The sequence below is a fragment of the Apus apus genome, chromosome 2, assembly GCF_020740795.1.
Source record: "Apus apus isolate bApuApu2 chromosome 2, bApuApu2.pri.cur, whole genome shotgun sequence".
Taxonomy (NCBI): domain Eukaryota; kingdom Metazoa; phylum Chordata; class Aves; order Apodiformes; family Apodidae; genus Apus; species Apus apus.
The window spans coordinates 131,151,085-131,223,173 of NC_067283.1; the positions used below are offsets into that span (position 1 = coordinate 131,151,085).

At 40.0% G+C, this 72,089-nt stretch overlaps 2 protein-coding genes across 2 annotated transcripts in view; one reads left to right on the forward strand and one right to left on the reverse strand.

Annotated features, from left to right (window-relative positions):
* The first annotated feature begins 4,582 nt into the window (after positions 1–4,582).
* NECAB1 (N-terminal EF-hand calcium binding protein 1) lies at positions 4,583–60,502 on the forward strand. The gene is made up of 13 exons (XM_051610833.1): positions 4,583–4,648; positions 9,040–9,064; positions 18,538–18,646; positions 29,224–29,249; positions 31,561–31,658; positions 45,103–45,239; positions 46,577–46,689; positions 48,185–48,261; positions 52,413–52,466; positions 53,936–54,048; positions 56,100–56,177; positions 57,191–57,282; positions 60,153–60,502. Exons 1-13 carry the CDS (start codon positions 4,607–4,609, stop codon positions 60,179–60,181), a joined length of 993 nt encoding a protein of 330 aa, XP_051466793.1. The 5' UTR covers positions 4,583–4,606; the 3' UTR covers positions 60,182–60,502.
* A 3,453-nt stretch (positions 60,503–63,955) lies between these two features.
* C2H8orf88 (chromosome 2 C8orf88 homolog) overlaps positions 63,956–72,089 on the reverse strand; it is a 12,088-nt gene continuing 3,954 nt past the window's right edge. The window contains exons 3-5 of the mRNA XM_051610836.1: positions 70,759–70,843; positions 67,065–67,171; positions 63,956–63,994 (exon numbers count right to left, since the gene is read on the reverse strand). Coding sequence (XP_051466796.1) covers positions 63,956–63,994; positions 67,065–67,171; positions 70,759–70,843 — 231 coding nt within the window. The remainder of the gene's footprint in view (positions 63,995–67,064; positions 67,172–70,758; positions 70,844–72,089) is intronic.

Genomic DNA, 72,089 nt, shown 5'->3' on the forward strand with positions numbered 1-72,089 from the left:
CTTGTCCCTTCTCACAAGTAACTGGTGATAGAACATGAGGAAATGGCCTCAAGCTGCACCAGGGGACGTTTAGACTAGGCATTAGAAAGAACTTTTTCACTGAAAGGGTTGTCAGATATTGGAACAGGCTGCTCAGGGAGGCGGTTGAGTCACCAACCCTGGATGTATTTAAAAGTTGTCTAGATGTGGTGCTTGGGAATATGGCTTAGTGCTGGACTTGGTAGAGTAGGTTTAATGGTTGGACTCAATGATCTTGAAGGTCTTTTCCAACCTAAGTGATTCTATGATTCTGTGATTCTTGTACTGTCTATTATATATATATAGGTGCTTGCTTCTGGAGAAGCTGTGAGGCAGAAAGCCCACGGCATTTTTCTCAGTGGCAGTCCTCAAACACTTGTTAGTTCAAAACATGGTATTCATAGGTTGGCATTGGTGGGAGAATACACGGGCATGGAAGAAGAAATAGTAATTATTGACACACTCCAACAAGCCATAAGCACTTGAATAAATTAACCAGGCTCCTAAAATTACTCTATAGTCAGTGGCTTCCTCAGAACCAGTAGAGACCAGGACCCTTAAGATTGGACTTAACCCTTTGGTGGAGCCTCACTCCCTTTATCAGCTGTATGGAAAACTGTCCTTCCAGGTTTGACAAATAATTAGTGACCAAAGCTTTGCAATACAAATAACCTTTTGTTTCCCATTCTAAGGGGGAAAAGAGGTGGGGTTTATGGACTGCTCAGGACCACTCCTTATATCTGAGTCTGGCAGGTACTGTGAGCTGGACCTCTTTGGGTTTGAATTAAATATGAAATTATTTGTAGCTGCAGACTAATAACAGCAGTTTCCTTCAATGTTTTCCCTAAGAATGTTGCAAATACAAAGAATTAAAGTGCTTCTCTTTTACCATGCTGCTGTGTTGTTATGCTTCTGAGTCTGTCATGTTTTGATCTTTTCCTTTGATCCTTTTATTGGATCTTATAAGTAAATATCTGACTTAGCCATCCAGCCACACAGCAGGCTTTTTCTCAACATGAGCCCTAGTCTCTGCTGGATGCCCCATTACAGTAATTTTTATTACACTGCTTGCTTCCAAAAGGCTCCTGTGGAGCTGGTAATAAAAAGAATGCACACAGGAGAGTCTGTGTGGTATATTGATTATCATCACACTTCCTATGCATTTCACATGTCCCTGAAAAGCTGTCCTAAAATCTACCAAATTGTCTGCTTCTACATAAAAGACTGCAAAAAAAAAAGTGTTACATCTTTCAGGGAACAACCGATATGCCACGTACAGTGATGTGCATACAGTTTATATCTGTTTATATCTTTAGTGACATTTTTCTATCCCAGAAGTATTATGTGTCCTCTACGGACGTAAAGGGGACCAGCAGAGAGAGACTGCTGGTCTAAAGCCTGTGTCAAATGCCAGGAAATCCCTGGCTTTGCATTTTCCCCGGCAGGGAAAAGTTTGTCAAAGGCACCAAACTATTAAGAAAAATTAGGCTTTGGAATCTACATGACAACTGGATTGAATGAGTAGGTCTTCAGTGGTTTTTACAAAATATTCATAGGAAGAGCATGCAAATAAACAAAAAGAAGAAAATAATGGTTTAGTGTAAGCTGTGTGGTTTCCTCCTGCAGAGGCTCTTACCAACATAGACCAGAGGGACCACAGGGAAAGGGAGGGGGGAGGAAGGACATGGGGGTGGAGTCAGGTCTTGCCCCAGGAGGGATCAGGATGAGGGTAAAGTGAGCTCCTGGAGCTGGGGATTTTGAGGTGGTTTTCATTTGATGATGTAGCCACACACTCCCTGTATAGGTGATTGACCCAACATTTTTCCAGGAATGTCATCACTCCTTTTGGGATTTAGTACATCTCTCCTTGCTGTCACTGGCACAGATAGTGTATGGAAGGAGACTAACTTTTCCATCCTCACAATCCCATTCATGGAAACACAGATCTGTGAAGATACTGGCTCCTCACTGTGATCAGATTAGTCCATGTGCAAGACACAAGGTGATGGAAAAGAAAGATGGCCTCTAGCATCCTCTGTTACTGCACATATAACAAGCTGTGGCCACACACTAACTCTGAAAGGTCTCTGATATTGCAGCTTGGATCAAGAAAAGTCATGAAGGATCTATTGCAGGATTGCAGGGGCTGGTCCTTGAGTACTCAAACTGGAGGATGTTTTGGGGTTGGCCTGCAGAGCATCAGATGAAACTACATGTTTTAAGATCTGAGGAGAGACATCTTATTATGCTAACTCAGCTCTTTTGATAGGTATCAATCCACTCTTGGAGCCAAAAATGGACCATAAAGCAGATCCATTTCCTTAGCCAAGGGCAAATAGAACTTTTGCCTACAGAACCATCGGGTACTCAAGTGTGCAAGCTGTTCTGCTGGGAAGGTTATATTTTGATAGAAGCATTATAAAGTGTTTTTCCTGTCATTTAAAGGCAACACACATAGGTAACCATCATGGAATGATGTAGAAACTTGATTAGACAGGTAAGCAGCTTGCTTTTCCCAGTTAAAAGGAAGCTTTGCTGTATGTCTGCACCGATGACTCTTGTTGCACAGCCCACTGCACACTAAGTGTAAGGTAGCTGTTGCTGGCAGGTTTCATTTGTTTGCTTTTCCCAGATAAAAGGTCAAAATCATTAAATATTGGCTGACCACTTCATTTCACATGAGTGAAGATGCTGGTGCAGTGGGATGGTTTCTAAATAAAAGTTTAATGATGTGACACATGGCAAGAAAAAGAGCAAGCACTTTAAGGTTTTGTCCCCATCCACACAGGGAACAGCTTTATTCCTTGTAATAGATTAAGGGCAGCACAGGTCTAGGGCTGCAGAAGTGAGTGCATGAATCACTGAGTGCTGACCTCTGCTAACCTCACTTGGGTATGTCACAAAACCATCATCCTCCCATTACAGCAGTAAATACCATTCATGTACTCTCACATCACAGGGGACCAAGGGGTTGAGTTCCTGTCTGCTCAACCTCACAGCCTCTTGCTCAGAGACAGAGGGAAATCACTGAATGAATAGTGAAAGTGGTAAAATTCAGAGCTTTCATCCTTCTTGTGTTGATATTACTTCAAACAATTTTAAAGTGGTATAAAAAACTATCACCAGTAAGTTAAGCTATTCACAGATTTATTTGCTCACCCAAACCTGAAAACTAAAATGATTACTTCAACAGTACCTTCACGTTTCTATGTCATGCACAGGTGATTTTCAAATAAGTTCTTTAATGATGGAAATAATGCTACCTGCTATAATAAATGGCCTATGAGTAATTTTTGCTTATGTTTTAACTTTGTTCCTAAAAATCATTGAATCAAAGAATGGTTTTGGTTGGAAGGGACCTTAAAGATCATCTAGTTCCAATGCCCTTGTGTGGGCAGGGACACCTTCTACTAGACCAGGTTGCTCAAAGCCCCATCCAACCTGGCCTTGAACACTTCCAGGGAATTAAGCATACACAACTTCTCTGGGCAACGTGTTCCAGTGTCTCACCACCCTCACACTAAATAATTTCTTACTAACGTCTCATCTAAGCCTACTGGTTTTTTTAGAAACTGTTCCCCCTTGTCCTATCCCTGCATGACCCTGCCAAAAGTCCCTCCTCAGCTTTCCTGTAAGCCCTTAAGCCCTTTCAGGTACTGGAAAACCACCATAAGGTCACCTCAGAGCCTTCTCTTCTCCAGGCTGAACAGCCCCAACTCTCTCAGCCTGTCTTCATAGCAGAGGTGCTCCAACCCTCTGATCATCTTTGTGGCCCTCCCCTGGACTTTGTCCAGGAGCTCCATGGCCTTCTTATGATGGGGACTCCAGAACTGGACACAGTACTCCAGGTGGGGTCTCACATGAGCTGAGCAAATGGGGAAGGAATCACCTCCCTCGACCTGCTGGCCACACTTCTTTTGATGCAGCCCAGGATGCAGTTGGCTCTCTGGGCTGCAGGAGCACATTGGCTGGTTGATGTTGAGCTTCTCATCCACCATCACCCCCAAGTCCTTCTCCTCAGGGCTGCTCTCAATCCATTCCATATCAGGATTTTATAATTTTTTTTCTGACTCTTTTTAGGGACGATTCTCTAGACAAACTCAAAATATTCACCAAGACTATTAAGACTTATCAAAGGGGAAAAAATACTGGTTCTTTAACGAAAGACTTTTCATTCCAATACAGTAATTAGTCAATAAAGTTAAATATCTAAATTATTGTTGTTTTTATAGTTAACAAAAAAACAAGCCCTTCTACCATTGAAAGAATCTTTTCCTTATCTACACTCACTCTCATAGCTCTTGGAACAACCTGTGGACTTTTTTCTTCATTTATCTCTCTGGAAAGAAATGCATTCCCATACTTCCGTAATAAATTTCAGAGTAAATAAAAGCTATTCAGTAGTATTAAATATATATATATATAATAAAAAGCCTGAGATGCTTTTCTTCGGTTTTTTTATTTTTATTTTTTCAAGCCGTCTTTACGTCTGTAGGCAGGGAGATAGAAAGTGCAAAGCAGCCATTCCCGGCGGCTTTCCCCCCGGAGCCACCGCCCCGCCGCTCCGGGCGGGGCTGGCGCGGAGCAGATGGCGGCGGAGCCGGGAGCGGGGCTGCGCATCTTCCGCGATGTAAGTACGCGGCGCCCCTGACATGAACCCCTTCCCTCCAGCAAAGGCAGCAGTTGCGAGAGTGTGGGGGGTACCGTATTTTTCCCTTTTCTCCTCACACCCCCCTCCCCGGCTTTTTGTTCTATTAATTTATTTTATTGTTTTTGTTCTTGAGCCGTGATTTCCTCCCTGGGGTGGAAGGTGGTGAAGCTCAGCAAGTCATCCGTCCTCTCTCCCCTTCCCACTCCTCTTCCCCCCTTTTTTTTTTTTTAATGTTTTTAACTTTTAAAATGTTAATGAGGGGAATGAGTTTGCTTTTGATGGTGTGCATGTTATGAGGAGAGCAGATTAACAGCTGGGGATGGGTATGAGAGGAGCTAGGTGAAAACACTGCCAGTTTTCAAAATATGTTGCTTGGATTTGTATTATTTTATTGTTCTCTGGGCTTTTCACTGAAGAGTTTCTCACCCTTCAACAGAATTTTACCCAAACTGCAGCCTCCCTCCCATCCAGTAATAGGAGACCAGAAGCTGACGGACTTGAGATGTAACCCTGAGCACCTCAGCCCCTTGAGGGGAAGTCCATTGAGGTGCCCTGCTGTGTACCTGGCCATCCAACCCTTCAAGGGTGCTGTTCTTAGCCATCACTGAGGGCTTAGCATCTCACAAGATGCAACTGTAGTGTTTTGTCTAAACTTGCCTGGTCCAAGGCAAGTCCTAGATAAAAGGCAAACTCCCACCCAAAGATCTCCAGAGTAGCCCCTGTACTCCATGAGACCTACAGATCTTCAGACCAACTCTACTACAAACTCTGATCTACTTCAGACCAACCCTTATACCATGGTTAGTCCACAGTATCAGCTGGAAGTGGCATGTTCTGTACTAAAAGATCAGATGTGTAGATATTTTCTCTAATAAGCCCACATTAACCTCCCCAACTTTTTCCCGAATTATTTCAAGCCACCCCAATGAAAACCATGTCTGCTCATCAAGATGCCTACAGGAAAGCTGGAGAGGAGCTTTTTACAAGAACACTTAGTGATAGGACAAGGGCTAATGGTTTTGAACTGGAGAAGGTGATAGATTTAGATTAGCTATTAAGAAGAAGTTCTCTACTGAGAGGGCAGTGAGACACTGGCACAGGTTGCCCATAGAGGTTGTGGATGCCCCCTCCCTGGAAGTGTTCAGGGCCAGGTTGGATGGGGTTTGGAGCAACCTAGTCCAATGGGAGATGTCTCTGCCCATACAAGGGGGTTGGAACTAGATGATCTTTAAGGTCCCTTCTAAGCCAAACCATTCTATTATTCTGTGATTTTCTGATTGCTCTTGGCTACATGAGAAGTCATTTGAATTAGACTCCTTGTTGACCCTTACCCTTTCCATTCAAGTGTATAAAGAAAAACACAGCTTTTTGGTCATATAAATACCTCTTATAAGAAAAAGAGGAGAATTACAAGCATGCAACTCAAGGACAGAAGAGAAATCCCAGGTTGCCAGAAAAGAGATAGGAGGCATTCAAATGAAGCCAAGTCCCCAGTTTAACTGGGCACACTGGGTTAGGAACCTGCAGATGGTCAGAGTATTTGATGAACTGAAAGCTTTACATTTCACTTACCATTAAAAATTTCCAATCAAAATTATTTGTTGACATTTCAGCAATTTCTTAAATCAGTGTTAGGTTCCTATGTATAGAAAAGTAGGTGGCATTCATGAAACTGGTGGAGAGGAAGCAGGGGGACTCCTGCTGTACTTATGCTCTTACATCTGGAGGAAAACCTGAAATTCAAACCCATTTGCTGCCTTCCCCAAAGCAGGGACTGTACCCTGAGGGCTTTTCCTCCTGTGAGAGTACACGCATGTCATAGATATTAGGAGGGTGTGCAGCACTGTGATTACCCCGTAGGGAAGTATATCCACCTGTAAAAACACTGAACTGTAAATTAGACCAGGCAGCAAGAAACTGGCTGTAAGGACACAGAAAGGGCAGGTGCTGAGGCCCTAAGCCCATGGGGAACTGGGCAGAGACCTAGTGAGAGTGAGACTTGATTTCTAATGCAGCCTTCTCTCTGCATTTGTGTCGTAGTCCCCATGAAGTGTCCAAAGAATTTTAACATCTCTGTAAAGGTTGTGTTTTGGTTTTGGTTGGGTTTTTGTTGTCGTTTTTTTACTAATTAATCAAAAATGGAAATAATAATTATTAAAATAGTAATTCATTACAATTAATTTTGAAAGAAAAAAGGAAATAGCAGGCTGGCTTGTCTTTCAGGTAACACAAAAAGGAAAAAAGGCTACTTGACAGTGGGGTAGGAGAAAGAATAACAGTTCCCCAAAAACTCCAGCCAAACCTGCCAGGAATCTAGGGCTGTATTTTGCCTGTTAAGGATTGTAGAAAAAGTTTGTATTTTATTCTAACAATGCTTTTGTTGATATTTCCTTTGCTCTGCATTTAGTCTTTCCACTCTCATTAGGGGACAATTTCCAGTTTAAGAGTAAAAATTTTAAATCCCTAAATAGTCCAAACCCCATGCTGAAAATTGGTTTCCAATATTTTATTTATTTGGGTATGCAGGGAGGGAAGATGTCATCTTACTACATTTATTTCATAATTTTTGTGATGTCAACTTACTCCAGTTAAAAGTTCAGATTAGAGACCCTAAGTTAAGTCCTGGATGTGGGTGGCAATTTTATTAGTTCCCCACCAACCCCACCCAGCAAAATACAGTCAGGAAGATGCTCCAACAGAGCTTGGCAGCTTGGCATCTGGATCCTTGGGTTTCTCACTTGGTCTCACTCTAGGAGCAGAACAGTTACAGCATGTGCTAGTGAAGCTGTTGAAATACTACTGTCAGTTTATCAAACTGGAGAATATTTCCATCGCCTTCTTTTTTCAAAAATACATATGCCCATTTTGAAACTCTTTGTTTTGCTAATATTCATAGCAGCAGAGAAACTATATTCAGAAGATTTGTTTTCTTCCCTTGTCTAAATTTGTTAGTAGCATTGCCTGGAAGACTCTCCATTGGTGCTCAAGCTGAAGAAGTGATGGGGACTATATCTGGAAATGTAGCAGAGTCACATTGGATGGCAATTGTGCTTCTCTGAAGTGTCACATGGTGACCCATGCCACAGCTAAACCACCTCATTCAGAGTTCAGGGAGCAAAGAAGCTGGAAGGGATGCCCTCTGTGGCTTCTGCTGCCTATCCCTGATCCCCTGATCTCCAAGGGATGTGTGGTGGTACCCGTGGTGGGACTCCAGCAGGGACAGGCAGACACACCACCATATCACTGGCTGTAAGACAGGACCAGTGCAGCTTATACAGCCCTGGATGGGTTAGTGCTGTGTCCCCCTGCCAATGGCAGGGCTAGGTCTGGAAGGCTCTGTCACCTCTTCTTGTGGGATACACCCCTCTGGATCCTCTTCTCAGACTTTGCATGAGGAGTTACAAAATCTCACCTACATATTTAAATAGGTTCTCCAGCAGCTGCCATTTACAGCAGGGAGAAAAGGCAGACCTGCACACCGGGTGGGTAACCTGGGGTTGCATACGGGTTGCATGATGAAAGCATCACAGCAAAGGATCTAGAGCAGGCACCCCTGCACTGCCGTGGCCTTCCCAGCTCGTAGACCTCTATCCTCTCCCTCTCCCCTTTCTTTTGCATCTGGTTTCTGCTCTTTCTCAGAGCAATCCTCAGATTTACTCCCACATATCTAATGTCACTGCCTTCGACACCGAGTCTGATCCCTTCATGCCACCTGGCTCCTCTCCTGACTTATCCCTTTGCTTCCTCCACCCACACAAACCTCGAGTCTTTCTCACTTTCTGCGATGCTCAGTGCATCCTCCCAGGTGTCATCCTTGCTCTGCTTTTTTAAACCACTTCTCCCAACCCTGAATCTAATATGGTAGCCATACAGTTATCAGGTTTTGTGTCTGATCATCATCATTATAAGCCATACACAAACTAGAAAGTAAAGCTGGTTCTTATTATGGTCTTGGTTTTCTGTGCACAGAGCACATGAGCAGTTAAAGAAAGCAGTCCTGTGAGGCAAGCATGGAGACACACTAAGGGCTTTTCAGTTTTATGCAGACTTGTGAAAATATTATGTAGATCTCAAACTATAAATGCTCACTAAATCATAGAATCATAGGGGCTGGAAGGGACCTCGAAAGATCATCTAGTCCAACCCCAAATATAGAGTTTTTGTCAGTATAACTCGACTGTCATGTTTGTATTAATTAAAAATCAGCACCTCCCTTAGATTTTCCCTAGGAAGGAAGAAAACCCACTGATGAGCACTGTTCACCATCTGACACTTTCTCTTTTTCCTCGCCTCCCCCTAATACAGCATTGTGTGCTATTAACCCATACATAAGAAAGTGATTCTCTTCTCTCTCTCTTTTTTTTGTGTAGATACTAAGAAGAGCAGACAAGAATGGTAAGACCAGTCATGTGTCTTCCCCCTTCCTCTCTTTGGAAAAAAAAATAATCCAATTTTAAGTCATGCTTGAAACATTCTAACAGGAAAACCAGCCATCCCTCATGTTGTTTTATGTTTTCTACAGGTAATGTATTTTTTGTGCACTGGTCTTCCCCATGGGTTGTCTAAGGGCAGATCTTGTGCTTTCACAACTTGGCATGTGTATTTGAGTTGCACTTCAGGTGAATGTGGCTTTTTTCTTAGTGATATGTTCACAAGAAGTTTTTAAATACTTGTTAGTAGCTCCATCTTACTACTTTTTAAAAACACCATATGCTACATCCAGCAATCAGACTAGTTTCCTACATTTTCAGTTACCTGTTTGTTTTGCATGTCAGTACGCAGAATAAAGCCTTGAATAATACTTGCATATTTATAGCACAAAAGTAGTGAGTTTTTTATTATGTTCCTAACCGAAAGTTTTGCCCTCATTCTTTCCTTCCACATATATTTCTTCCTTTACTTCAGTTCACTAAGTTGGAGCATAGTAATGTAACATTTCACAAATGCTCCATGGCCAAATGTTTTGGCCACAGCAGGGGAAGGACCTTCCTACAAGGACCACAAGGGTAGCCACTGGATTTTTTCACTGCTCTCCATAGTCATGGTCTTGAACCTGAGTTTAATGCCTTTTTGCATCTCACAATTTTGAGCAACTTAAGTTGTCGATTTTGTGCCATGTACCCTAACAGATAAATGAAGCCACTAGCATATCCCTGCATCATGAAGTGTGAGATTCAGTGTGCTTGAGGCTAAGAAGAGCTTCTGTAGCTCTGAAGTTGCCAAAATAGTATTTATACATAATGCAGATAACCAGAGTTAGGTCTTAGAGGATGAGAAGGAACATAAACTCATCATTATTTAGCACTGTAATACCGAAGTACAGGAAGAAGGGAGCTGCAACTTCTTGCAGAGGCACGGGCCAGGCTTTGGTCTTTTGCCAAAAGCTCTGACAGGTTTAACACTGACAAGCGATTCCCACTCAATCCTCAGAAAACAAATACTGTGCAGGCTTCTTAAAGTGTACTGTCAGGTATCTGAAGGCCAAGAGATACCATTGAGAAAATCAGAGTGAATAATTTTCAAGGAGTAACTATTGGACAGTAAGGGCCTACTGTGCAGTTTGGTGGTATAACTGAGCCTGTTGAATAGACATTTACTGTTGCTGAGAGGGCAATCCCACCCCACAGTCCATCTCTGGCAGCTGCTACTGCTCTATCTTGTGTGTGGCAACTGGCACTTCCCACAAAACCATGGCAGGCTCCTTCAGAGAGCTCAGGGGCCAAAAAATCCATCTCTGAGATTTTTTTGGTAGTTTGGTGGGGTTTTTTTAATTTCCCTAGGTCAGCTTTCCAGTTGCTTGCAAGGCCAGTGATAGTACAAGTTGAATCCCCAAGTGAGGGCTGGGAGGGGGAAAAGGACCTTCAGCAGTGCCTTTCCAGCTTAGCCAGATGCCAGCCATAGCCAAGTTCTGCTGGCATCCCCCACACAGTGTTTGGCATAGATGTTTATGTGTCTACCCTGAAAAGTGATGAGAGTCAGACCTCATGGTGCAGAGAAGATATCGTCATCCCCTCAGAATAAGGAAGAGCCCTTACATCCTCGTGTCCTTGTCCTGGTCTTTGAACTCATGCTCTATCCCAGCCCTGGTGGATCCACAGTGTTTTGGTGGTCAGGAAGGCTTCCCATCCATGATCATTAACAAACTTGTTTATTCCAGAACAATACGAAGCCAGTGCAGCCCTAGAGACACTGCAGTTCATACCTAAATACGGATCCTTTACAACATATTGTTGGGAGAAAAGGGGCTAAGTTCAGTCACTTTAGCTCTATGGGTTTAAGTCCATGAACTTGAAATGGTTTCAGCTGTTATATGCTTAATTGTGTTTGCTCAACCACCAGTTGCCTGTGGGACTTCCCATTTTGTTAACATAGCACTGCACAGGCACGTGTCACATTAATAGGGAGCAGATTTGTTTTAAGGCTGGGAAGTTAAGTACCTTCTCAGCCAGGTTATTGGATATGTAAACACTTACCTAACATGTTTGCAGTGTTGTCAGCACAGATTATTAGCTTCTATTAATGACTAGGATACTTACAATTTCAGTGCCACCTTTCTGTGCTACAGGAAACCTAGTGTTGGTTTACATAAAAAATACTACATAACTGTGACGTGATCCTGTTAACCCGTGCACTTTTAATAGGACTCCCAGAGCTGCTGTATTAACCCTCTAGGAGATTAAAATAGCCCCCAAAAATTATCATCAAAAGCTTTACTAGATACTTGCTTGACAGCAAGGAAAAAAAACATCCAAAAAATCGGATCAAGCTGATAAATAGGTGTATTATAGGAGATAGAGTATTATAGGAGATAGATTAATTTAGGGACTGTGGAACTTCAGGTTAGCCTTCCACAATAAAGACAAACAACTATACTTGCAAAGACAATTAAAATAAGAGATCAAAAGAGCCAAGAAATCCCGCTGAATTGCTGTTACTCAAAAATACTACAAAGATTTATGACAGCTGAGTTTAATTGAGAAACTCCTTGACCAAACAGCTCTACCCCTATTCAGAAGAAGTAATAAAAATGTTGTTTCTTTTGTGATGGTGGCTTCTTTTTCTGCTATCCCAGGTACATATATACCCTCCCATTTCTGGAAATGTCAGCTATGCCCAGATTCCACAAGAGGATCAGCTTCATAAACTCTATCTGTAGTTCTTATTTCATGGCTGAGCAGCTCTGGTCTGTATGGATCAGATCCACACTCCTCCAGTAAATGAAAAGGACATGTGATTGCCTGAAAGGGAGAAAAAGGCAGAGGGGAAGGAATATCACATTTCTAAGAAATGTGTGGTTCATAATACTGACAAAAGCACCAGAAAATCATGAGGGAAAAAAAAGCAATTTCATAAAGGTGAGATGTTGCACATTGACCTTTTTGGAAAGAAGTTTCATGTTTGCACATGAAAAGGAAGTTTTGGTCAGGTTTACCTCACAACACTCGATGCATTTAAAGGAAGGCATGTGGATTCGACATGGAATTAATTTAGAAAAATTCCAACTAAAAGGGAAATTATTAATTTATTTCATTCCTTTTGCTATTTAAAATGAAATAAAACTCATCAAATTCCTCTCAAAAGGTAAAATCTTGTCCCTAGCCTGCAGGAGGAGTAAAGAAATATGGGAAACTGGAACTGCCAAATGCAGTCTTCTAATAAAGAAAATCTGCCTCCTTCATCTCACAGGTAACAGTGCTTGCCCCACACACATTTGACTGTAGCACCTGTGTGTGCTTATCTTCCTGCTTGGCTACATGAGGTGTTCCTTTCACCTTCTGATATGGTGAGAAGGAGATGCAGCATCCCATGTGCCTGCAGTGATTTACAATCAAATGAAACAATATCAGGTGTTGGTAAAGGTCACCCTGGAGCCTCTCCTGACCATGCAGCTTTGATATGTGCCCTGTTGGGATAGCCTCGTGTTGTAATTACCTTCTGTTGGCACAGGAATGGAAATTCAAATGCAGACTGTATTGCAGAAATCCAATCACAAACAGTCTGTCAAAATGGAAAAGAAAAAAAGGGAATGATTTACCAAGAATGTGACACTATCTTGTAAAATTAACAATCTTCTTTCAGCTGAGGGAATGTGCTTTCAACACTGATGGTTTGTATATAGATATGGTCATTGATTTGCAAATACAACTCAGCTGTTATGAAAAAGCACTGAGTATAAACTATATCACAAACACCCTTAAAGCTCCTAAGAGAAAAATATTTGAAAACACCACAGGTCAAAACTGCTATTGAAGCAGAGATTTAAAAAATAATCATAAAAATAAAGCCTTAACCTTCAGGAGCACAGTAAAGTGTGTGCTTCAGGCAGTCAGGAATGACTGCAACCAAATGAAGGAAAATTAAAAATTGACTAAACAAAGGGATCAGCTTCAGAGGTGGCCAGACCTGAATATCAAACACCCAGCACAGACCAGCAATGAAATGTTATTAATGCCAGACCAGCACATTTATGTCTGCTTTCATTTTGTCTCTGACATTTCAAACATGCACTCACTGAAAGCTTTTGTTTCCCCTATAAAATGCAATTTTTATAATGTCACTGAACTAAAATCTGTAAAAAGAAAAATACAGTCTGGTGAGACTAATTCTCTCATTCTGTCATATGTCTTCATTCAGCACCCCCTGATGTCCATGATACAGAAAAGGAACATCCCACTTTTAAACATTGAATTCTAAAACTGTATGAAGTCATACTGTAATATCAACAGTATCTTCTCGCTAGCATAAGCAATTACACATGAAAAGTCCCCCAGTCCCTCTACAAAACACACAGCACTCCAACAGTAGCAAAATTGTTGATTGCAGTGGCCTGGGGATTTCAGACCAGCCTAAAACCATGTGAACATTAGCCCAACAAAAAACTGCAGGGCGTAAATAAAAGACTATTTAAAATAAGGCAACAATAGCATCCTGTAGCTTCCACTGGTGCCAAGAACCAGAGTGTTTCACAGAGCAACCTCATTTGAGTCAATCAACAAGATTTCCACAACATAACCAAAACCCCACAACCTGTACAATGTTCAAGAGGAAATCTCACATTAGAGTCGGTTTTGCAGAAATCAAAATAGGTGCTTTCATATTCATTATTTATTGACAGCACCATTTCAGGACAAACGTGGACTTTGCAGGCGAGTCTTCTACCTGGTGCGTCAGCTCGTTTGTCTCCTGGTGAGATCTAGGAGGCTGACAGCTGCCTTGCTAGAGCAGTCCTCAGATGGTGACTTCTCAGTTGCTCTGGCTGGTAGCCCAGAGTGCTAATTTAAGATAATCCCAGAGGACAGAGTGAATATGTCTGTGAGAGGCAGGGGAAGCACCTCAAGAAGGGCATCTCTTGAATCACCCTCAAGTGAACTGTCAGAGTTGGTGTGGAGGCTCTCTGAAGGTTGCCACTTGTGTGAATATACTTTTTTTCAACCAAAATTTTAGAGTTACACCAAAGCAAGGCATGCCAAGTCCCCAGTTTCAGTATATTTTTCTAAGCCAGTATCCCCTGATCTGTGGCCATAACATCCTGACATCTCCTGAGGCTTTCAGCTAGCCCAGACTGCCCCCAGCAGTGCTGCTTCATTGCAGCAGTGGGTGGGTCTCACCCCTCCATACACATGGACTGGCCAGATATGGCACCACCTGACAGGGTGACACAGCTCTTGTGTGCCAACCCTTGAGAAGAATGGCTATGTGCAGGAATCCCTCAGGGGAGCAATATGCACAGAGATTCTGTGAACTGCAGCATCACTGATTTGAGCTTCCGAATCCCAAACGGATTTGTAAGGCAAAAGCCTTATAGCACAGCCTTCGAGGACTCTGCCCACACTCCTCTTTGCTTCCTGACTGTCTGGATCTGCTGCAGACACCTCCCTGGCTCCTGTTTCAGAACCCAGGCTCTACCTGGGGTGGGATTCCCTATCCCACCTCCCTGGGTCCTTCAGCTGCTGCAGGGCCGGACTCCGTACTACAGATGCCAAATTATCTTATTTCTATAAAGATAAAATGCCTACTTTTAAACCTAATCTCTCTCTCTGTTAACCTAGTCCCCTTGGAACCACTTGGTTATATGTGCTCAACTTTTCCAGCATAATAGCTGGAATAACAGCTCAAAATAATTATTTTTGGTTATAAAAACACTTGACCCAGATCAGAATCAATGCAAGGTTAGTGCATTTGCTCAGAATCTTTAAAGCTTCAGCCTTTGTCTGTGCTTTTTCTTATGCAACCTCTTTTGCCAGGGACCTAGTGGATATTATCAACATACTCCTTGGCACACTGAAAATTCTTATTTTGGCAATTTTGCTAATTTTTCTGTACAAGGACAGAGGACTGTGCTTATAGAGCACCAGACCCTAAATACTCTGCACTGGCATGTGCATGCTGCCAGCCTGGAGGCAAGCTGGGCACCTTCTGGTTGGGTGGGGACAGTGCCATGGGCTCAGTTTTCCAAGTCCCATCCCACTAAGGTGAACCCCAGTTCAGGCTTCACCCCAGTGGTTTTTTTCCTCCCAGTTACCATAAGCTCTTCCATGTGGAAGATGCAGGCTTCCTGCAGGCTCACAATTGGCCATCATCTTTGGGCATGTAGACTCTAAATATATACGTACCCTTGTTCATTATTTACTTGGTATCTCACTCACTGAAATAATCTTTCAACTCAAAAAGAGAGCATGTGTTTGCATTTCCTTCATCAGATACTGTCTATTGAAGTCTATTGAAATATTGAAGCTATTGTCTATTAAAGTCATAAGATACCCAAAACGTGACCTGGAGATTTACTAGTGTTTCTGGAGAAGACTGGCTGGGGGATATCACTTGGGCCTATTTAGCACATAAAAACATCTATTCAATAGAGAGGTAAATTTTACTGAAATAAAGCTAAGAATGCCATTGTAATCCAAAGGAAGGCTCCTCTAAAACACCATGTAAACATCTTTCTTAACTTGCAAGTGTTACATGGGGAGATTAATTTTATTTTATATGTTCTTGTCTGCCAGTCATGAGTGTTTTGGGTCCAAGGAGGAAGGACTACTGTGCCTGGTTTTGAAGAAACCCTGCTTTTGAAAGATGTCAGAGAAGATACGCAAGGCTTGCAAAACAGCTTCTTTGAGATAAGGTTGCCAAGGCAAATGCTGCTGAAGCCTGATTTTTCTGAAGGATGCCTGGCTTCAGAGAAGTTTGTCTTTCATGAATCATCCATCCCCTGTGGTTTTGCCGGCAGCAAGAAACAAAGAAGCCAGGATAGAGGTTTCTGCCCAGCTGCTCTGAAGTGCTTAAACCAGACAGTAATTATCTGGGTGCTCCAAGGGCCATGAAGTGTGCCCCAGAGATGCAGTGCTGCCAATGTCATGCAGCCTTTAAAATAAAAGCCATTCTTGACACCTGAAAAAAAAAAAACCTGGCTAGGCAAACATTTTTTCAGTTAAACAGCACAAGGAGTGCTTGCCAGGGTTTGGCACTTGTTAGGGTTTGGGTCTGAGCTTTATCTGAGCACTGGAGTGCAGGGGTGGCATGGGCCACTGGTGTCTCAGTCCCTAGTGGCACTAGCAAAACACTTACACTCCTACAAAATCAGAGAAGCTCCTTGGAGAATCAGAGCTTTTCTCAGTAAATATAACTGTATAAAGTCTTCAAGTAACTGAATAGGTTCAAAACTGCCTGGGTTTTGGCAGCAACAAGCTCAGCAATAAGTTAGTCAATGTCGATAACATTCAAAATGTTATGGAGAAAAAACAGCTATGAAGCAAAAGACAATGTCTGCTCTTGGATGACAAAATTTAAAAAAAATAGCTAAAGTGCCCAATCTGGCTGTTGGCAGATCATTGATTTTCAGGATTGATGTAAAGCCAACAATCCTGAAGAACAGAGATAAACAGATGTTTGAGGTTTTGTGTCATGCCCAGACTGTTTTGTGAGTAAACTTGTAATATGTTTACCTCAGAAGAGTTGCCAAAAATCACTAGTTTCTTGAGTATGTGGATAACTTGCATGCAAGTCACCCTTTCCAGCAAAGGCTAAAGTTGCAGAGGCAGTTTGATTAAAAAATAGATTGTATCTGTATGAGGCAGAGGAATGCCAGCTGTGAAAAGAAGATTGTTTCAACACACTCAATATTTGATATTCCTTCTCTGCAACCAGTGCCAATGGCAGATGTACTTAGATTCTCAATTAGGTAATCATGGCACTTATGTAAATGAAAACTGCCTACCTTCAGCAAAGTATTGTGCCATCCTAGTTTTTAGTTCTTGTAGATCCTGACATTTTATTTTTATAGTAATGATTATTATCTCCAGCTACAATCTGTCCTTTCATATTAAACATTTAAAAGTGTTTTTGTTGAAGCAGACATTCGATTTTGAGATTGCTTGAAGATTACACATTTGAAACCATATATTCAAGTCATAGAAATTATGAAGAGCAAGTAAAAGAATGAGGAAACTTCTCAGCTCCACTCTTCAAATTGGTATGCTGTAGTACAGCATGTATTTACAGGATTCAGATACTGCCTTTATAATTGAGTCTTCACCACTATAAAATTAGGCAACAGTATGTCACAGATTTTCCTGGTGCTTAGGGCATCATAGTGTTAATCCTCTACTGTTGTTTAGTGCCCTGTGAGTGATTCAGTGTGTTCCTGAAGGAAAAGAAAGAACCATGTGAACTTATATTTAGTAATGAAGTCTTAGGCTCTGAAAATATTATCTATCCTTCATGAAAAGGCTTGATCAATTTAAATAAGTTACTCCTTAACTACTGTTTGAGTACTACAACTTCCTCTAAGTAAAAGGTGGATCTTCTTCCTTTGGCTTTTGCTTGCTGGTTATCAATCTTGCACTTAAAACTCAATCAGAAATGTTAGTCAGTAAGGAACAAGTTGCCATGACTGTTTTACTAGAGTTATGGATTTGCCTTATCCTGACCCGTGGGCTTCTTCTGAAGTCATGCGTGTACAGCCAAGAAAAGGGGACACTTATTCTTGAGGACAGAATTTTTGGTGTTAGCTCCGGACAACTTACATGCTGGAAAATTGGAATTTAATATTATTTTCTATGCTGTCTAAGAAAATGAGCTGAGATTCTTTCCACTGGAAGTGGATGCAAAACTGGCTTCCTATCCTATGAAAGTTGAACTTTAAAAAAAAAAAATGTATTAATTTATTTTGTTAATTCCACACCAAGCACAGAGCTTTTTGAGACTGATCTATTTTATGAAGAGAGTATCATAATGCTGCAAATTCATTCAGTGTCTTGATTAGTGTCAGATAGAGAAGACAGCCAGGCTCAAATTCCTACTGCTGTTGAATTGTGCACTTGAGTCTCAGTCTCCCATGTAGGAGCCAGGGAGCTGAGAAAATAAAGATGAGGGAAAGGAAGGGGAAATAAATAGATAGCTCTAGATAGCTGAAAATACTTTCATTGACTTTTTTGCTTTTGTATTTCCATGGATTTTCTCTGTCCCCCTCAGTCTTAGGAGGCCAACAGCTCCGTGCAGAGGGGAGGACACTGACAGGGAATGAGTAGGGGAAGTGTGGGGCATGGCAGGGAGAAGCCACAGTGAATGGTAAGAGGGCAAAGACAGGATTGTAGTGATGGCTTGCCAGGAGAAGCTTACCCAAAGCAGCTGTCTTTGCTTGGAAGATGAGGAGGAGGAAGAATAACAGAGTTATTAGGCAAACTGAGAACTCTGATACCACAGCTGATACATCTAACATCATGTTCTTTATGTGTCTTGATCAAACGTAACAATTCTACACTCAATCTGAAGAGCTAGGGTTTTTTAACAACTTCTTTTTCTACTGCATGAAGTAAAAAAGCAAAAGCATAAATGAAATTAAGGCACTTTCCATTTCTTCATTGTTTCAGATGATGGAAAACTGTCTTTTGATGAATTCAAAGCTTACTTTGCTGACGAAGTTCTGAGTGGAGAAGAACTGCAGGAACTTTTTCACATGATGGATACACACAATACTGAGTAAGTGTCCCCTTCTTACAACCACACTCAGACTCTTTGTACGTGAGAATGGAAAAAAGTGGGTTTGTTTTTTAAATTTGTATTTTTTTATTAGTATTTGTAAGCCTTATTTTTTTCTTTAGCAGAGAATATCTAGACCTGAAAAATATGTAGAAAAGTGTTCCTCCTCGGACACAGGCACATCTGAAGAATAGGTGCAACTTTATCAAATGCTATGGTTATTAGTTGAGAGCAAGTAGTGAAGCTGGCACAGCAGCCATCTGAGAGGGAGATCCTTCTCGCTGTCCAGGAAAAGCCTGGCAAAAAACAGCACAAAAGTCACAGAGAGTATGTATTGTTAAGGTAATGGATCAAAACTGGAAGAGGGGAGATTTAGGTTAGACATTAGGAAGAAATTCTTTAGTTTGAGGGTGGTGAGACACTGGAACAGCTCAGGGAATTTGTGGAAGCTCCATTCCTGGAAGTGCTCAAGGCCAGGTTGGGTGTGACTTTGAGCAGCCTGGTCTAGCGGGAGTTGTCCCTGCCCATGCAGGAGGGTTGGAATTAGATGATCTTTAGGGTCCTTCCAATCCAAACCATTCTATAGTACTATGATATGATATGATTTTTTATTTCAGGAAATTGAACAGGTGGAAGACTAAGAAAACCTAATAAATTACCTTTTCCAACCAGAAGAAAGGGTGCCTTCTATTGACTGGTTATAGAGTAGAACCTAGATATAGATAACAAGAAAACATGCTTAAAACTTAGATTTAAAACAGCAACAAGAAGCTTTTTGAGTAAGCTCCTTCATGAAGTCTTTTACTGACAGTGCCTGACTTGGCAGCTCAAAAGCATTGTACACTGTTTGATCTTTCTCTTTTACAGAGGCAAATATATTTTAAAGGCTTTCCCTTAGCACCTTTGAAAGTTTTTAAGAACCCTGTTATCGGGCAGGCAGCAAGATGGAGCAAACCAAGTATCAGATGGATGTAGGAAAGAGAGACAGCTTGGACAGTATAATAGAAATTCCTTGTTAGTATAGCTTTCCAGCAGAAATCACATGAAGCAAACATAATAAGGAGGCCAAAACTTTACTCAGTGGCATTTACTGAAAAGGGCCAATTATATAAAATGTCTCAAATTAACCAGTGGGCTAAGAAAAGCAGCAAAATGTTCAGTGAACCTTGGAAGAAGTTTTGTAATGCAAGAATTAGGAAAATCATGTACATATATAAACAATGCCCAAGTCATCTATGTTGTGGTTTTCACTTGCAAGTTACCCAAGGGAATGAAATTAAAATAATGGTTTCTGCCTATAATTCCCAAATATTTTATGATCAATTTTTAGAAGGGGAGGGTGAGAAATTCTACTCAGTAATGTATCTAGTAGGAGAAGATCTGCACAGATTATTTTGTCTCTCTTATCCAATTGAAATACAGACTCTATCAAACTCTGAGCAAATAATTTATCTCCTCTGCTTCACTTCGCTAGTGGTTCTCTGTAGTTCTCTGTCACAGAAATATTTCATAAGCACTAAGATTATACAGTGATTCACACTACACGTAAATGCCTAGGACAGATGGGTAGGGAAGCATGGAATGATCCGCTAGACCATTTCTTGGAGTATCTCAAGATTTCATAGCTAGCTTGTCACAAGAAAAGACTTTGGGTTATTTCTACCTGCATGAAATCTTTTAGCTCTGCCAGCATTCAAAACCTCACTGCCTGTGAATCTTTGTACTTCAAAGCCTGAAGATAAATAAGGAAATGTGGCCTTCGGGTGATATCCATGGGCTACAAGCTCTTGAAATCTGAATTCCCTTCTCAGCTCTGGGGCCACAATGTTTCAAAAAGAAATAAATGTTCATAACATTAAAGACTCACCCTGGCTTAACACTTTTAAGGGAACTAAATTAACCAGGTATGAAAACGCCCTGTTATATAGGTACTAATTTCAGTCTTGCTGAAGAGAGATTTAGAAGATTATTAACTTTTTTAAAGACTGAGCCAAGCTAATGTAACATACCTGTTACAGAGCAGACAAGCCAAGGAAGACTGCTAAAATGAGCAATTGTCATTTCCAGTCTGATAACAGGGCTTGAACTTCCCAGTAATTAAGGTTGTGTCTGCCTGACTATGATCTCTGCACCTTGCTATTTGGTGCAGTGGTGTGAAAAGTATTTGTACAAAGTAAAAGAAGAGTAAACTGGTGCTGCGATGACCATAATCACTAGGGAAAAAAACAGATGTGTAGGAAATAGTTACCACTACATAACATTTTCAAAAGAAAGGTGAAATTGAAGTTTATTATGCAGGGATAAATTTATACATACACTTTGTCTGGAACCAAAAGTACAGGCTATTGATCAAGAGTAGATCACTGCTTTTACTGAAAATTTGCATTAGCTAAGCTAAGGACCTTTTCTCAATACATCACTGGGACACATATTTTGCAAGTTATGCTTGTCTTGAGCCCTTAAAAAAAAACCTTAGTGCACTCTATGTGAAGCTGAGTTAACCTTTATGGAGGAGTTTTGTGAGGGTGAAGGAAGCCCAGTGTGGTTTCTGGCTCCTCTCTCCGTTCCCCAGCCTCTCAGCCCAAGCTACTCAGTGCTCAGCATGACCCTGCAGAGCTGGTGAGAACAATAGGAAGGGTGTTGGAGGCAAATGCTGGTGCTGCAAAGGTGCCAGAATTCTTTCCTGGGGCTGAAAAGGAGGGTGACAACAAAGGTCATAGAGGACATGGTCTGCAAGTCATAGATGAAGTTATTTTGAAGCTGAAGACCCATATGCTCTGCATCCCTGTTATTATTTCCTCTATCAAGTGAGAGTGAAGCACTCATGTTGGTTGGATAGCAGTTTGTACTGTCATAGCACGAGTATAAATCACTACACACAGCTCAAAGCAAAGGCTCTCAGGGACTGATGCTCAAAGCCATCTGAAGATACAAGTGAGCTGGTGGTGATACTACAAGGAACATATTTGTGCTAAACACACAGTATTGCAGCACAGTTGTGGTTTGGGACAACACAACAACAAAGGAGCAGCCCCATAGCCACTAACTCAACTCCCACACACACACACTGGGATGAGGAGGACAAAGCTCCTGGGTTGAGACAAAAGACAAGGAGGGTTCTTCACCGGTTAAGGTCCCGGGCAAAACAGGCTCAACTTGCGAAAAAAAATAATAGCTTAATTTCACACTAATCAAACACACACAGGACACAGACAACACAAAGAGCAGGGCTTACATATGTTACCCCACCCCTCCCTTCTTCCCAGGCCCAAATCACTTTGTTCCCGGTTTCTCTCCCTCCTTCCCCCCAGCAGCACAGGGGGACAGGGGATGGGGTTTAGAGTCAGTTCACAGGCTTGTGGTTCCTGCTGCTCCTTCCTCCTCAGGAAAAGGATTCCTTACAGTCTTTCCCTGCTGCCCCACGAGTTCCCTCCCATGGGAGAGAGTCCTCCACGAACCTCTCCTTCATGAGGCCTTCCCATGAGGTCCGGAGCTGCTCCAGCGTGGGCTTCCCACAGAGTCACGAGCTGCTTTGGGAACAGCCAACTCCCCTGGCACCGGGGTCTTCCAAAGCTGTATAATCAGAGTCCACAGGCAGCAAATCCACTGGCTGCAAAATCCAAGTCCACTGGCCAAGCTCACCCCTCCTGGCGCCTTCGGGGAATGTGCCACCACATTCCTCCATGAGTGCAGGGGGACAGCTGCCATCTCACCATGGGTTGCAGGGAAACTTCTGCTCGGGCACCTTCTTCCCCTTCTTCCTCACCAACCACCAGCACAGCTCTGCTTCCCCAGCACAGCTCTTCTCTGTTCTTTACGTGCCTGCTCTGCTCTAGTCTCATTTCAGTTCTTTTGTATGTTAACCACTGAGGTGCCTCTGTTGTCCCTCTAATGGCTTCTCGGCTGGGTTTGGAGCAGGGGGAGCTTCTCAGCTTCTTACCGGAGCCTGTCCTGTGGCCCTTCCCCCACTACCAAAAAACCCACCAAACCAGAACAACAGTTCAGCTTCAGAGGAGGTAGTTCTGTGAAAATATAGCTGTTTTGTGTACATGTGTTATTGACAGAATAATTGTCCTGGAAGTAGAGAAAAGTATCAGAAGCACAGACTTTTTTACACATGGTGAGAAGCATGCAGGAAAAGCTTGGCATTTGTGGCTTATGGGGTGAATGCTTTTACAGCTCATCTCCTTGGCAGATCTGCCCCCGACTAATTTTAATGTCAGCTGTGAGGAGACCATGTTTCAGCAGAGCAAGAATCCTTGACATGGTTAATGGTTTAGTGAATAGGTTTTAGTAGTCATTGCAAATGTAAACCTCCCTTTTACTCTTTATTCCTCTGCCTTCCCTCCCCTCACTCTTAACTTCCATGGAAATTGTTTTTGCATAATGGCATCCTCAGGGAAAAGGTGTCAGAAGATAATGAGAAGATTTGGCAGTTACAAACTGAGAGATATGCTGAGGATCTCAAGGGGATTTAGTCTGCAGCATTGCCAAAGAGATAGTGTGATAAATGCTTCACTGATAACTGCCTTGTATGAGTCAGTGGGGAATCAGACTTGTTTTTCTCACTTTTTTCATTGGCAAAATGAAGTCCCCAGCTAGGACCTTAGATTCAAGGTAGGAGGGATGCTAGAACTATTGAGTTCCATAACCTTGGATACAGGCAACTTCCCAAAGGCAGGGTGGTCCCATTAAGCCTTTGTGTGTGGCACAAGTTAAGGAAGATAAACTATACACAGGACAGAGATGAGTTTCTTGAGGACTTGAGAGCCTAGGCCACCTGCAGCAGTGAGCTTATGCTGGGCATTTGAGAGTGTCTGTCATACTTTTTGTACTGCACAGGTAGGGATGGAATTTAGCACTATGGAGAGAATGCTACACTTGCATGTGTGTGTATGTATCAGGTGTCTAAGGCTCCCTATAGTCAATGAAATCACTGGCACATCAGAAGTAATACTGCTCGCCCAGGTTTCAGTGCTGTTGCCCAGACATAGGGCTTTTAAGACGCTCCCACCTGAAATGCCAGCCTAAGGTAGACAGGATGACACAGGAGAAGCGGCTGGAACATGGATGGTGGGAGAAATGCTAGTTCATCTGGTACAACACTAGATGACTGTTATATCCATTTACTCAAGCTCCTGCTAGCTGGTCTACTTAAAAGCCTCCAACTCCACTTAATACACTGGGGCTCCTTTGCCTGGCAGGGTAGGTTGAACACTCAGCACACATGTGGATGTCTATATTAAGGACTCTGAGTCCCCAGGTCTTCATTAGTAGAGCCCTAGTTCCTCCATTTGGTCAAAAGAGAAATGTTGAGATCATTTCCCCTAATTGCAAAATCCAAAAGGATGCCAGTTTCATGTCTGAGCACAAGAGGTTGGTTAGCATTACCCTTGCAGCAGTGGGAACTCATCCAACTAGCCTGCAAAGCATAGCACTGTGCCCTGAAACCAAAATTAAAAGCATCTTTCATGGAACCACAGTGCTTCCCTCAAGACTCCAGTTTTAAAGGTAATAATGACAAATCCTCAATAGTTGAACACTAGTCTAAGGGTGGTCATTATCTGTGCCTCAGATAGTGGCTTTTTTGTTTCAGTCGGAAGCTGTATTTTATTCTCATGCTATTGCTGATTTATCATGGTTCAGTACGAGTACACAGGAAAAAAAAATAACTTCTAACTGCAATGAAGGAAAAGAAATAATTTATTAAAAACAGCGTGAGATACAGACAGGCTCCTCCAGGTCCTTCTCCTACTGACTGAAGAAGCCCTTCTTCTTTTCCTTGACATCCCTTGCTAGATTAAATTCCAAGTGGGCCTTAGCCTTTCTTGTTTTCAATACAATAGCTACAGTGATCAGACTGGAAATGAAGTACGAATATAAAGGTAAGATGGTGGTCACAATGAGATGATTATACAGCTTCATATTTCATGACTGAACAAAACAAGTTCACTGAGAATGATTTACACAGTTCTGATGCTAACAGATCCTCTGGTCAGACAGACAAGCTGCAAATAGAGTTGCTTGGAAATTTTCCATATGAATGGTGATTTTTAATGGGAAATTCAGCTTTCTGTAGAAAAAATGAGAATCACTCACACTGGGAAAATGAAATGGTAATGAGTAGTTTCAATTGCATTGACCTAAATGCAGCTGACCTCGAATGTTTCATTTCAGATCAGTTCTTCAGAAAATAACATTGGCTTTCTAGCAGTGAGCTCATTGCTTAATGGCAGGTGTGGTTTGGGGGCCTAGTCCCTTCCACAGTCTGGGTTTCCCAGAGAACCACAGGAGTTTGGACATCTCTGTCAACATGTGCCTTTCCAAGAAGTTTAATAAACCAAAGTAAACATCTTATATTGTGTAAGAATAAATAATTTAATCTCAGTTTGTGAAAAAAAATAAATCATTTGGGGTCAAAACCAGAAATTGAAACATTATCAACTTCTGTGGGGTGAAAACCCAGAAATTTGCTTCATGTGGCAAAAGAGGCATCATGATGTTGCCTCTCCTTGTGCAGGTTGGTGTGATTCAGACTCAACTAAAAAAATGATAGGTCTGCAGCCCTTGTGCAGTTTTCTATAGATTTTAGCATGCACCACAGCTTTTAATAGTGTTATTAAGACTCCTTTAGCAACACAAAGACTGTTATAACTGGGATGATTAAGGTGGCTAATGCAAAGGTCTTTTTTATTATTTCAGATCTGTTGTTAGTGAGGAAAAAAAACAACCAACCAACTCTATTCTCTCTTCTAGTGCTGCCACATGCAGAGCAGTAAGTGACAATTCTGCAGTTATCACTTGTCTGAAGCCAAGGATATGCAAACTAGGTGATTATATAGTGAGGCATAATTTGGGATATTGAAAGAGCTGTGACCTCACTGCCTGTGTCAGCACCTAAACAACCACATTGGCTGCTGCATCTGAAAGTCCAGAGGGTGCACAGTCCAGCTAGCCCTGGGGCTGAAGAGCAGCAAAGTTCTCAGGGCTCCCCACGGACAGGGGTCCAGAGCTCTGTCCCATTTTTGTCCCTTCTTCCTCCTTTCCCTAGTCTGTGGCAAGAGGGCAATGCCTGAGCTTCTCCCAACACCTCATCCTACTAATTGCAAAAGCCAGTTCTGCCATCACTGATAAGAAACCTTGAACCAATCTGAGGTAAAAGGTCTTTGCTGTTGCAAAGGATCAATGAAGCAGAATATCCTTAAAATGGAAGTGCACATACAAGACTCCTTTGCAGAAGACCCTCTGGAGTGCGGAGCACTCTACCTCATTTCACTGATTTGAAGTGGGATGGTATGCAGGCTTCCTTGCTACAGAGAGCTTACAGCTTTCTGGCAGAGATTGTCCATGGATGACCATGCAGTTACCCTTGCACAGCCTAAGTAAGAGTTAATTACTTTCAGTAACAAATTATATGCTTCTACTTAACAACAGGAGATACCAGCTTCAAACTCTCCTCCCTAAAACCAAATTTAGCAAAGAGATGTGCAAAAGGGATCCAAAAGAGTTGGCTCAAGCCTATTAAATAAATCCTTCTCATATCTGAGAATGAAGAGAGATCTGAAGAATGACACTCTGATAGTCACAGCAATGAATTTCCTAAATTAAGTTAGCTCATGAAATATTTCATATAGCATTGGATTCTTCAATAAAATAGCTGCTTTAGATGGCAGGGTCCGTACTTTAGATATAATTCCTGTCATTACCTCTTTTAGTGGTCCAGGGAGTAGATGCAGATCTTCTGCTGGTACCTTTGCCCAGAGGTGCCTTTTGTCCCAGAGAATGGTATGTGTCAGGTCAGTGGGTAGGGCTGAGGATCAGTGGATCTGCACCACCCCACCTTCCTGGCTGTCCCCAGTCCACAGCTGACCTTGGAGTGCAAAACAGGAGCATGATCAGAACAACAGCTGCCTTGCCCTCCTACATTTTGGGCCACTTCCAGAGGTACCACAAATAGGCACTTTTGCCACAGTTCATTTAGGGGAATTTGTGTATGTTTCTGTCACTGAGCAACAGGTATGAGCAACTTTGCAGTGATCAGGACTGCTCAGTGGAATATTTGCAGTAGTTCTTTAAAAATAGATCATGGTACTAGGTAGAGAGCATTGTCAACTCAAAGTCAGATGTGCAAAAGGACTGCAGTTAGTGGTCAAATACAAATTGAGAGCAGAAGTTAAAAAAATGATCATGCTAACATGATGTGAAAGCATTTGGCTGCACCCTGCTTTTTGGCTGCTTATCAGGAGTGGAATGTTAGTGCATGGATGTGAGTCATCCAGCAAATATTGCAAATAACATGTTTGGCGTTGCTAGATTATAGGTCTAAGCAGAAGCATCCTTGATGTATGTACCCACTGAAATGACGAACAGATGCTCACTATAAGCCTGAGTACTGAGTTACAGAAACAGCCCTCTGGTACACCTCACTCCTATACTATTAAATATATTCCAAACTTCTTTAATTGTTTCTGTAGCATCCTGCTGGGAGCTCAACATTGTACACAGGAAAAGATTTCCTAGGTTTGTTCACAACTGTATTTGAAGCAGCATCTTATTATTTCTAAGAGAATTAAATAATCAGTGACACAAAATTATAGTTTCCCTGGCTAGAACAGCATGTTCCCCTTCAAATAGGATGCCAAGAACAAAGGAGCCTCAGAGGGTACTTATAATAGAGAAGGAAATACTATGAGTATGTTAGACTGAAATCCATGCTCTTTATATCATACTTCATGAAAGCTGCTGCACAAATAACTTTGGACAATAATTATCTCATTATTCAGCTGCTCAATTCTAACTGAAAATGAATTCAGCACCATTCCATTTCCATTTTAACTTCTAGTCCATTTGCAGCTGCATTGCTTCTGTGAATAGGATTAACAGCAGTGTTCTGAGGACAGCAACACTGAAAGCCTCCCTTCCTATATCACTACCACGCGGCTGAGGATACTGCAGAACAAGGACCAGAATGGATTTTAACATGAAATTTGAAAAGAGAGTGGGAATTTGCCTAGCTAACAATGTGAAAGGCTGCTTTAAACACAGTTATCAAGCTGTACATTGAGAAATGCAAGAAATGTCTTTCACAAAGAGAAGGCATTAGGGCAGGTGATGTGAAGGGGCAAAAAATGCAGGGACAATGAACAAAGAGTAGGCATCGTAACAGTAAAACCCTGTCATTTAACATCATCATATTCTGTCACTGCTTTTTGACTCAGGCAACTTTCCAGCTTTCAGGGTTTCAGTTTGCATTTGAGAAATGAACATACATTGACCTAACATTTAAGTTTCTCAGTTTCAGCACTGATTCTTACTATGAATTATAATTATATTTGCCACCCATTTGCAGTCATCCATTTGGCCTATTTAAATATAGATCAGGTCACCTGTAGTTAATAAAAGTTGTGAGAAAATCTCATTTAAATATTCAATTAAAAATGTTCAGAAATGTTTATAGCCTTAAGAATGCAAGTTTGTGACAACCCAGGATCTTGCAATTTCTGCTTGTTTCTCACTCTCATATAACAGCCAGATGAATGGAAGTCAGCATTGGTGAAAGTGACTTTAAGATAATACTGTGTCATCATTTTATTAAAAGGTCAATAAAAAAGCCCATTAAAAAGATAAGTGAAAAAATCCTACATGCATTCAGCTGCTCAATATTCACCCCTCAGCAAGATTCAAAAAGGACATTCATGCTTTTAAGTTTCCTTAATAATCAGTTTCTTTTCCTCCTTGGAAGAAAGCCAATATGTTAACTTCCAGAATTGAGCTGTAGGTCAAATGGTTTCTCTTTTAACTATTAAAGCCTTAGAGAGAAAATACTGCTTAAAAATTGACCAAGACAAAATCTGTTTGAAATGAACTGGTTTGAATTGTATGGAATGCTTTCATACAGTTTTGTATTTATATGGGAATATGGCAATAGAGCTATTTCCTTCACATCACTGATTTTGTTGAAGTTAGTACTGGTGAAACAGTTTCGTATGGCCAGAAAGACTTAGAAGCTATGTGTGCTGATGGGCTATGTCTGGTTCTATCCTCCTATTGTGTTGCCTGTCCTGTGGAGCACTACTGCCTGGTGAAGACTGCAAACAGGAGCAATCTGTTGGGTGTTCCCCTCTTTTAGCTCACTGAGCCGTACTGCCCAGCACGACAGCCACAGAAGAGGAGTACAGGCAGAAAGGTGTGGTAAAAAAACAATTTTGGGTGTTTAGATGGATTTCTGCCAGCACTAGAATCAAGTGTGTAAAGCCTGAGGAGCAGCAACTCTCCACCATGATGCCCAAAGGTTGAGCAAGGAACTTCAAAGGGGGATGGCAGTGAGTAGAAAGGTGGGAACACTATCAAGAAGGGAGGCTGTGCCTGCAGCCAGCTACAGCTCAGCCTTCAGCTTAGGATAAGCCTCCCCAAGGCAGCAGAGCAACGCCAGCAAGGGCCAGTCACTCTCATCTCCTCCTACAGCCCAGCCAGGGAGGCTTCATAGCCCAGCCTGGCTAATAATGAGCCCTGCTATTTACCAATCCTACAACAAACATTACTAAGCTCACTAACCTTCTGTCTTCTTCTCTTTCCAGCAATCTTGACACAGAAGAACTCTGCAGTAAGTTCCTTTTTTTTTGGTGAGGAGATAATCTGTGCCTACAGCAGCCCTGTGCAACTGAACATACCATGTGATAGGATTTTTCTTCTGTTTATAGCTCAAATAGAAAACTCCTGGAGAATGCAGATGGCTTATAGTCTTTTAGATTGTCATGCAGAAATTATTTTGACCTCTGACCTTCAAGATCTGTTCTGATGTAAAGATAGACAGACAGACAGACACACACCTTTTAACTTATATCCCTTTCATGTTAAATCTTTTTTCTAGTTAATTAATAACTTGGAGAGATATGAGTGCTGTGGCAATTTTGAAAGAGATGATTGTCATATTAATACCTCACTAGAAGAAAGTTCATTATTTTTCTGCAACTTGAGGCAGTGAGAACAGCAGTTTGACAAGTTCTGTTATCCTTCATCACAAAAAAACCTCATGCAAGGCCTAGAATTTGCCCCAGTAACACATTGCTGTGCTCCATTCTCGGCTGTGAGTCATTTCCCCCAAACCCTGCTTGCTCTCCAGCTGATCTTACAGCACGTGATTTAGGAGTGTTGCTTGCAACAGAAAACAGCTCACATAAAATTTCTGCAAGTCTTCCCACTAAAAAAAAAAAAAAAAAAGTTATAGTTGTCAAAAACATCCTGTTTCTGAGGGAAGAAAATGGTAGACTGATATATTTCCCAGGGGTTAATGGTGAAGACCTATAAAAGCTGAAAACTGTCAAGTGAACATAAAATCATTTATTCACTCCCAGGGTGACTCTACCCATGGCCAAGAACCGAGTGAAAGGCACCTCAGCCTGTGGCTTATAAACACGTGACAAGAGACTCAGCTGAAGTTAATTGGGATGTGACAACTTCTGCTGGCTGAAAAATCTGGCCAAAATTCTATAAAACTGGCCAAGGAAGAGAGGGGAGTTTGTTCCACAAGAGATTTGCTGCTGTGGAGATTTATAGTTTTGCTCTGAACTAGCTGGCAGGAGGGCTGAAGGAGCATCTCAGCCCTGCACTGGCTCTATTTACTATCTGTTTTTATTAAACATAGGCTCCCTTCAGCTGCCTTTTAAATCTTTCATAGGTTGCCACTAGAATGTTTCTCATCTGTGAATCTCATACAGAGTTTATTCAACATATGTTTTAGCTAGTGATTATATTACTTTTTCTGAGTTATGTCAGTTCTTCTCAGAAATTAAGCTTCACTTCCTGGATAGTAATTCACAATGTTTTCATTCCGAGTAACTTTGTTCAGCCTCTTGGCAATACCAGTTTGTGTCTCAGTGCTCCTGAAACCTTATGCTTTCATGATTCCCCTGAGAAGCTCACACTGACCTCTTAAAAGCCTCAAAGTATTGCTATTTATAATTTCAAAAAGCTCCTATCTAGTCTTCTTCCTGTCTGTTATTTAGACGTTGTTTTTCATGCTCCTCTAGGTGATCTGATGTGTAAATGCCTTGTCTAACACAGTCTGCAGCTTTAGCATCGTTTTCCATCTTTTTCACGTTTTCCTTCATGTGCCTCCCTCTGTTGCATTTTGCCTCATTAACAAAATGGGAACTTGGATCCTGATTTCCCAGAGTTGCCTCCTCCTTTTGCTGTGATCCCTTTGATTGAATTATGCCCCCTGACATTACATCAGCTCTTTCTGTTCAAATGTCCTTTGCTTTGAGCAGCTAACCAGGAGCATCCTGCAACTTACAGTATTCCCATGATTTTTGTTAAAAGTGTTTTGCGTGCCTTGTATTTTTTGAAAATATAATCTCTGCACCTGGGGCTAGGATCTTATCTGACCAACTCATGGTCTCTCTTCTCAGAGAGAAACAACTGGTCGCACCTGACCCCAACTCACAACAGCCCCTACTTGGCCTTATCTCCTCTAGGGGCTTTATCAGTGTTATTCATTTTTGTGTCAATATAATCAGATTTAGTACATACACATGAAAACTTTATTTCCTGCTAGTAATTGTAAAGTAGGCTATTAAACTGAAGGTCCACTTTAGAAAGAAAATGTAGTAGGTCTCTATCAGCTCTCAAACTGGTTTGTTTGGGTTTTTTTTTGTCAATTTGGCAACTCATTTGTTGAAAGAAAATGTTTTGAAACACTGAGTTTAGTATTTTAAGTACCCCAGGAATGATTTTGAGGGAAATAATACAAAACTTTAAAATAAATTAATCCCTTTCATTGTAGCTCTTATTAGTTTTATATATTTAGATCACTAATACCATAACTGAATTCAGACTTGATAAAATTGTTTTTTAATGAAATACTGATTTTTCAGTTCATGAATAGGTGATGTGGGTTTGTTTTATTCTTTTAGAATATTTTTCCCAGCACTTAGGAGAATATGAAAATGTTCTATCTGTCTTGGAAAACTTAAACATAACCATACTGAAGGCAATGGACAAAACAAAGAAAGTAAGTAAAAATTGTGACATTTTCTTTACATTGTGTGTTTTGTTTATTTGAACAGGAATGCAGTATTTTTCTTGTCTAGATAAAGTAACTAATTTGTTTTTAAGATCTTCCACATATACAGGTTTGTAGCAAAAGTCCAGTAGGAAAAGGCTTATCAGAATTGTTGAGTATCAAAGCTGTAAAGCTCTGCCTACAAAGTATTCCAGTTTGTATATAGCTAATACTGTATTTATTAATTAAATGAAGAATTTTCTTCATGTTGTCATACCAAGGGAGGGTTCCATGTCCTATGCCAAATGTGGGTAAGTATTATCAGCATATCCACATCTGAAAATAGGCTGAATTAGGAAAAAATAATCCAATTTTTTAAAATAGAAAACATGTTAGTGGAATATGCTAATGACCTGGACTATATTCATGACTACCACTAAATTAGGTGGGCAAGAGTCACCTGTTATGTAAAATGTAGATTCCGAATAGAGTAAAAAGATTAAAAAGGGTTGTAATGTCTTTCCCTGTGTGACCTGAAGCTGAATCCCAGGTCTTTATGTGGTTATATGATTATATATGTTTACATGATTATAAATCCATCCTCTCAGCAGCAGCTGTGTGTCCCAACTTCTTAGTCCCAAAATATAACTGGACAATGTAAATAACTGGAAGTATTCTGATTGATTGTAACAACAGGAGACATAGAAATTTGGGTTGAGTGAAACATCCTGACCAAGAACAAGATTTAATTTCCATTTCAGGCATTTTAAACAGCAACAGCACTCAGAGAGTAAGCAAAAAGAAGGTGTTAGGGCTGTTGCCCTCCATAGCAAAGAGGGGGTATTAACCCCAGAAGGAGGAGGTGTTCCTCAGGAACAATTAAGCTCAATTTCTCCAGCTCTTCATCTGATGGGGGATGTGGCTGTGCCACAGGACATGCTAGGGGGCCAATCCACTTGGCACTCAATTAATTATGATAATACCTGAGGATATGTTCATAACTGCTTGTTCATACATTGAGGAGTGTTGATCCACTTCAGGGTAAGAAGGCTCTACAGAGGGATCTGGACAGGCTGAGTCAATGGCCTGAGGCCAAGTGTATGAGGTTTAATAAGGCCAAGTGCAGGGTCCTGCAGTAGAGTCCACAACAACCCCAGAAAATGCTACAGGCTTGGAGAAGAGTGGCTGGAAAGCTGCCTGGTGGAAAAAGACCTGGGGATGCTGGTTGACAGCTGGCTGAACATGAGCCAGCAGTGTGCCCAGGTGGTGAAGGCGGCCAACAACAACCTGGCTTGTATCAGAAATAATGTGGCCAGCAGGACTAGGGAAGTGATTGTCCCACTTGGCACTGGTGAGGCCACACGTTGAATACTTTGGTCCCCTCGCTACAAGAATGACATTGAGGTGCTGGAGTATGTCCAAAGAAGGGCAATGAAGCTGGTGAAGGCCCTAGAAACAAGTCTTATGAGGAGCATCTGAGGGAACTGAGGTTGTTTAGTCTGGAGGAAAGGAGGCTGAGGGAACAGCTTATCACTTTCTACAACCATGTGGACACAGTCAAAATAATGTGTCCTCAAATATTCTAAAATAGAGCTTTCTGCCTAGAATATGGCCAGAAACTATAGCTCTGTATGTAAATTAAATTCTGAATTCCAATTAGGGATTATTCACAACAGAAATTCATTAGTTTACAGGAAACAGATAGTTTATGTGACCTGACTGCTTGATAAATAATTGGAGTGCAAATAATAACATTTGCATCTTAAATAGTCCAAGCTTTTATTGACGTCTAAAATCTGGAATATATCCACCTAAAATTGCAGCTGGAGGTGGAGCAAAAGCCAGTTAGCATATTGAGATAACATAGGTAAGTTATGTTCATCACCCGTGACACATTGTAGATGTGATGTAGCCCCTGGCTCAAGTTGGCTCTGCAGCTCAGACCAGCAGGTGCTCAGAAGTGGGTGGTCTGGGAATGAGTGGCCATTGGCACGGATGCAAAGCAAGGCTTGGGTTTCCCCTCCTAGGGCAAAAGAAAACTTTGTCACTGCTCTGCCGTTGCAGCCACCTAGCCCCTTAAATAGTTGCTGAGGTAATGAGACCATTTATTACAATCTTCTAAGCCATCATCTAGTTGGAAAAATAGTATGTAGGAAAAAAAAGCCCAGAAATTAAGACCTGCACTTTGACAGTTACAAAGACATGGTGTATCTGCAGCAGCAGTATCTACAGTTCCAGTGACCAGAACCAAATTTCCAAGGACCAAATTCCCCTATTAAAAACCAAAAGCAAAGATTTCTCAGATTGAACCTGAGCACCACTCTGCAGAGCATGGGGCTGAACACAGACCCGGTCCCAGGGTTGCTATGAGCTTTCTATCCCCTCTGACTTCTTGTAGATTGGAGAAGACTTGGTGCCTTTAACTATCAGTCTCCACTGAACTTCCCCAGAGTGTGTGCCACTTCAGGCAGGCAGCTCATTCAGTCTTAAATGTTTTTTTTGGGAAAAAGGAGCAACGTGGTACTTTATTAATTTTATTTATCTGGTTTAGAGTCAGATAAACAATCACCATTCAGTCCTTCCTATGGAAAATCCCTGCTTTCCTACCAGTTAATGTTGCCTGTATTCAGTAGGTACGTTGCACATGAAGCAGCTGCAGAATTGGGGCCCTGGAAAATATGTTCAGCTTTGCGTCAACCCCAGAGAAGGAAGATGTGTTAGTCTTCAACAAAAAGCTTGATAGTAGATCAAAATGTCTGAAAAATCAAAATACCTAATCTATAAATGCTCCTTATCCCAGATATAAACAGAACTAGGAATTTAAAAAACCCTGCATGTGGTTTAATGTAATTTTATTTACTTTTTGGTGTACATTAATCTAAGTTTGATAACACCAAAGTGTGTGGTATTATTTGACTCGTATCTGTAAATCTAGTACAAAAGTGTGCACCAAGAAGCTTTTGCACATAAATTAGATTTGACTATTCATGTTTTCTTGCTTCAGTTTTGAAAATCATGTGCATTAATGAACAAATACATTGGATTTTGTTTACAAGAAACCCCAATCTGTTCAGCCTATAGTCAGATTTCTCACCAAGAGCAACTGGAGTCTGGCTTGGCTACAGACACCTGGGTTTAAATCAAGATCAATAAAATTGTCCCCATCACTCCAAATTATTTCCATGTGTAGACATTTTTAACCCAACAAATTACCAGATAACTGACTCCTGCAAGTTAATTGCAGCATAGTTTTTCTGTACTTTATTGTCCTCTGTGGTTTGAAAGAATTCCTGAACTGAGCTTTTCTCCAGTCTTCTAGCCTTGTGCTATAAAAAAGTGGAAATATTGAGTCATCTTTAGGTGAAAACTTTCCGGTGTGTTTCCATGTTCATGAGACTTTGAAACCAGACTTCCTTTCACCATTCTGAGGCCAGGTCCCCCCAGCCTGTCCAAACTAAATAGCACCTGGGCAGACAGGAAGCCCTCGGTGATGTAGGAGGGGTTCATGCTCTGTCACTTGAAGGGAAGGTGATAAGCAAAAATGCAAAGAGGTAGAGCAAGGAACATCCTTCAGCAGAGAAAAGGTTGAGTTGCATTTGCAAGCAACATATATTTAATACAAAAGACTTCTTACCAAACCCGTCTGTTTTGGTGCTGGGCTCTTGTGGTTTATCCTTACACAAGGAAGGGAAACATCTAAGGAATTTGAGAGGCACTTGTGGCACTTGATAGTGGGTCTTTTCTCTCCTTAGGATGGAGAGTCTGCATCAGCTGCTCTTTTAGAAGTGGTGAGAACAGATTAATTATAGGTATCGGTTGTTTTTCTTGTACCTGACAGGTTGATAGTTTCCCAATCAAAGGACAAGATAGTTTTGTTTATCTCATATCTTTTTTATCTTATAAACAGGAAGTAATTAAAAATTAATTACTCAAAAAAACTTTACAAATCCATTGGAAGACTTGTTTCTTTAAGCCTTTTTTTTTTCCTGATGTCTTTTATAACAAAACCTGGAAGCACATTCAATTAAAATATCTAATCTGAACTTCTTTATTACCCATACATAACATTTTCAGCAAGCTGCTTTTTTTATTACATTCTGTAGCTTGCAGTCACATATAAATACAACAAAGAGAAACTCTGCAATTTGCAGCACAGAAAGTAAAATCTGTCACTCAGTAATGATGTAGATAGATAAAATTAGACCAGGTTTTTTAAGGTACTTGATATCTTGGTTCTCTTGACTTGTGAATACCAAGAATCAGAAACTTAGAGACTAAAGAACGTCTTCCTTAAGTTATCAGGCCATAAAATTGTTGCTCTTTGTCAGCTATTCAGTAAGAAAAAGTTTTGCTTTATCATTTTTATTCCTGGTATTGCTATAGGTCATTGCAAATGCAACCTGCTGGTGGTGGTGAAGTTTCCTGTACTCAGTAAACTACCAAAAGCTCACCAAAAAGTCATTTTCATATAAAATAGAATTGACAATATAGAAGTATTTAGGGGTTTAAACATAAGCATCTAGTGGTGCTTTAGAAAACCTAGGTTATTCAAGGACATTCAGGATGTCTGTACAAGCCTGACAAATAGCACACAGGACTTCCAGGATACCCAGGGGCAGGAGGAGACCCCAGGGCAGGAGGAGACCCCTTGCTGGGGCAGCAGCTGGAAACCTTGTGTCTCTCTGTAGGGCACCAGACTTCAGTTTAGGTACTTGAATAGCTCTGAGATCTCTGAAGGGTTTTTCCCAGAGGAACTGTCCCACAGAGGAAGATCTGGTGGTGGATTAGCCTGACAGTACCTCTTATCAGAAGGCAAAGCACCTATTTGAAGTTCACTTTTCTTCAGCAGCTGAAGAGCACTCCCCTCTTCTGCCTCCTTCCATCCCTTTTGCTAACAGCCTGGGGTCGCTTTCCAGCCAGGACTTGATGGCAAACTGATTAGCCAGCAGTGTGCCCTGGCAGCCAGGAGGATCAACTGTGTCCTGGGGTGCATCAAGCAGAGCGTTGCCGGCCGGTCAAAGGAGGTGATTGTCCCGCTCCACTCTGCACTGGTGCAGTCTCACCTTTGAGTACTGTGTGTAGTTTTGGGCACCACAATATAAAAAGGACATCAAGCTATTGGAAAGCATCCAGAGGAGAGCCACAAGGATGGTGAAGGGCCTGGAAGGGATGACTTATGAGGAGCAACTGAGGTCACTTGGGATTATTCTGCTTGGAGAAGCGGAGGCTGAGGGGTGACCTCATTGCAGTCTGAGGCTTCCTCAGGAAGGGAAGAGATGGGGCAAGTACTGGCCTCTTCACTCCTGTGACCAATGACAGGACTCAAGGAAATAGCAGGAAGCTGAATCGGGAGGTTTAGGTTAGATATCAGGAAAGGTTTTTCACCTAGAGGGTGGTTGAACACTCGAACAAGCTCCCCAGAGAAGTGGTCACAGCACCCAGCCTGCCTGAGTTCAAGAAGCATTTGGATGATGCTCTCAGGCACGTGGTGTGATTCCTGGGGTGCCCTACACAGGGACAGGAGTTGAACTCGATGATCCTGATGGGTCCCTTCCAACTCAGCACATTCTATGATTCTGTGATTCTGTGTGAGCCCACTGAAACCCGCACAGTGAAGGCTGGCAGCAGAAGCCTGGGAGGAGGCAGAGATAATTTCAGATTATTTTGAACCCCCTGCTTCTCAGAGCAGTTTATGCTGCAGTGCTGGTGGAAGCCTAACCACAGCTGGCTGGTGGCCAAGTGACTGTGCTGGGGGATTTCAGGATGGGGGTATGCTTCCTGCTCCATGATTACAGTGGCTGTTGGCTTGAGCCCCACCTAATGTCATGGAGCTGACAATGGTCTTGATGTACAGCATACCAGCTCTTAACTTACTGGAGTGACAACTAAAATTCAGATTTTTTTTCACTGGCACATTGGTGAAATGGTGGGAATTGGGAATTACTGAGAGCAACTGAGCCTGTCAGAGGTACTTCCTCAGGAGAGTGGCACTGTATGCCCACATAGTTGTTTCTTCTTCCTTGCAAATGAAGGCCACCCTGTGAGCTGTCTCAAAAGTTACTTAAGCCCAGCATACCTGTTGTAAAAGTGACCTGGCCTCCAACAAAAAGCTTTATATCTAAGCTTTTTCTTAGGTTATACTGGTTATACTTATTAGACCATGTATTTTAGTTTCAATAGAAAACAATGCAAAAAAGTCTAATAAAAAAGTAAATTGAAACTGAAACTGGCTTTTGTAGTAAGCAGTTCATATAAGAAGAAACTTCGATTCAGTGAGTAAGAGTAGAGATTGACCCTATATAACTTTATCTGTTAAGTACAAATCAAATAACTGTATCACAATAGCAGCCTCCTGGATGGACTTGGGTAGGACTTTTGTACAGCAAATAGAAAGCATTTATGAATGACAAAATGAGAAATTCAAATCTAATATAAAAGGAACATCGAAATAACCAAGAAAGACTGTCAGCAAAGTAGGAAATTGTTTAAACAAATATTGAAGATCCCCTCTTAATCTGTTCCTCTGTGTCATCTTTTCATCATACTTGTTTCATTGTTCTCATTCAATTTCCTTACATTTCTTTTCTTCCTCAAAAGTACAGCAAGATCTTTCTTCTGTAGATGAAAGCCCAAAAGCACTTTGGCTAGTATAGTTAATGTACATTTTCTCAAAATTGCATCTAGAGAGACTTGGCCCCTGAGTTGCATGGTCCCCCTGTAAATACGAAGATATATTTCTTCTTTTGAAGACAAAAGCACTACAGACTTCCATAGGAAGGAATCACAGGCAAACGTAGGAAACAAAGGATGGGATACTACAAAACTTCTCCTTTCCAGACTCTGTAAAGTCTCTTTCTCTTAGCTTCGGAGGGACTTTCTTCCCTCCTTTACAACTTTTTTATGAAGGACACCAAATGATCTATCTGTGATAGCTGGAGCCCAGACTCAGTGAGTTAGCAAACACCATTTAAGTAGTAGTAACCGTGACTGGTTTATACCAGCATTTATGTATCAAAACATACACATACTAAATTTAGGATGGAAATGAAAGATAATTCTTATTCAATAGAGCAATCAAGCTCTGGAATAGCCTTCCAAGCATTTGGGAGAAAAAAAAAAGAACCTAACTGCTTTTTACATGTTGCTTGCAAAAACATAGAAAGGGGAGTGCATGGTGTGCAACAGCAAGATACTGGATTCAGTGACCAACACAGCATGTCTAATTCTTTGCTCCTATGTAACAATTTATTTTTCTGCTTTGTTAAAAAAAATCCAAAGTTAAATGAAGTCAATGCAGCCTTGTTATTACTGAAAATCTTCTTGAGTAGTCTAAAAATAGGAACCAGTGAAAGTAAGAGAGAAGATTATAGGAGCTGAAAGATAAGACATGCAGTTTAGTTACTGATGATGCATTTATAGTAATTATGTAAATGACTGCATTCTGAGGGGTTGATATTCATTATAATCCAGAATACCTAGATTTTTTTAATTGCATATTTGAGTAATAGTAACAGTAGTGATTATGAAAATTATATTGCAAAACAAAATGGGGGGAAAAAAACTAGATAAGCATATGTCGACAATAGGATTCTACAACTAACATTCTGTTTGAGCAAAAAGGAAGTTTCAGATCAGTTTTTTGTTTTTTCAAAATCTGTGTTAAATTGGCTGGAACCTTTTTTTTTTCCTTTTTCTTTTTCATGTGATTATAATTTTTAAAGAGTTTCCAGAGAGTCTAGTCTTGTTCTCTTTTAAATTGCACTTTTTACAAATAACACCGTTTGCAGACTGCATGTAATTAATAGCTGCTGCCTAGGAATAACTTTGGGCCAGTATTGCTCAGTTTATCCTAACTACTAATTTTCATACTTGGGCTTTTCATCCAGTTTATTTGTTCATTACATTCATCCCTAGATTCTTTTCAGATCTAAAATGCAATAGCTGTCTCCCATCTTGATGTTTTAAAGTGGACAACATACCTAGATTCCACTGGAAATGAAAAGCCAGAACAAAAAGGAGTTCTTGATTTTGTTATACCTCATAAAGAAATAGAATTATGTTCAGGGTGGAGATTACATAAAACATGGAAGGCAGATAGATGAAGTTCAAGACAAAAATAGCAGCAGTGGTACATACTGCAATAAGCGACTGTTTTTGATATTCTAAGCCAACTGATTAAAGTACTACAATGTTATGGATAGCTTAACTGCACACAATTAATTCTTCCTGTAGATTTGATTGCTACACACTGTCTTTAAAAGACAAACTCTATTGCACTAGTTTAACTGGACATATATCTCCTTGTACTACAGTGACTAGGGGTTTTGATTCTCATAGTTATTTGAAAGATGTGAGATACTGATCGAAGGATCTTAGATGAAGAAGAGAGTTTCAGGAAGAGTGAGTACTTTCTGAATTGCACATCAGAAAACATCCTCTCAGAATATTTCTCATTGAGCTAGTCAAGCCAACTGCAGCCTCAGGCTGTCTTTCTTGCACTGTGTTTGAACATCCTATCAATTGTCTTCAGGCACCATCAGTGGCTGGGCACCACTTGCATGGATGTCATTAATTAATACCATGGAGGGGAATAAGGGTTGAAAGATTTGCTGTAAATTTATGTTTTTCACAGGGAAGACAAAGGGAAAGACAGAAAAGCAATGGAAGATGTGGCTGTGTACATATTAGGCATTATGTGCCCAGCATCAAGAATGCAAAGTTGAATGGAGAAAAAAAATCCTACTCTGCTAGGCAGAAGTTAGCTACATTGCAGCAAAAATTTCTGTTAATTGTTGGGCCCAAAGAAGAACAAAAGAGGATTATTCTGGTCAAAAAATGGTTCTATTTTTTCATTCTAAGAAAACTATATCAATAATAGTTTTGAGCAGTCAGAATTTGATAAAAGGATAAAAAGTAGTAACATCAACGTATCAGAATAATAAATTGATCTGTTACTGAGCTCCAGCTGCACTAGGTTTTAAGAACTGTTCCTATTGTTTCTCATATTCTACTGTTTATAGTTAAAACAGAATCATAGAATCATAGAATGATTAAGGTTGGAAGGGACCTCAAAGATCATCAAGTTCCAACCCCCCTGCCATGAGCAGGGCACCCTACCTCTAGATCAGGTTGCACAAAACCTCATCCAACCTGGCCTTAAAAACCTCCAGGGATGGGGCATCAACAACATCCCTGGGCAGCCCATTCCAGTTCCTAAATACCTACAAAACTGATGAAATGCAGTCTATAAACTCCTTTTAAATCCATCTGGAAGATTTTTCTTTTCACTATGGATGACTTGACCTACATTCCATGGGTTGCTCTTTTACCATGCCCTGATTTTTGATGAGACAGACTTTCCAGTGGTTAGAACTGGAGTCCTGATCCTTTTTGCATAAATCCATGTACTCATCTGCTCATCAGCTGTCTGTTGTAAACTCATCTGAAGAGAGTAGTGCTGGTCACAGTGCAAAATGTGTCAAGCCTTCGAGCCATGAATTCTGAGCACTCCCACAAGGATATTCCAGAGATTCACCACTTTACTCTGAGCTACTTATCAGAGTAATGAAAACTCTTGGGAACTCCTTTGATCTTTTTTGGGGAAGCCTTGTACCCACTGGGACAGAAAGAGACAAAGCTAATTTTTTTGCTGGTAGCAGAGAAGATATGACAAAGAGTCAGAACTTAAAAAAAGAAATCTTAGTTAATATCCATACCTTTCAACATAAAAGTGTATAGAAATAACTTGACAGCAGATTAAGAAACATTAAACCTAGCCATTCTCTTGTTGATAACTATCAAAACCACCAACAGCTTTGATGTTTTCCTTGTATTCTTACAACCTTCTCCCAGGAGCAGTGGCACTATATATCCCTGCTACCTGCTCATAAAGAGCATGGCCAAAACACAGTTTCTTGTCTTTTACCTACATGATGCACTTAACAGCAGTTAAATACGACTTACTTTTTGTCCATGCATTAATTTTTTTACATACTATTATCACAATAAGAGTGCCTTGCTTCTTCAATAATCCCAGTATAGGAGAGTGATAGACTCTTGTGCTGTTCTTGTGCCCACTATTAAAAATGTGTGTCAAAATTCTCTTATGATAACCCCTGGCCGCCTGTTTTATTTTGTTGCTCTTATGTCTATATTGCAAGTGCTTAATAGAGGTTGTCACTGTTCCAGCTCTCTAGGCAGAATTTAAACATGTAATCTATTCTGAATAATTAATACTTTTAAATACTTTGAAAAACTTGTAAAGTTTTTGCCACACTCTAAAGTTGAATCTATTAATGGTTTGGCACGTTATGACTTTGCTCACTCTTATGATGAGGATGCTATAAAAGTTGCATTTGTTTGAAGTCAACACTATGAGTATCTCTGGATCTGGCTTCTGTTGAAATAATTATTTTATTCTGGCTCTGTTCTGACTCTATCCTAGAGTCTGAAGAATTAGAATTTAGTGACTGAAATTTAAAAAGCTTGAATTCTTTTTAATTTTTGTATAGTTTTTCTGAATAATTTAGTATTCTCTGTTCAAAGTTGTGACCCAGGGCATTGTCCTGCTAATGCAGGGTCTGAACACACAGGGCACGAGACATTCCATGATCAAGGGAAATTTAAATAGACTATTCCTTACTGAGTTTTACTCAAAACTTTTCAGTTCCCCTGTTAAGATAAGCATAAATAATTTTTATGACATTTATTTGATCCAACATATAAAATAGGAAACAGAAAATTGCAAACAAATATAACAGTAATAGATAATTATTATAAGTAATGTTATAAATAAAATCAAGCACAAATAAATAAGTTCTAAAGAAAAGTGTTAAATAGTAAACTAGTATACAGAAAAATAGCAATATAGAAAGGAGAGGCCAAGGGGACCAGGTTTCTTCAGCCTGGAGAAGAGGCTGAGGGAAGATGTCATTCTGCTTTCTAAAGAGAGAAAACAAAACAGGTTCTCTACAGAGAAGGCAAAGCAAAGTTGTCTCTTCCAGGGGTGCCAAGCAAAAGCACAAAAGTCAACAACAGATACAGCCTGTGAACGGGAAAATGCTGACTTGACATATGTAAAATATTTCACGTGGAGAGGGTACTGCAACAATGGACCAGAGAGATGTTGTCATTTCCATCCTTGGAGATGTTCCAAACTCAGCTGACATGTCCCCAGGCAGCCTGAGCTAGCTTTGAAGTTGGCCCTGCTCTGAACAGGGGGTCAGACTAGATGACAGCCAGACATCCTTCTCCCTTAAGTTTGTGGAGCTCTTGCCTAAGCTCCCAGCCCTGCTGAGAGATTTCAGAGTTATTTTTTGTCCCAACCAAGCCAGTTTGCTTGCCCCAAGTAAGCAAACACAGGTATCTCCCTCCTTCGACACCTCAAGGAGTTGCTTTTCTAAGTGGATCAGCGTGGTGTCAGGTCACCTGTGGAGAGAGCACCAGGCTCAAGAGGATCAAGAGAGTCGCTGAACATGTCACAGCCTTGAGATGCGGACTCCTTTAGGAGATACCTGATCCCTGCCTCCTCTGCCTTTAGAAGAGGAGGAGCTCTTCTGCAACTTTTAAGATAGCTGCAAGCCAGTTTTAAAGACCACCATGACCTTTTCCACAGGGAAATCACTAATTATGTGTATTTTCAATTGCATTAATGGAAACCCAAATCCTAGCTTCTCACAAAGGTCGCAGTTGCCTCCTGATGAGGAAGATGTGGAAAATTACCCTCATTCACTCACCATCAGTAAAACTAACAAGCAGAATGATATGTTAACACAGATTTATTTCATCTGAACTGCACAAACTGCTGTGCAGTATAATGTATATGCTAATGAATGGTAATTTACAGCTAATGAAATTCAAGAAACAGGCCATTTTTCTAATTTATGTACAGATGCCATCAGTGGGTCCCATTATTAATTGGTGGTGGAATATGCTGACAGTACAAATGACAGGCATGCAGTTACACTGTTTATAATATAATATACACTTAATACATTTTTCTTAATTCAGAATTAACATTTTATTTCCTCTAGTCAAATCTTGTACCAGTATGCCTTTAGTAAAATGCAAATGAAGGCACTTTTCTGTAGGAAGTAGAGTGATGAAACAAAAACAAAGCACAGCTGGTAATTCTTCATTGCTGAGTGCTGGAGTTGAGGTTTAAGTTGAATTGTAATTTTCCCTCCATGGCTTAAATTATAACAAAGCAGGCAATTTACAGATGCTGAATACCTTCTTCCATGATCTTTGAAGAATTTTAGAAGGACAGGTAAGAGTAGTTACCTTTCAGCAGGCAGGAACTGAAGTTGCCCAGCATTTCTGTGAGCTCAGAATTGCTGGCCTCAGAGTCATTATTTAAAAGAAAATATTGAGTAGCTGTTTGTCCAACTGAGTGCATTGAGAGTTAAGTAATTCCACATAGAAGAGCTGTAAACACCAGTATTTGTGTAAAATATACATAAGGAAAGAGTCTCTGATAATTCTAGAGTCCCCCGGGTGATGGGGGATCCTGCCTGCCAAGCTCATCTTTACAAAAAAGCTCTGCCTACGTAAGGTAACTCTAAGCCATATTTAGAGATCACAAGTACCTTTTCCATAGGGAAGCCTTTAAATATAGAACCTATGGGACAACAGAACAGGAAGAAAAAAGACTATATCCTGTTGCAATGCACAAAACTGGAATATTCTGGTGAAAAAAAGCTTTACTAACTTTCAGATGCAGGAAGGCATTTCTGAAGGAGTCAAAAAGCAGACAGCCTCAGACAGTAGCATTACACAGCTGATGTTGATATGATCCCCCCCATCAGTGAGGGCCCACCTGAACAGTTAGCAAAGGGGGCATCTACTACCTCACTGGGCAACCTCTTCCAGTGTTTCACCACCCTCCTTGTAAAAAATTGTCTTCCTTATATCTAGTCCAAATCTACTCTCTTTTAGTTTAAAACCACTACCCCTTGTCTTACCGTAATTTAATATAATAGTGAAATATTTAGATATATGGTTCCAAAAATAATTAAACAAATTAAAGGAACACAAATCAGTCAAATACACAAATTCAGAAGACAATCTCTCTGGCACAGACAGTCCTTCAGCCAATTCAGTTCTGCAGTTTTCGATCATATCTTGGCTTTTCCATGCTTAAGCAAGTAATGTGGTACTGCCCTCAACTGGAGTTAAGAACTATAAAGAAAAAGGTTTTTTTGAGTAGAAACTATGTTTTGCCACTGTGTACCTGGAACTTTCTCAGTCTGAGTGGGATCCGTGTCTATACCTGAAAGTTCAGAGGTCTTTCTGTTCAGAAACATAAAGGTTACTTATGTGGTTTGTGTGTATAAGCAAGCTGCATGTATTTCAATCTGCTTCTTTTCTGAATTAAGTCTGAATCTTCCCTCACATATTTCTAACCTTGTAGGCAAATCTTCATCTCTTTATGTTGTTGTTCATGTCATTTTAGGACTATCAAGAAGCTTCTAATTTGGAGCAGTTTGTGACTCGCTTTCTTTTGAAGGAAACAGTGAATCAGCTTCAGTCCCTCCAGAGCTCCCTGGAATGTGCCATGGAAACTACAGAGGAGCAGACTCGGCAGGAGAGGTGAGCAATCCTCTTGCCCAACTTGTGAACCTCCAAGACTGTTTTACATTTCACCCACTAACCTGGAGAGGGACTTTTTTACAAGAGCATGTAGTGCCCTTGTAAAATAATTAGACTAATGGCTTTAAACTGGAAGAGGGTAGATTTAGTTTAGACATTAGGAAGAAATTCTTCACTATGAGGGTGGTGAGACACTGGCACAGGTTGCCCAGCAAAGTTGTGGATGCCCCATCCCTGGAAGTGTTCAAGGGCAGACTGGATGGAGCTTTGAGCAACCTGGTCTAGTGGGAGATGCCCCTGCCCATGCATGGAGGTTGGAACTAGATGAGCTTTAGGGTCCCTTCCAACCCAAACCATTCTGTGATAAATAAGCGTACACTTTTATTCCAAATAGGAAATCAATAATAGGGGTTTTCTTGAAATTGAGTACAAGCAGGTTCCAGTCTAGTCCTCTGGTGGGTTGTATGTAGAACTGACATAATGTGGCTTACTGTAAAGGGATTTTATGCTGCAGAAAATGCTATCCTAAAACATCTCCTTAACATAACGTGTGAGCTTTTGGTGAGCCTTCATTTTGTGCTTTAGGAGACCAGGGAGCTTTCCAAAGAAGTGACCTGGGAATTATTTACTGAACTGTTCAGACTACTGTCTGCTATTCTTTGCAACCACTCATCCATCCAACTAACTGTTCAAAACTAGCCATAGTTCTGGTCCTTCACTGCTCTCCAGTTGGATGATGAGAAAGAACCATGTAGAGACAGCCTTCAGTCCTCACACAGACTCTCAAGTTTCAATAACTCTGTCATCACTGTAGAAACAAAAATAATTTCTGTATCTGGCATGTTTCAGTGCTGGTCCCAGAAAACGTATCTGTACTCCATCCATTATTAGGTAATTATCATCAATTTTCCTTCCTTATCAAGAGATAAAAGTTGCTGTTTATTTTTTCTGTCTTTAAGCTGAAGGGGCCAATGTTTAAAGTTCCTATCTCACTTTAGGTGTTCTTGTGATCCCAGTTCCTCTGCAGAGATGCTAGAAAAATTAGGCTAGGTCAGAATCACACAACAGACAGACACTGACCCAGAACTTTCTCTCCCTAAAAGAGAAGTTTACACCAGCTTAAGGCTCCTTTTTTTTTTTTTTTCCTTTTTTTTTTTTTCTTCACTAGCAACCTAAACACAATTAATAGTGAAAATACAGAAAAGAATTCAGTGGAATCAACAGGTATTTCTCCATTTCAATTCAAAAGGCAACATACAAGCACATTTTTTGAAAACAGAGAGAGGAGATCTCTCCCACATGTTTTACCTTATGAAGTCTACCATGTTTCTGTGCAGACAAGGTCCAACAAAACCAGAAGTGCTCTCAGTTCCGTGGCCAGGAAAACGCTCAGCTCGAAGGCTTCAGAGGAACAACAGCCTGTCACTAAATAGCCCTCATTTTGGCACAGGTATAGTATTTCACATTTTAAAGTTATTTAAAAACATGTGCATGCACAAAAATATAGGGAAAAATCTCCATGTACCTTCCTCTCAAAATTTTTATTTAGAAATGGTATCTCAGATATTTTACTGACAGAAATCAGTCTTCAATTTAATACAGAATATTAGCTCAAATGGTAAGGAAAATAAATATGTACCCATAGATCTGAACTGATAAAAAATAAATACGTAATTATGAGCCAAACTGGTTTTTTTGGGGGTTGATTGAGCATTTCTTAGGTAACATTTGTAGCCTGCAGGTAAGAATGAAAAGGCAAAGGCTGTAACCTATACAGAACCAAGTTCTCTGTCATGACTTGCATCCAAATTGAGAGAAACAAACATGAAACAGAAACACAAAACCTGAAAGAAAAAATATTTTATTTACGATGGTACAAAGAAATACCCATCTGAGACAGCATTTCTGCTTTGGAAAACATGAGAGGGATTCTTTGGAAGCAGTGACATTAAGCTTGAGGCTGCAGGGAAGGCATCTCTAGGCTTTGTCATGTATCTGAGAAACAAGGCTTGAAGATGGCTGAAACACCAAAGTACCTGATGCGTCAAGTCCACTTTTTGACCAGTCACTCAGATCTGAACAGGACATGCCAGAAACATCGATCATTTAGCTGCAAATTTACACCCAACTAATTATTTTCTGCTGTTTATAAGAACTTATTTATTTATTTATTTGTTTTAATTGGGAAGCAACATATGTACTCTTAACTTTGAATAATCCTGGAATCCTGCTGGAAGCACTGTGTCAGGACCACAGCAATGTCCTACCAGCCAGGGTCCTATAGCAGGTCTGCTGTCTCTCTGCAGAAGGAAGATAGATGCTAGCACCTAAGCTGTATTGACCATGCCAAGAATATTCAAGACAGTCTTGACTGCATTTCTTTCACCTTCACCAGTGCTCTCAGGTAAAAGAGGACTAGCAGAAAAGACACAGCACATGGTCTCTCCATGGGATATATTTGAAAGGCATCCCAGAGACAGTCTGACTAGGCAGCAGAAGAGCTGACTTACTTTTACAAAAACTTTCACATAAAGAAGATCAAGAAATGGCAAACTAAGGAAAATATTAAGACAGAGAAAACTTTAACATACCCACAAACCCAAGCTTACTTTGCATTTTGAGCAGAAGGTGCTAAGGTTATGAGCTGGTTCCATCTGCAGGGGACAGCATTCCTTTCTTCAGGTATCAGCATGATTTCAAAAGCACTGGTATTAGTCTAGAATGTAGTTGTCGTTCTGTATTGGATTTCTACTCTATCTTTGAAAGAAAGAAAATAATTCATATAGTCAAATAATGTTTTCCTTTACTTACACTAGTTGCAGCATAATCATTGAGAAGCAAAATAAATTGCAACCTAAGATAAACCTGTTTATGAAATAAATTAATATACTATCCTCCAGCATTTAGAAACATTTTAAAATGTTAATTTTTTGTATTTTCCAAAGGTTGGATTGAGGAAGACAGCCAGTGGGTGACCCAGATAAACAGACTGCAAAAACTGATTGACAGGCTGGAAAAGAAGGTGTGTGGGTTTTTTCACCTGTTTGTTCTCTTATTTTCAGTTTACTGAAAATCTGTAAACCACAAATGCTTTCAGTGTCCCAGTCACAGTCTTCCCAGTTAATAATGTATGAAAAGTCATTTAAGGGAGCTAACACTCATTAAATGCCTATGTATTCCCCTCATCACCATCTTTTCCTATTTCATGAGAGCACGACATGGTTTTCCCAAGCTCTGCTTTCCCCTTCCCATCACTACAAGTCCTTATAAAGATCAGAAAAGCCACATCATTCCATGACAGGAGGATGTTATTGTATTTAGTTATGCTTGTTTTGGGGAACATGGGACAAGTGTCTCTTTTTAGGTTTTGGTTTTTTCTCTTCCTCTCCAAAATTTCCCACTGAAGCTTGACAGAAAGTTTTGTTTCCTCCTTCCCCATCGGATAATACTAAATTATAAAGATTAAAAACACTTTCCTAATAAGTACAGTTCAACCAAAAGCTGATACAAATCCAACCATCCTGCCTGGGAGCTGTGAGAGCTGCCCCAGCTCCTGGGCTTTACTAGCCCCCAGAGCCCTGAGATTGCCTGTGGTTCCCACATGGAAGCAGAGCCCTCCAGGAGTCTGACAAATTACCCATCTGATCCAATGATACCAAGGTCTCCTTAGGGCTTGTAAAAACCTGAGTGGCATCTGTCTGTACAGAAAATTTATTTTGTCTTTAATCAGATTTACTGCTTTTAAAAGTTGGCTTACTTCTGCGTGTGATGACTTCATTGGTTTTTTTGGAGAACAAATTGCCCCTCATTACTTCTCCTCATTGGTCCCAGTTTGGGACCAAAATTTGGTGTTTCTGTTATCTCAGCTTTATTCCTGCTTAGCTGCATCACCGATACAGTCATCTCCAGCACTGCTGGCCTTGTAAGACTCAGTTTCTGAGGTCTGACAGTCTCTCACATCACTTCTTAACCAGCTGTGAAATTCGGCCATTCCTTGTGGCACTGTATGTAACTTCTGTCAGCTTCTCACTCTATTCCTTGCTATGTTCAGCAGCTCCTATGGCCTGCTCAGTCCATTAAGCCTCTAGCCAGGGCATGCTCATCTGCCTGAACACAACTGCTTCCTTAGAGGTCACTTCTGCATGAGAAAAGCAATTACACAGCAGTTGCCACATTAATGACATTTTAGCAGCAACTCGGTTGTTTTGGAATAGCTACACATTGGATTTTGAAATGTCAAAGTCTGTCAAGGAATGTAACTCTACTTTCGGTCCAACTTTACTCGCAGCTCTGCTTTGGAAGCAGCAGCTCACTGGCCTGGTACAGTTACCAGCCAACATGGACTGATGCCAAGAGGAGTTTTCTCCAAAAACTCTAAAACTCCAAAAGGAGTTTAAGAAAACTTAAGATTGAAAAGAATGTTACTGGAAAAAGAAACCTGGCATACAGAAACAGTGCAATGCAAACATTACAGAAAGCAGCCAACCATTTTGTAGTAAATAAACTTACAAGAAGGATATTACAAGATGATCAAATCTGTGACAGATAAATGACAGAGAACCTCCATTTGGCTCAGTGCCAAAGGGAAACAGTGACAGGGCATAAATCTTCCCTAATTTTATCTTCATCAATATAAAACTTAATTGATAAAACATAGCAATTAGACAAACCTACTTTTGCCAATAAAGAGACTATATCCACCTTTGCCTAACTTAGCATCAGCTTGACTTTGTCTCTCACAGCCAGATGTAACTGAGAGTTGAGAAGTTCACCATCTCTGCAGCTTCTCCAGGACCACATCCTTTGTTCTGGCAATTTTTTCTGGCCTCTGTGAGCTAAAAAACCCAATTTACTAGGCATGCAACTTAGAAATCATAAAACTTCTCATCCTATAAAGTATTGTAAGGCATATTAAAAAGTGTAAGAATTCTTTTGTATTGACAACATTCCCTCTTGTCCTCATTTTAATAGATTTACACTTCATTACAGTGGGAGGAGCCCCCTGTGATCCATTATTTAAATAGCATCTAGCAAAACATCTGGGTCATGACTGGAACAGGCATGTATTGGAAAAAGGGTGCTGGTGCCTCTTAGCAGTAGGAGACTGTCAGCCCATCTACTCTGTTCCAAAGCAAAGTCAAGAAAAGGCAAAGTCAACAAAAAGCAACGCAGCTCGCTTGAATAACCGCTGACTTCAGACTGAAATGAATTAGATAGAATCATCAAGCAGTGACCAAGTGGGTGGTCACCACTTTCCACCTGAGATGTGGCATACATAATGGCCTCCTCTCAGCATAACTTAATCATTTTTAGTCGAGATGATGTCTAGGTTAATCCACCACATCCATCCAAGTGTTCCATTTCAGCAGCCATGAAAGCTCTTTTTATTTTTTTTTAATTTTTTTTTCTCCGCTTTGCCTGGAAGCACATTAGAAGGATCACTCAATCACACTAAGAGGCAATTTCAGAAGCAACCCGTTCTCAGTTGAGGGGAGGTAGGACTGAAGAGGCATTGCAAAGCCTCAGCTCTGAGCTGCAGTCTTGGTCACCTTTCATTTCCTGGCTGCATTGTAACTGTCTGGCAGGAGCTCTCATCTGCATTGGGCTACTTCACTTATGCTCAACATTGAGACAGACAATGTCCAAGCATTCTTTCCACATGGACGAGGACTGTGCTAGTGCTTGCATGCTCTGAGGTCACAGCAAGCTGTCTGTGACTCACCTCATCTGTTTAATCATGCTCTGTCTAAAGACATACTATTGCTAAAGAAATTGTATAGATTATTTTTAACTTCTTGAGGTCGCCAGCAAGTTATCCATCAGTGATTCCTACTGGAAAACTACCTGGTGACTGGTTGATTTAGTGCTGTCTGACTCTTCTGCTGTCTTCTGTCAAAGGTGAATTTAACCATGAATCAATCTTTTAAGTAATCTTTTTTTTTTTTTTTTCCCCTCAAATTCTAAAGTTACATATACTGAAAAAAACAGAATTATTTTATTGCTAACTTAAGAGAAAGTTTGCAGTATAACGTCATTCCTTTCCTCTCCTTTTCAGTACCTTTCCCTAGAAAAAAAAATTGCACTGGAAGTATAAAACAACCACAGGAATATGCACTTTCCCTCAGGGTTTTTATCTGAAGTGTCTGCACTGACAGATGAGCTATTAAAGCTGGGTGGTTTCACACAGACACATTTCATGCCTTTCTACGCACATTCTGCAGGAGAGGTTCAGCTATGCAACAGTTACTACCACTTCACTCCTGCCTTGCTCTGCCACCTGCTGCTGGTGGAGGTCCTCTTCATTTGAATTCTACCTGAACACGTCTTGATGGCTTTTCAGAGTGCAGTACTTGTGCTGGTGAAATGCCTGCTACCTACAGTTAATTAGTCCTCACCCAGCTGCAAGCATCTTTGTCACATGAGAATTGTTTGCACTGAGAAGCAAAGGACTAAGAGTTGGTTATTGCAACACTATCTGTTTTTTTAAGGCATATGGGTATTTTTTCAGAATATCCACATGACACTGGGTTAGAAGGTAGAGCTTGTGCCTGCCATGTAAATGAGAATTTGTTGTGCATTACTAGATGGTGTTTGCACAAATCAACAACTCAAGAAGCGTGCCAAGCAAGCACACTGTTGCCCCAGAGATGCATCTGTTTGCTACTGCCCAGCCTGTCCTCAGATGCAAGTGCAGCAGTTCAGAAACCTGCCTGGAACACCATGCACATCTTTTTCTGTACAGTCCCTTGCAACCACACCCCCCTCCCAAGAAGTTTCTCTGTGTAAAGTTTTATGACTGCATAATAGTAGCTGACAGTTCATTTCAGATTACCATCCTTGCTCATCTCCACAGTCCAAGAGACAATTGGAGATGATAACTGTCTCTTCTCGATTAAGTCCAACATACATTTGTGAAGTGGATTTGTTACAAATGAAAAATAAACTGCTTAGAACTTTACAGAACAGCCTGGGTTGGATTTAACCACTGAAGCATGCAAGATTCTGCATACAATTCTTGTGCTTGATTTACAGCTAACAGAGAAGGGGTTTAATTATAACTTTTGGAGATAAAACAGAATCTAGCCATTGGAATAGTTTATTAAAAAGGTAAGACCAAAATACAGCTGCAGTATTTCCTCTTGTATTTCTGTTTTCTTTTCAACTGCCTCAAAGGACCTAAAGCTTGAGCCATTTCAGGAGGAAGTTTTGGAAGAAAAGGCAAAATCTGTAAGTGCTTTGACATTTAATTTTTAAATGCTGGGTACTGAGACAACAACCTGACCCCTTTTGTTAAAAAATAATTTAAAAAATATCCATCCTTACTTTTTCCAGTGGCAAGAATCCATTTCAGTTAGCAGAGCACATTGTGCAAAAGGCAACAGAACAAAATCTAGAACGTGGGCAAAACTTTTATATTGATTTTTCATTGTTTTCAATGGATTCAGTGGGCCAAAACCTCAACTCATGGAGGAAAAGGTGTCATTAATACAGTGTACCAAATTTGGCAGCAGTGTGTATGAGGCCTTAGTTTCTCTGCCCGCAATCACCTAATTCTACATTCGTGCTTTAAATCACAGTTGCACAGGCTCTCTTCCCCTCTCCCATAACTGCTATAGAAAACCTTATTGGAAAGATAGGGGAGCATCTGATGCTAAGCAATAATCAATATTACAACTTACAAGACCAAAAGCAGGACCAGAAATAAATTTACTTAAGTAAGTTTATGTCCTAAGCTTGAGCTCTATTTTTCAAATACACTAGCATCCCTAAATTCAGGGCTTTGAACATAACAAAAAGCAGATCAAATACACATGAAAAAAATAACCAAAATACATTATCCATAAAATTCCTTATTGTATTACAGGTGTGGGGGTTTTTTATGCAATACTGCTAGAAGGGCTGCTTATGACAGAGGGATAATCTATGAGATAACAGTATCAATAATCAAGGCAGAAACAAGTAAAAAAACCTGTACAAGAGATTAAGTTGTATTAAGAAGCACATGGTGTTTCTTTAAATATTGCATTAGTAAACTTGACAAGCCTTCATGGATGAATCAATATGTAAACTACATACATTAGCTAAATTATAATAATTCAGGATAAATAGGTTTTCTGTTCTGCCAAGTTCCATTGACCTCTTTTATAAAGATTTTTTGCAGAAAGGTGAAGAGAAAAAAACGCTTTCTATTAATAATTTAACAAGGGCTACCATAGGCATCTTATTCAGGCATGAGTCAGAGATCTACAAGGTCAAAGACTACAGGAGCACCTGAATCAAACGTAACACTGCATCCAGATGGTGGGAATATGCTCTCAAACCTCACACTGCTTGCATACAGATTCAGCCAAGGAAACATGCTGACTTTATTACTGAACATTTCAAGGATCAAAATTTGCTTCACACTCTTTTGAAAACACTCTCTCATCCTGGCTTAGGACAACTCTTGCCTTCTCTAAGGTGAACTCTCATTTTGGGTGTTTCCATTCTGTGCCTCAGCCTGCCTAGCCATAAAAGCCACACATGAGCATTTCTACTTCTCCACTACTCTGGAGCACCAAAACAGGGATGGCAAACTTCAAAGGAACTGTTGTAGGTTTTCTTTGATAATTGTGTTTATTATTGTTTTATGATAAACTTCTCTGAGTTTAAAGTACAAGCAATTCAGCACTAATATTGTTATGTTTTTGTGTCAGCACATAATGATTGTTCAACGTAAAATGTCTGTGATAGAAGAAGAAACTGAGGAATTCCGGCTTGCTCTGAAACACTACGTGGAATCTGCTGCTTCTCAGGGTGGCTGCTTGCAGTAAGTACAACGTTACTGCCCCTGGGCTGAAGGATGGAATGTCGTGCATAACCTAAGTGGAGCTGGATTATTTATGAAGAGAGAACTTGTAACAGCTTTTCTGGCTGGAAAACAGGTGTGAAAGACAAAGCTTTTCAAAGACAATTAAAATCAGAAAGAGATGTCAAAGTATATGTGCAGACTTTCAGTGGTATCACAAAATGACAATACAGGCTATCCCAAAGATACTAACAAACTTTTAAGGATTCTCGGCTCTGCAGGTCATCAGTTTGTTTCTTCTGGAAGCTCCTAGGCTGACATTCTTTATTGGAAAAATTATTTGCCATTCTTCATTTGCACTCACCTGTCAAGTGAGCAATTTATCAACTTGTTTGCCAGTTTTCTGCTTGGAAGCTTTAAAAATCTCCCCTTTAGGCTTTAATTTTAATTAATTCATAATAATGAATCAGAAAAATTAAAAAGCAAAATTTTCAATGAAACTGTGTATTTCTGCTTTGCTCCTTTTAGAATAAAACATTAGAACTGTGCTAAGAAAAAATTGTAGTGACTCACAACTGTACAGAATTTCATAATTTAGCATACTTGAGAATGCTACAGTCCACACTACAGATCATTATGAAATAAACACTTTTATAACGTGTACACAATACAGTATCTTCCAAAGGCTTCACAGGCTGCCTGTCACATCCCTCATTTATAAGCATTGTTACGAGATCATCACACTTACGATAGTATCAGTAGTGTTCACACAGGCCAGAAGTAAGTTAAGCTGGAGGAAGAAAAGAGTGACCTTTTTGCTGTGGTTCAGTTGTAAAGGCAGACTGATGAGGAAAATAAAACTCTTGTGGGACAAGAGCTGGAAAAAAACAAAGAAGAGAAGCTTCTCAGCCCCTTTCCAAAAGCGAACATCCAGCAGAACGCTGCAGTGACTGCAAACTTGTCAGGGGAGAGAGTTTATGTGAAAACTGAATGCCACTTAAATGATGGCAGAGTTAACTTTCTCTTCTGAAGTTTCCAGGCTTTGGTAAATCTGTAATGCCACCTACCGGTTGTTTCTCACTGCGGATGTTTCTGACTGACGGTTTTTCCAACAGTTCTTTGTATTTTTGCTGTTTTACACTGTACTTTCACAAATAGCAGGATAAAGCAAATAACTCACATCACTTATTGCTTAATACAGTATGATCTATAATCTGAGGCCAATTTGCAAGAACGTCAGTAGTAAGATCAATAATCTCACTCTTGGGCACTCAAGAAATAACGCATCTATACTTTTTGTACTATACATCTAAACATCAATTTAAGTACTCAAATGTGTAAGTAGTCTACATGCTAAAAAACTTTTATGCTCCAGATAATAAATTGGATGATGTGTAGCAGATCAGTAGATATTCTGTGGGTAATTTTTACTCATGATAAATTGTCAGCTGAATAGCATAAGAAAATGAACTAGTACACAATGGTGTTATTTCCAAAGTCTATCTGCAGCAGACATCAGTTTATCCCTCTTTCTCCTTCATTAGTATTTGCTTTCAAAGGACCTAAACTTTATGTCACTTTGATGCATCTCTCATTAAAAAGGATGACTTCTCCTAATCTAATTCTTCCATGAAGCAGCACAAGTTACTTTATAAATGCATTTGAGCTGCTGGCTGTGTGCAATATGCTGTATTAGCTGATTTCTCCTGTACCACAGATGTTTGATTAGCTTTCTGTATCACTGATTAGTATTTTGTTTGATAAATGACACTGTTGGAGCAGTATGAAAAATTAATTTTATAAATAAGAGGCCATCATAAGTGTAATAAAATGCTAATAAATAGTCATAAGAATATTCAGTTTTAAAATAGCTCAGATAATTTGTAGTACATTTCCCAAAAAGCCCTTATCTGATAATTTTTTAATGTGGGTTGTTTTTGTTTCGCCTTTTTTTTTTTTTTTCTCCAAAAAACACTGGATTTGGTTCTTACTCATAAAAAACTTGGAATAAGATTTGTTGTCCAATAACTTTTTTAGGTTTGACTAAATTGGTTCTATCCTACAATTCTTAGTGTTTCTATACAGAAGCTTCCAAGTGATTCCTGCTTCATGGTTTATGAGTTCTGGGAGAACAGTGATGCTTGGAATAGGTAAGTTTTGGGAGTCTGGAATGGGGTTTTTTGTGATATGGAAGGTTTTGAAGGTTAGAGAGCAATAGTGTAGAAGGACTGAATATAAATTACTTTAAATACCAGTAATTGATCTCTTGCAAATGTATCACAATTAATACTTCAGAACAATACTTTAATTGCTAAAGACTAAAATATACTGAAACATATAAATAAAAGTGTCAGACACAGTTTGAACTGAACATAAAAAGTTTGAAAGTGAATAGAGGAAGGTACAGCATCAGAGGGATGTTAATTAATCAGAGACAAAATCACAGGTCCAGAGCAGTATTACCACAGCTTAATGATAATGAGAGAAAAGGAGCCAATGACTGAGAAGGGGTTACACCATCCAGCAACACACTTAAGGATGCAAGCAGTCATGGGGAACTCTCCTAAAGGTTCCCAAATCCACATCACAAAAACCCATCTGACAGATTCCCAGAATGTCTCCTCTGGGTCCAAAATACAAGTTATAGATCAGAAGTCCTGAGTTCTAACCTGCTGCAGGCAGGTGGCTAAATATTTTTTATTATGATTATTTTTTTTCTTTCCTTAACTACTTTTACTATTAAAAAAAAAAAAAAAAAACACCAAACCCTCTGATCCTAAATATGTACATAGCAACTGTTCTGAAGGGAGACAGGGAAGCCTCTTGAAGCTTACTACCTTTTCCTTTTAAACAAAGCCCCATTTCAAAGCAGGTATGTTTACTTCCTGAAAGACTCAAAAACACTGGAAACACACATCAATGCATATGGAACAAGAACTGTGTTACAACCAAGAGATAAGCATCAGAGTAACAGGCAATCATACAGAAGAAAAAGTGTGTTTAATATAACGTACAAGCACTTCACAACTTATCTGGTCTCCCCTCCCACTATCAACATTGCTTAAGTTTTGAAGCACAAAATCTGTCATGCAGCATTACATTTAGCTCCTTTAAAATCTTTGCTCTATTCTTGTTTGTTGTATTTTTTTTTCCAACTATTTAGCCACCTTCAAATGAATTACAGCAAGACATTCCAAAGGAGTAACATGGACTTCTTGGAAGCTCCAGAGCTCATCACAACAATGCTAGTCCCTGGTAAATACAAGTTGTTCACAATATTTTGCTTGTTCCATGTGAAGAGTTCTGCTGGATTAGTCTGCTCCATATGCAGGATCACTGCATAATATCAGTGTTAGTGAGATTTTCTTTGGTGAAGTATGGAGAAGAGTAAGACCCACAACAATTTTATACAGTACAAGTTAACACTAGCATATGCAAGCATATACTATTTAAGAAAATATCAAGAATAAACAATACTACTTGTGATAAGAGGCTGATTTAGATTTTCAGACCAAAAAAAAGTTTGCTAACGAAGACTTCAACTTATTCATATTTATATTGACTGATGCTAATAATTTAAATTCTCTAACCAATTTGTTGTACTTGCTTCTTGCTATGTTAAAACAAATTACTTTAAAAAAGCAGGGTGTTAATGACTCCAAATTACTACTTCTAATACAAACAAATCAAGATGCAACATCATCTTTCTCTGAGAAATGATAGCTAAGAAACAGTACAGGATGAAGCAAAGCAAGCACCAATCCTAAATTTACAGAGGGAGGACAGCACAATTTTTATATTGGCCAACACAACTCTATTACACTGAAACCCCTACTTCCTCTATGTTTAAATATACACAATTTAAAATAATAAAACCCCACCTAGTAGGAAAAAAAAAAAAAGTCATAGTCCTACACCTGGCATTTCTCCTTAAAAGAAGCCAGACAATAAATTTGCAGACCTCATGAGCCTGCTTTGAACACACAATTATATGCATGCCTGCAGTATCAGGAGATTGCACCTAATGAACCAAGAATCCCTTCAGATCTTGTATGTTACTGGGGAAATTGCTGGATTTAAGACAAACTTGGCTGAAGGAAACAATGTAGCCTTTTCCCAAACTTATTTGTGTCAAAGAGATAGACTGGGTATTACCCAGGAGTGCTCAGGGGTGCTTTACTCACAGCTGAAGTACAATTAACATAAAATTGAAACATAATTTATAAATGCCTAAATATAGAGGTGTCTGTAATGGGATACAAAATGCTCATTAAAGCATGGACTCCGCCTGCTAAGAAGGATTTCAGTCTGCAGCTCTCTACCTTGGCAGATTGTTGCTATAGAAACAGCATTTCTCAACCTACACTACTTGCCGAGGGGGCAATGGGAAGTAATGCACTCCCCCATTTTTTTTACCATTTCATGGATTATCTATAATTTAGAAATCTGTGCAGACATTTGAACTTTTCTTTCTTGGAATGTACTTCCCATGTTTGATCTATACAGACAGTATTTTTATTTGAAAGACAGAAAATGATCATGAATGATGGCTGCATTGCTACCAGTATACTTTTTGAAAGAATTTGAGACATCATAAAGTAATACCAGTGTAAAATCAGGAAAAAAAAACAACCTGTCTGCAACTAGCACACAAATAGGCTCTGTTTTAAAAACAAACTTACCCTAGCTCAAACTCATCTACAGTTTTTTATACATATTGTTAACTAAGGACTGAAACAATTCTAAATTATAATGTAAATCTGATTCAAAGATTACAACCCATCTCCACTCAATTAAAATTAATAAGGATACACTTACCTGGCTAAGAATGATTCAAGAAGACATGGGATCTTAAGACTGTTAGATCAAATATCATCCTAAAGCAAATTAATTTACCACCAGTTAATGGGAGCCACAACCTGCTTACAGTCAACAAACCTGATTACTATCACCTGTACACCTGTTAAGCAACCAAGTTGCCTCAGGCAAATCTACCAGGGTGGAATCACTCAGTTCATCTTCAGTAATGCCTAATCTTTATGTAATATTTGGACTTGAGGACACTAGCCAACCTTTTGGAGAAGAAAACAAAAGCTCAGGAAAAGCCATTGAACATTTATGATTCAATAATCCATGAAATAAACTGTTAAACTGGCACATTTTTTTGGCCAAAATTCATTAATTCACAGACGTATCAGAGACTACTAGGTTTTATAACACAAATTCAGGTAGGATTCCTCAGTATCTTCTAAATATTCTTCTTTGATCAATTTTTTTTTTTTTTTTTTCCTACAAAAATGGCATAAACAGAAGGATATATGGACAAATTTACAGGAAGAAGATGTATTATTTAATTTAATCTTTAAACTGTGTAGTGCAAAAACTACTGAGCCTGGAATAACCTGTCTGTAAGGGGACTTGGTGTATCAGATACAGTCACAATTCCTTTCTTTCCTTTTGTCTCTCTCCATAAATCCTGTGGTTCCACTCTGCGTAAGGTTCAATTTCAAAGGGCAAATGGGCAGGGACTGTGGAGAAGTACAAATGTGTTTCTCTCCAGACCTGTCTATATAATCTGGTGGTTACAAATTTTCTTTTATGGGAATGACATTTTACAAGTTCATCAATTCTCTTACTTTCGGGGCAAAATGCTCTTAATCCCCAGAGATGAGCACCAGGTTTGAATAATGTCACCAAGAAAGAAAATCATTAAAGGCAGCACAACCACCCAGGGGACACAGTGCTCAGCTAAAATACTGACACACAGCAGAACAAGAGTGAGGATTTATGTGCTTTGCTCTCTGGGATCTGGGAGCTTTATTCTATGCAGCCACACCTATCACACGTTAATGCTTCTTTGGATCTTATCAAAAGGAGATATAAATTCTTGCACTAAAGCCACCCCCCACCAGTTATACTAAGGTCTCCTAGTATTTTAAGTATTCTTTCTCTGACTGGGGAGGTTTTGTCCTTGAGAGTACGCAGCTACGCAGCTTTCACATAAAGTAGTATTAGCTGCATATATAAATGCAGTTCTTTATACACATTATAGCTATTCTATTTAGGATTTTTACAAGAGGTAGAAGTACTGTTTATGTCAACAACTAAATTCTCCTCTCTTTCAGCTTCGTGGTGGGTCCTCAATAACAACTAGAAGCTGTGGTTCCAAGTAATGTTAATGTTGCATTGTTTTGCATTACAACATGTATATAGGAGTGCATGGGTGTGCTGGGTTCTAAGTTTATGATGTGATAGTCTTTGTTATTATAGATGTGATCTTTTTCATGTGACAATATGGAAAATTGCACATTTACTACCTTCTTGTGACTTGTTCAGTGAGATGATGCATTCTAAAAGCTGGAATAAGACAACTATGCTAAGCTGTTTATTGTGTATGAGTATATTCAGTAAAAACTGTCACAGAAAAGTGCATTGGTATGACTTAATATTTGTGAAAAGTTCTAGTCTTACGTAAATAAACAATTGTTACTTAATGCTGCCGTTTTCTCCTTTTACAGTAGAATCAGGTATGAACCTTAGTACACATTTTCATAAATGTCTTGCACTTCAGAGAAGCTGCAAGTCATTAATTAGGATAATAAAACACAGGGACAACTTTTTGTGTCAGTACAGAACTTCATTCATACAATAAATTCTCTGCCCACGACAAGACAGGGCAGTACCATTTTCTCTTTACAGTCTCTAGCCCCGACCCTCAAGAGTAAACATCTGCCTGTCTGCTAAGCTGCTTTGGATCCACAGACTTAACATTTCACAGCCAATCTGCTTTGAACTCTATGTCCTGAACACTTGGAAGATAATTCATTAGCTCACTGGGAAGTCATTAGAGAAACTGCTATTGGAGCATAAATAGCCATAAACCTGGAAGGAGAAATACTTTCCTCCCTAAGAACTCTTACTGTTGTCCCTGGCACCTGAGCAGTAGGTGTGTCCTGCAGCCCAAGAATGAAAGGCAAGTGACTATTCTAACATCACACTACAACGACAGGTTGAGAAGATATACATGCTAATTGACCACTCATCTTGCAGTCCAAGGTCACAAACAGTACCCAAAAGGTAACATGCAAGTCATACTCAATAAAATAATATTCTTCACTTTAGGATTTCTCTATTTTTTATTAAACTCAATTAGCACATTATCATATGTAATTAAAAGTGGAGAATTTAGATTACAAACAAGTCAATCTTAATTGCAATTAGGTTCTGTATTTCACAAACCAGTATTGAGCTCAAGGTTAAGAAAGGTGCCACATTTAGGTACGTGCACATAACCAAGGCATCTTAGCTCCTGTTAGATCAGTAGAGTTCTGAGGCAAAATCAGTTGCCAAAACAAACACCTCTAGTACATGTTAGATGCCTTACAGTATTCCCACTGGTTTCCAGCTCCCAGCTGAGATGGACACGTTAGATGGTGTGTCATTTATGCCAGCCCCATGCAGCTGCTTCATATATCCTGCATGCCTCAGATAACATCAGATGCTTACATTTAGGCATCTGAATAAAAGCCTTTGTCAATAAAGTCAAAGGTTCTCTAAGCAAATGTTGATGTCAGAAAGTGATGCCCACACCTCTAAATTTAGGTGCCCATGTTAGGAACAAATTTCACCTTTGAATATTCTTACAGTACGCAGCAAAAGTGAATGCTTTTAATACTGAAGCTTTCCCATATTGACACAATCCAACTACCAAATCTGTTCGTTCTTAAAAAGCCACCCAGACAGTCGTATCAGACTCACAAATGACAATCCAGTTAAAGTTTAAGGTTTAAAGTTTAAAAGTTTGTCTTTAGCAAAGTAAAACTACTCATATTCCTGAAGATCTGGCTGGCTTTTTTCCTATGCCAAGATGTTGATTTAGTGTGTGCCATGTTTTATTTTGTCACTACTGATCTACCAACAAAGGAAATACAGGGACATGTGACACTGCTGAAGGGTAAACCCTTAGGGTGAAAACTGACACACTATACTGAGGTTTATGTTTTTCCTTTTCACCGGATGAACAATATTAAAATTATTATTAAAATAATCTGCTTTAGAGCTTCATGCCAATAGGTGCTGAAGGAGGAAAAAACATTCTAATAGGTCATACATGCTTCAAACAGTTATTCTCCTTTGTATATTTACTAGTAAACAAACACTTTGATGAATCATACACAAGAAAAAGTTTGAGAAGTTTCACTTAGGAGTTCTGAGAGCTACACACAGAAACTCCCTTGAACACAAACTGGTAAAAGAGACCCATAGTACTCACTCTAAAAAGCTCCCAGTGATTAAAAAACATGCAAACAAAAAATACTTAAGTTCCTTGCAACATTACTTGTAAACAATATAAAAACAGAATACACTTAGAAGCTTATTTTAACTGACTAACTGGTGCTAAACATAAAACTAATTCAAACAAGTTTATTTCCATAGTTCAGGGAAAGAATCTAGTGTATAGCAAATGAAACTTACAAGTTTTTTGCCCTATTGCAGTTACCATTTGACACATTCTCATAGAATCATAGAATCATAGAATCATAGAATCCTAGGGGTTGGAAGGGACCTCGAAAGATCATCTAGTCCAACCCCCCTGCCAGAGCAGGGTCACCTAGAGTACATCACACAGGAAGGCATCCAGGCGGGTTTTGAATGTCTCCAGCGAAGGAGACTCCACAACCTCTCTGGGCAGCCTGTTCCAGTGCTCTGTCACTCTTACAGTAAAAAAATTTTTCCTGATATTCATCTTAAACCTCCTATGCTCCAACTTGTATCCATTACCCCTTGTCCTATCACTGGTCTTCACTGAAAAAAGCTTAACTCCATCGTCTTGACACTCACCCTTTACATATTTGTAAACATTGATGAGGTCACCCCTCAGTCTCCTTTTCTCCAAACTAAAGAGACCCAGCTCCCTCAGCCTTTCCTCATAAGGGAGATGTTCCACTCCCTTAATCATCCTTGTGGCTCTGCGCTGGACTCTTTCAAGCACTTCCCTGTCCTTCTTGAACTGAGGGGCCCAGAACTGGACACAATATTCCAGATGTGGCCTCACCAATGCAGAATAGAGGGGGAGGAGAACCTCTCTTGACCTACTAACCACACCCTTTCTAATACACCCCATCTAATACATCTCATTTAGCTTTCATTTGTGACAGAGGTTAAAAAACTGCCTTCTGTGTCCAGATGATGTTATTGTAGGTCTGAATACAGGTTTTTTGTTATACCCATTTACCCATAAGACATGATGAAAATCTGTCTTTTTCCTCAATTTTGCCCATTACTTCCACATTTCAAAGTCAAAAATACCAGGCAATTATTTACAAACTTTGTAATGCAATAAATAGACAGTTATCTTGTTCTGATCCATTATAACAGAAGGTTTTGCATTTTAGTGAAACTGTTAGTAAAAAGTTTGTACCTTGAAGAAAGGTGTATTAAGGAAACTCTTGTGTGGAGATGGAAACTTCAAATGAAGAAAGCAATGAAATGAAGTTTGGGGGTGGGGGGGCATGGAGAAAACATTTAAGCTAGATCAGTACATACCCTAAGACAGCTGAGATCTGACACAGATTTGACTCAGTATTTGTTGTTCCATTATTACTGCTAAGGAGAGGAGGTGGGAGCAAGCAAAAAGCCCCAGTCAAGTACTGGTTTAGAATTTATGGTCAGACAAACTATATGACTACACAGACAAACCATATGACTACATAACATAGACGATTCAAGGACAAAATTCTGTCACAGCAAAATGTAATATTTTTTATTTTCACTGTAATCATATTACCATCTCAGGCATTACAAATTCAAGGTTTGACTTTTAAAGCATTCATAGGGTCCTACTTTAATTTGTAGCTTCAAAAATCTTTAAGATCTACATCATATGTAGCTCTTTCATTGATGGATTTCTTATCTTGCAAACAACCTGTCACTTCTTGCATATGTCAATAAAAGGGTTGCTCTTTTCCTGCAAAACAAACAAACCCTCCAATTACTTTAGTTATAAAAAGTCATTTAAAGCACGTCTTCACAGGTCTACTTACATGTACATCTACATTTAAGTACATCCATGTACATTTAAGAATTTGACTTTTTAAAAATTAATGCAAACAGTTATACTTTCATATATATATATATATATATATACTTTTCATTAATCATAGACATTTAATCTGAAATTTTTCTGGCAGACTTTGTAAACCTAATAACATGAGTTCAGTTCAAATGCTGAGCTATGTATAGGTAGGACTGATTCTCAGATCTCCAAAACCCCCAATGTCTTCTGGAATGAAAGCAACCCACAGCCCACTAACTGTAACAACAGCATCTCCCTTGTACATGTCACTCCAGGAAGCTTTCTCCATCTGAAAATATGGCTTCCACTCATAAACAGGCATACACTTTAGCAGTAACTTCAAAAGTTCAAAATTAAGGAAGTCTTAAGATGGGCAAGAATCAACTGAATACTCAATTCACCAGCAAACTTCTGACAATCATGCTTGACTAATCCGATAGCCTTCTATGAGGTTGTGACTGAATGGGTAGATGCAGGGATGTAATCTACGTTGACCTTAGCAAGGCTTTTGACACTGTCTCCCATAACATCCTCATGAGCAAGCTCAGGAAGTGTGGGTAGGAGAGTGGACAGTGAGATGGATTAAACTGGCTAAACAACAGAGCCCAGAGGGTGGTGATCAATGGTGCAGAGTCCAGCTAGAGACCTGTAACTGGTGGAGTTCCCCAGGGATCAGTGCTGGGTCCAGTCCTGTTCAACATCTTCATCAATGACCTGGATGAGGGCACAGAGCGTATCCTCAGCAAGTTTGCTGATTGTATGAAACTGGGAGGACTGGCTGATTCACCTGAAGGCTGTGCGGGCCATTCAAAAAGATTTGGACAGACTGGAAAGCTGGGCAAAGAGGAACCTAATGAGGTTCAACACGAGTAAGTGTAGAGTCCTGCACCTGGGGAGGAAAAACATGCACCAGTACAGAATAGGAGCTGATTTGCTAGAAAGCAGCTCCATGGAGAAGGACCTTGCATTCCTGGTGGACAAGTTATCCATGGAACAGCAATTGTGCCCTTGTGGGCAAGAAGGCCAATAGTAACCTGGGGTGCATTAAGAACAGGGTGGCCAGCAGGTCGAGGGAGGTTCTCCTCCCCCTCTACTCTGCCCTAGTGAGACCACATTTGGAGTATTGTATCCAGTTCTGGGCTCCCCAGTTCAAAAGGGACAGGGATTTACTTGAGAGGGTCCAACAGCAGGCTACAACGATGATTAAGAAACTGGAACACCTGTCTTATGAGGGAAGGCTGAGAGACCTGGGGCAGTTTAGTCTAGAGAAGACTGAGAGGGGATCTTACTAATGTATATAAACCTCTGAAGGGTGGGTGTCAAGGAGGGGCCAATCTTTTTTCAGTCATGCCCTGTGATAGGATGAGGCGCAATGGTACAAACTAGAACACAGTAAGTTCCACCTCAGCATGAGGAAAAAATTCTTTATTATAAAGGTTATGGAGCACTGGAACAGGCTGCCCAAAGAGGTTGTGGAGTCTCCTTCTCTGGAGTCTTTCAAGACCCATCTAGATGTGTTTCTGTGTGACCTGCCCTGGTGGTCCCACCCTGGCAGGGGGGTTGGACTGAATGATCTCCAGAGGTCCCTTCAAACCTCTAACGTTCTGTGATTCTGTGACAACCACCTATTCCTCAATTCAAGCTCACTGACATATTGTAGGATTGTCTTTTCCTCATCGGAAGTTTATTTGGAGGCCTTCTTCTACCTGTTTTTAGCATCATCTTTTCATTTACACATGCATCTCATCAAACTCTCTTATAGACCTATAAGCAGACTCCCAAATAACTAAAAAATCAATGTCTAGAATAAAATCACACACTAAAATACAAGTGTACCGTTTTATCCTATACTAACAATAAAAAAAAATTCTATTCAATTCAGAAAAAAATACGAACTGTCGCTGACCAATTTTCTTATTTATAATTTGAAACTAACTTCTGAAGTATGACTGGCATTCTAGTATCACCTGTATATGCTAATGAGATCAGTACATTTGCAAATCCCTTTTCAACACTTGTCTTCAAGATCACACAACAAATTTGCCAGCTTTTGCTTTCTTCTAATGAGAACAGGATTTTTTTTTCCTTTAGCTTCCTACTCAACAATCTACACATTGCGCTTAGGACAATAATGACAGCTCATTGATACACGTTATGTTATTGTAATACAACATCGTGCCTAGCAGGGGTTTGTAATTTTGCCCTCCCCATTTGTGGCTGAATAGGATGAGAAAATTCACTGCTTTTTTTATTGGTATGATGACCTAGTATATACAGATGGGAGCTTACATACACATGACTAACACAAAGCAGAGGAAAGGCATTAAGAGCAGGTCTCACAAACAGTGAGACACTCTTCTTTCTAAAAAGACAGATACAACTTGTAACACTTCTGACATCATCATACAGACATAGATTCTCCAGCCTCAAAACAATCTCCTTGAAACACATGCAAGCCACCTTGACTTGCACCAGTTTTTACTATCTTTCTTTTCTGCCACCCAAATAATTTGCAATTTAGCCATGTCATGAACAATTTTAGGGCTCATTTGTCCACTGACTCCATTTCTGTGGGGGTCCTCCTTTGCCTATGAACATAACCAGATGAAAGTGTATATATTACAAAACTGCGCCTCTTAAAACTCAAGAGACAGAAAGGCGAGCTGGGGGGAAAGGTTAGGAAAGTAAAGAGTTTTAACTTCCCTATCTGCAGGCAGGTTTTCAAACAAGTAAAGCTTTCATCTTGAGGAAAATATAACAGAAAGATGCAAAAAGAAAGATCAGGGAAGGCCAATTGCTGTAATATATTAGTTCAACTTTGTTTATCCAAAGAATATAAATTTATAAAAGTTTAAAACTGCCTCAAGTTGTGGTCAACACAGGAGTCATCTGGATGTATTTCTCCAGGATAGAAGTCATATTTCTACAAGAATCACACCCCAATAGCCTCAAACGTACTTACTGGCTTTTCAAGGACAACTGGATGATCAGGAAGAGATTCTGGCTTCTTCTGAGAGAGAGAAACACTTGAAAGTTTCAGAAGGAAATCTCTGCTGTATTTGATCCTTTCTGCAAATACACAAAATTACTAAGTTCAACATTGTTGTTAAGGCATTAAGGTTGGGAATTCAGAGACCGGATTTGGTTTCTTATAGAAGGGTGGAAATGCTGCATGTAGAATATGAAAATCAGTATTAAAACCAGCAGTAATTAAAAGTCTGACCTTACATCAGGACAATACGTAGTAGATTACCGAGCATTTAATCACATTGACTTAGTAAATATTGAGGACTATTCCAAGCTAGTAAGGTTTTGCTGTTTTAATACAAAGGAATGCAAAAAAAGGTGAATTCAAGCTTACAGTACAGACACTCTCTCTCCATCTTGCTTTAATTAACAAAAACACTACAAACTGGTCTTGAAACCGTAGAAGAAAATCTGTATATAACTCACAGCAAAGTGGCACGTTTCTATGGGACAGACAACAAAACCTGAGTGTCTCCCTTCTTAGAGTTATTAAGTTGCTATCTTTCAACAGGTAAAAGTAATTAGGAGATCTGGTACATGTAAACTGGCAAATGGATTAATACCATCAACATAGTTTTGAGGGTTTTCCACTGAATGAACACAAGTCAGGCTTTGCTCAGAATGTGCATGTTATAATTAAAATTTGTACCACTATCTCTACTCTAGCATAGATATAGTGTGTCTACCCATGTCCATATTTTAAGCTGATATTCTTAAACAAGTGCAGAAATAAGGAATTAGGCAAAGACTGAGATAAACTCTACCTCTGGTCCATGGAGACAAACAAGTTTGTTACTTTAAGCATTATGGGCCTTCTGTAGACTGTTACACAGTCACTGGATTGACGACAGTTTTTTGCTTCTCAGGCTGGAGGATTTTGACAAGAGAAGTCACAAAGTCAAATATGAACAGGTATTTTCCTGCCTTTGACCAGAAGCGATGGCAATAACTGCTGAACCTATGTGAGGGCATGAGGATAACTTTAAAAAGCATACTTTAAAGAACATGAGCATACTTGAAAACTTACAGCTTGTTTATTTTTCCTTGTTGAAAAACATATGAAGATGACTACTGCCGTAAGTAGCACTACTATATTCTCTGCAAATGGGAGAGGTACTAATTTGATGGCTGTGGTCAATGACTCAATGTCCAAAGGGGAGATCAGTGACAAGTGGTGTCCCTCCGGGGTCTGCACTGGGACCAGTACTGTTTATTACCTTCATCAGTGACACAGACACTGGGATCAAGTGCACTCTCAGAAAGCTTGCTGATGACACCAAGCTGTATGTTGCAGTTGACACACCTGAGATATGGGATGCCATCCAGAGGACCTGGACAAGCTTACACAGTAGGCCTGTGTGAACCCACCTCATGAAGTTCAACAAGTTCAAGGGCAAGGTCCTGCACCTGTGCTGAGGAAACCAATACAGTTTGAGGGATGAAGGGATTGAGAGCAGCCCTGCAGAGAAGGACTTGGGGGTACTGGTGGATAAAAAGCTGGACATGAGCCTGCAATGTGCACTTGCAGCCCAGAAAGCCAACCATATCCTGGGTTGCATCAAAAGAATCATGGCTAGCAGGTTGAGCGAGGTGATTCTGCCCCTCTGCTCCACTCTGGTCAGGGACCACATATGAAGTACCGCATCCACCTCTGGACTCCTCAGCACAGGAAATACATGGACTGGTTGGACTGGGTCCAGAGGAAGGCCATAAATACAATCGGGGCTGCAGCATCTCCCCTATGAAGACAGGCTGAAAGAGTTGTTCAGCTTACAGAAGACTCCAGGGAGACCTTATTGCAGCCTTCCACTATTAAACAGTAGCTTACAAAAGAGACAGGGCCTGTTGCAATAGGACAAAGGGTAATGGTTTTAAACTGAAAGAGGGTAGATTTAGACTAGGTATAAGGAAGCAATTTTTTCACTATGAGGGTAGTGAAACACATGCCCAGAGAGGTGGTTGGATGGGGCTCTGAGCAACCTGATCTGGTTAAAGATGAGTCTGCCAAGTCTGCCCATGACAGACAGGCTGGACTAGATGATCTTTAAAGGTCCCTTTCAACCCCAACCATTCTGTGATTCTAAGAAAAAGCAGGGAAGTGATTGAGATAGCAGTAAAAATCACTAAAGAAGTGTAAAGACAGGTAATTGAAGGCATACTATCACTGAACTGATTTAAAACGGATATTATTATGTAGGACTTCAAGTACAGCTGGAGATAGAAATGGAGTTCCAGTGGGAATTTTGCTCTGAAGGGAATTATTAGAGCCATGAGCAAACAAAGCCCTTGGAAAACAAGTGTTGGAAAAAGTTTTACATTATTGACAAATATGCAGTAGATTCAGGAGGTTCAGGAAGCATCACAGAACAATTAACCACTAAAATATCCAAAATGATGGCTTATACAAAAGATGAGGATCAGATGAAAAGCCATTTAAGATCTTGTAGACACCACAGTTTCTACACACAAGCAGAAACAATGAAAAAGGCTCAGAAAGCCACCATCAAATAGACAGAACTTGACAAGCCTATACCAAACTGGATCTAAAGAACATTATTCTATTTACCAAGACGAAGAAAAAAAGAAACAAATCTGAGCCTAAAAGGGGACACATGGAAGACTTCCTTTCAAATCAGTAACACATGACAGTGTAAAATTACTGCATAAGAACCTGATGGTATCCTCAGACTGAGGAAAGATACGAAAGTCTCAATAAAACCTAGCAGAACTCTTTCAATTCTTGAGAAAAGAGCAACAGAACGAATCAAGTCTCAAGGTATTACTTAAGGACTGGAGATTACAGATGGAGATTTGAGATGCCCGATTACAGGAAAAGATTGTCTCAGTGAACTGATGACCTAAACTTGGATCACTGTTGCAGTTCTTGTGACATGCTAAAAAATGAAGAATTAGGTAGGAAGAAGTGCAGAGGAAGACTGTGAGGATATGTTTAGAATCTGATATTATCCCTTAATAAAAACAAGAGTAAAAGTTTTGTTTGTTTAAACTACCAAACAATGACAAAGAACACTATTATGATTCATGAGTCCAGAGAGTCAGGCAATACAGAAATAAAAGCACAAAGAGCTAACCTTTAGGACAATGTTTACACAAGAACAAACTGTCCAGAACAAATAGTAACACAATTAAGTGATCTCTAACCATCAGAAAATCAGTATTTCAGAAGCACTGCAGTTAAGAATAGGAAAAGAAAGTCAAAATACTATATTCTTAAATTGGCTGCATTCAGTAGTCTCAGTAGCCATGACTGACCCCTGCAACACGCTAAAGGGTGCAACTCAAACCTGTACTTCTACACACAGCGATTTACACAAAACCAGGATTTTGCATGAAGAATTTTTTTTTATGTTTGGGTGCTCACATTTCATTCTTTCTTGGTTGTTTTTCTTTGGGTTGTTCTGTTGTTGGCTTTGTTTTTGTGGGTTTTTCAAAAGACAGGTACACCCTTATATGCAAGTAAGGTTTCATACTGCTCTCAATTTGTGGAGCAAATTCTCAAAGCACTGGCTAATAAAAAAAAATAACATGCAGCCTGCATTTCTTCAAAGTCCAACTGTCTTACATTCAGAAAATACAATTCTGACACAAATCTCCATGCAGTATCTTACCTTTTTTTGCTTTCGATTCATGCTGGTTTGGTTGACAGGGCATCATAGTTTGAGTTAAAATCTTTGCTTCAGTCTTTTCAGATAACTAAAATAGGAAGGAAAGAGTTAATGATTTTTAATATATTTTACAAAATTAAGTTATGAAGCTTGTTTCCTTTAAACATATTAAAATATGGATCTGCGTTTCTCAGTTAAAAAAAAACCAAAAACATTTGTAGCACCGTTTCAGTAATCAACTTTGCTTTCACCAGTCTCCAAGATTTTGGACAATTAATACTTTCTGTGCATGAAGGAAACTGGATTCTGCTCTTTTTTCTGCTCCTTGCAACTGAATCACTGTCTTTTTTACAGTTTCAGAACAGAAACAGTCTTGCACAAATTACACGGGAGTCAGAACTGTAGCTATTTATAACACCTGATGCACCTCTAACTTGAAAGATGAAGGTCCAGCAAGAGAACTGCAGAAAACTAAACTGGAACACAGGTAACATAAAATGCCTGACAAGTTTAATTTGAACCTGTAGAATGTTTGTTACTCTTCGTTACATACAAGTACAGCTCAACAACCTTTAAAGCAGTATAGATAGACACTTCTGAGACAGCAATCTGACAGAATTTCGCAGTGCTATTGCTAGTTTTTAAGAAAATCAGCCAGAAGCTGCTACACTGGGAAATAATAAAAGTGGAAAGGACTTATCTTCAGCAGTTTGGCTTGGCTTCCAAAAGGCTCCACAGATTTGTCTGAGGAATTGTAATCTCATTCTGAGAGAGAATTTTTTTTTTTTTGGGGGAGGAGCAGACAGGGGACAGGAGGAATTGAAAAATCTGGGGAAGCACTTGTCAAAAGCAGAAGAGGTCCTATTTTCTGGACAGAGACAGCAGTTAATGCTTTGTCCTGTAAATGCACCACCAACTTTCACAGTGCAATAAAAATTGCCCAACTCTGGGCAACCTGTTCCAGTGCCTCACCACTCCCATAGTGAAAAATTTCTTCCTAATATTTAATCTAAATCTATCCTCTTTCAGCTTAAAACATCCTGTCACTACAGATCCTCGTAAAAAGCTCCTCCCCTTCCTCTAGGGCCCTTTCAGGTACTGGAAGGCCACTATAAAGTTTTCCTGGAGTGTTCCGTTCTCCAAGTTGAACCACCCCAACTCTTTCAGCCTGTCCTCATAAGAGGCATACTCCAGCCTTATGGTTGTTTTTGCAGCCCTCCTCTGGACTTGATACAACAGGTCCATGCACTTCCTGTGCTCAGGACTCCAGAACTGGACACAGTACTTCAGGTGGGGTTTCATGAGAACAGAGCAGAGGGGAGAATCATCTCCCT

Bases quoted from the DNA above. Each gene is read 5' to 3' on its own strand.
- NECAB1 (XM_051610833.1), top strand. From the start codon at position 4,607: ATGGCGGCGGAGCCGGGAGCGGGGCTGCGCATCTTCCGCGAT. The intron at 4,649-9,039 runs GTAAGTACGCGG...TTTTTTGTGTAG, and splicing joins GGCTGCGCATCTTCCGCGAT to ATACTAAGAAGAGCAGACAA. The intron at 48,262-52,412 runs GTGTGTGGGTTT...ACTGCCTCAAAG, and splicing joins TTGACAGGCTGGAAAAGAAG to GACCTAAAGCTTGAGCCATT.